Source organism: Macaca nemestrina, chromosome 9 (assembly GCF_043159975.1).
Source record: "Macaca nemestrina isolate mMacNem1 chromosome 9, mMacNem.hap1, whole genome shotgun sequence".
In the NCBI taxonomy this organism is placed as follows: domain Eukaryota; kingdom Metazoa; phylum Chordata; class Mammalia; order Primates; family Cercopithecidae; genus Macaca; species Macaca nemestrina.
Window position 1 is genome coordinate 88,306,105 of NC_092133.1, and position 55,222 is coordinate 88,361,326.

Consider the following 55,222-nt stretch of genomic DNA (forward strand, 5'->3'; position numbering starts at 1 on the left):
TGAACTCAATTTTCTAAATACTTAACCTCAGATTTTTTTAAAAAGGATGCCCATTTTTTACATAGAGCATGGTATCAGAAAGACAAGAATGCTTTGTGAGGGTTTGTAATCTACATTTTAGCCTTTGAGGATACAGCAGGTTTTGAAATGTCTTATTTAATCTATGTGTATACTTAATTTGTTTTAACAATTAAAACTAAACTTTTTTTTAACACTGTTGTGTATTGAATGACATGTTATCCTACAAAAATATTAACCTATTGACCTTGCTTAAGATTCTAGATAGCATATGATAATTACATACTATTGGATAACCTAGCCCCATCTCTAGCAATTTTTATTCCCAGTGGTGTTAAACTCTAAATAGTTCCAAGAATATTAATTCCATATATCAAGAACATTAATTCCATAAGTTGTATTTTATTCTTTTATTGTAACTACTGGGACTTTATCATGGCCATAATGAAAATTTTATAGGAGTATAATAATAAACTATAATCTTTCTATAACATTTGATCCTATAATGTCTTTTCTACATGCCACCCCTCTGGGCCTATAAAATATACACAGAGGGCCAGGCGTGGTGGCTCATGCCTGTAATCCCTGCACTTTGGGAGGCTGAGGCAGTCAGATCACCTGAGGTCAGGAGTTCGAGACCAGCCTGACCAACACGGGGAAACCCCGTCTCTACTAAAAATACAAAAATTAGCCAGACGTGGTGACACATGCTTGTAATTTCAGCTACTTGGGAGGCTGAGGCAGGAGAATCACTTGAACCTGGGAGGTGGATGTTGTGATAAGCCAAGATCCTGCTGTTGCACTCCAGCCTGGGCAACAAGAGTGAAACTACACCTCAAAAATAAATAAATAATACACACACACACACACACACACACACACACACACACACACAGAGTTTTGGATTTTATTTATAATAACAAATATACAAATATGCAAATCTAAAGTTTAGGAATATGAGCACTATGGAACAATTAATGTGTGCATGTGTATGTGTGTGTGTGTGTGTGTGTGTGCAAGCAAGAGAGAGAGAGTTCCTATCTTGAGAATGAGAAGAAGAAACAGAAAATATTAGAACAAAACAGATTATTTTAAAAGAGTTGATGTTTTAATAGCAATCTAGAAACCTCACAGATAATGAAATAAATTGATGGTCTCTACATTGAATTCATTTATTCAAAAATATGTCTCCCTTAGTACAAGTCCTGTGTTTTTTGCCTATTACTCATGTGAGAACTATTACATGATTTACACGTTCCAGCATTCATTAGGTTTTGTTTATATATTCTGCTAATAGTTCTGTTCATATAATCTACTAATGGACACTTTTATGAAATTTAATGGTATTCAGAAATTAATTCAAAGATGTAATTCCATGGTAAGTATAATAAGTTATATTTTATTTAATGTATACATTCCATTTTTTCTACTCAATTGAAGAACTGTATTGAAGCCATTTTTAATTGTTCCATTCTCTTTTTATAAGTAGCATCATAAGGTTTTCTGACTATACTGTAACAGTTGAATCAGGTGAAAACTTGTGAGGCCTCACGAATCAAGGCGTTGTTTTAACACGTCTATAGAGTAAACTAATAACCAAGACAATTCTGGTTGTTTATTCGATGCTCCAGAATTAGTAGTAAAGTATTCCTATTGAAATGTATTTGTAGCTCCAGGTAAGAGACTGAAACATCCAGTCCAGAAGTGACATTACTTCTACATGTAGCGAGAGAACATCTGTATCCAGGCAGCACAATTGGCTCCATGAATTTAGAAGACATAGTTCTGTCTGCTTTATTTTCTAATTATTTGTAATTTCTCATTGTCTCTTCACCCTCAGCTCCACATTCATTACAACTCTTCTCCTACGCCTGTGCTGTGGCTGCAACTTTCTCAGCGCTCTCTCCACCCAAGGTCATGTCACACAGGGCTTTCTTGGTTCTCATGAGTGGGATGGAATTCTTTAATGCAATGAGAAGTAGTTTTAACTGAGAAGTTTGTATCCATTTGAAAGCTTTAAATACAACATTGTGACCACTTAATTGAGATAAGAGGGAAAGAGTCTCATGATCCAGAGGATTGAACCAGGTAACCAGCTCTGTGGTGGATGTGGAGACAGAGAAACACGATGATGACGTTCTTCTCAGAGAGGTAGATACGACCTACTGAAAGAAAATATGAGGAACACTTCTGGAATTAAAGTGGAAGTGAGTTTTTAAAAATCACTTTGAGGTCATAGGGTAGCTACTGGTGATGTCATCTCAAGGAAATATGTAACAGAGATAAAAAGGGGATGTGGGGAATGTGGTCCATTTTGAGGATTAGGGAAGTGGCATAGGGTCTTTATGACTTAGGGGACTTATTTAGCAGTAGTGCAGACCATCAGCTGCTGGGAAACAGAGCTTGTTGTACTTTCTCAGGCCTAGATCAGGGGCAGTGAGAAGATGAGGTGGTGGCTGAAGCAAACTCTGTGGGCACAGCTTTAAGATATTATGTTATCAGACAAGATGTTCGGGGTGATGATGCCTTTGGGAGACTGTACTAGGCAGGATTGGCAGGTGCTGTGGTTACTCATACTCCAGTATCTTGGGAGATGATCACAAAATATAACCTCAACTTAGTTTTAATCCACTGTAGATGGGTGATTTTCCAGGGAAGCTGACCCACAGGTGGCAGGGCCCTTCCTGACTTCCACCCAGCCTATGGATCAGTGTAGTCCTGTGGTCCTGGCTTTGTGAGAGGCACTGGCAAAAATGGGGGAGCAGTTGGCCAGTCAGATGCAGTGAGCATTTTATCCTCAAACATTCCAACCAGCGTTTAGCAGGAAAGTTCCCAGGTTCTTTCACAGTCAATGTTCCGTTTTCACCCAGCCTGTCTAGAGTAGAAAGTGGAGTGTCAATTTTTGGAAATAGATGCAACAAAGTTGGGTAGCTCACACATTTAACATTGGTACAGTTGAAATACAATAATGCATCTCACTCTGTAGCTACGAGTTTGTGTTCAGATGTACCAAGAAAAGACTGTTGGATAGTATCAGAATAGAATATGTGTATTTGTCTTATTTTCACTGTGAATAGGTAGCATCCCAGGACTGATGCCACAGTGCAGTGGTCTTATTGAATACCAGTTTGTTTTCATTTCCTCAAACCATATTCCAAACAGCAATGAGGAGAAAATGTAAAGCTAACAGGACATAGGGAATTAGGTATGAAGCCATTTCTCTTTAATTCAGAGAAGGCCATCATTGCCAGGAACTTCTCTCTAAACCTCATTGACCAGAACCGTATCCTGTGGCCACTCTATGAAGAAACATCTCTCAGGCACTGGAAGACACATGAGCATGTGATTGGGAATGGCTATTGTTACTTGTGCTGTTTTACAAGGTCTGACAAAAAGGCCATCCTTTGTGCACTGGAACAGGGTGTTATCAAAATCCTCAAGTTCAAAATACACTCTTTCCACATGCACAAGAATTTAATTTCATATGTAAATGATGTGTCCATTCTTTAGAGGTGTGCTTAAAGAGCTATTTAATTGATTGTTGTTTATGACTCTATAATGGACATTATTATAGTATAATGGTTTAATAATAAGAAAATTATATTCATGAAATATAACATATCTTAATCTTTGGCCACATGTATTATATCTTATTTGTTGAATAGTTTACTGTTTGTTTTAAATTGTATTATTATGATGCTTGACATGAGTGCAAGTTTAGGCTCAGGGTTAGGCTAGGGTTAGCACAAGTTATTGGAATGGTGATCACTGGAAGCACAGTAGGGAAGTGAGAAAAGGAAGAGTAAGAAGCCAACAGAAGCTGTTTTTCTTTCTTTTTTTTTTCTTTTATTATACTTTAAGCTCTGGGATAAATGTGCAGAATGTACAGGTTTGCTACATAGGTATACATGTGCCATGGTGATTTGCTGCACCCATCAACCTGTCAGCTACATTAGGTGTTTCTACTAATGCTATCTCTCCCCTAGCCCCTATCCCCTGACAGGCCCCAGTGCGTGATGTTCCCCTCCCTGTGTCCATGTGTTCTCATTGTTCCACTCCCACTTATGAGTGAGAGCATGTGGTGTTTGATTTTCCGTTCTTGTGTTAGTTTGCTGAGAGTGATGGTTTCCAGATAAGCTGGGGTTTTTTTTTTAAGATTTATTTTATTGATAATAATGTTTATTGAATTTTGGTCACCTTTATAACATCATGTTGGGCCAAACCTCATTAACTACAATGAAGAAGGCACCAGGTTCAAGAGGTTAAAGAACAGACTCAGCATCAGCAAATGATCCATGGGGTTTAATAGGGGTTTCCATGCTGGGGAGAGTCCAGTGGTGATCAGCTGGGCAGGAGAGCTGTCGTACAGAAACAGTCCGGGACTGGCAGGCTGGAAAAGGTATCTGCATCACATACAGTCTAGAGCTGATGGGCCAGACAAGGTACCCACCTTACATACAGTCTAGGGGGTGGCACGCTGGACAAGATAACTGTGCAGCTCAGTGCCAGTAGGATAGGCAGGAGAACTGCAACCATTTGCTAACAGCATGCAGATTATACAGCATTTTCACTTATACCCTACCCTTAATAACCTCCTCAAGGCAAACTTTATTTAACATAAAATGCAGGACTTCAATCCCACAGGACAGATCGGGGGCTCAAATATTCCTTACAGATGAGGAACGAATCTCCAAGGTGGCTGCTCCCAGTTTTCCTAGCAGGAAACACATCTTCAGATGCATCTGCCATACAAGGTCATTCTCAGGGTATGCTTCCGTTATTGCTCTCAGTTGTGTTACCCTACACCCCATCCCAGAATACTGGAATGGCCCCCACATTCTGATAACGCCATTTTAAAAAAATTTCCTGGGGCAAGGTATGCAAAGGAGCATTGTAGCCAGATGCCACAGCAGCAGGACAGACTACAGCAACAATGAAATCATGAATACAATAACAACCGGTAGGCTATTCCCAGCGCTTGGGAGTTGCTCTTGGCTATGCCATGGCAGGCCCTTAGTGGAGGAAAGGAGCAGCTCTCCATGAGATCAGCAACCTATTTTGTTCTGGAGAAAGGTCACTGACTGTGCCCAGTCAGCAAAGAAGTTTTCTGCACATCATCTATGGGTGGAAAATGAGATGTTTAGTGGATACAAGCAAGGGCAAGTCATGACCCATTTAGCAAGACACAGAAAGTTGTGTTGCTCTATTGGAGCACACCCTTGGCAATTGCCTGGTGCCTGGTTTACAGTACCAAATGTATTGGCCCCCTCTGTGACACAGAAGGACAGAGCAAGACACCAAGCCTACTACTGTTGGAACCGAACTGTCGATTCCCTCCTGGGCAGGGGTCTCCGCGAAGGATCACCGACACGAGATTCACAGCAGAGAGTTATTTATTACTAGCGTGCTAGGGTCCCAAGCTCTAAGTTGGCCCTGGGACCCCGACTGCTTGTTACAGGCTGTTTATATAGGCAAATACAAGTTTAAACACAGCTTAGGGCGCGAAATTCAAACAAAGCTTTAGGCACGTGGTAATTGGGTCTGTCTATGGCCTGAGCAAGGTGTCTTATGCTAATTGGTTAGAGCAGGACCTTATGAGGTTTTTTTTCCTGGAGTTGTTGATTCCGGGAACTTCGAGGCAGGGTGGGACCCCCGGAATTGGCAGGGTGGGACCCCATGAGGTTGTTTCCCGGAATTGGCAGGGTGGGACCCTATCAGGGTGGGACCCTATTGAGGCAGGGTGGGACCCTATCCAGAGCCACCTGGTGTTAATTTTTTCTATATGAGGCTTAGTTTCTAAGTTTTATGAGGCCTAGTTTCACTACAATGATCCACAATGAGGATGATTGCCCGTTGAGTAATAGAGGATCAGGACTCATTATTCCGGAGGTATGAGAGGGAGCAGGATGCAGGAGAAGTGTGAACTGTATATCTTGTTCTAGACCCTTCCCCCATAGAGTGGGAAATTGAACCATTAGAGGACTGGTTTTCTTTTTCTAGGGTCACTAATAATGTGGGCAGGTCCTGTGGCAAGGAAAACACTAGGTTTCCACGAGTCTCAGGCTGAGGCAAAGGTGTGTCAGGAATTGGGTCCTGTCCATCTTGTATGAAGGAGGAAACCTATAGAGGTCAATGGCCTCTATCAAAGACTGCCCTTCAGCTGCCACATAGGTGATAGGGCCAAGCACCAAATACAGTTCTGTGCTTAAGGGGTTATTGGTTAATGTGCTCCTTTGTGACAGGCATGCATGCCATCTGGTCATAGTCTGTGTCTGGGCACTTTCAGACTTCATTCTCTAGATAGCAGCCTTCAGCCAACCTGCCATGGACACTGGGCACATGGCAGCACTGGGACCCACTCTGCAACATCCCCCAGCGACCGCAGAGCATGATATGCAGCACAGAGTTATTTCATTACACCCTTATCCAACTTCAGTGCCCTTCCATAGTTGGGACCAGAATCCTGAAGGCACACATTTCTGACCTAGACTTTGCCATGGGTCCCACCCAGACCCCTCAGGGTACCTGTCTATTTTCACCTCACAAGACTGTTCCTGCACTAGACCCTCCCCGCAAGGCTTGTGTTTGTTTTGTTCCTGGACCAAACTGAGGGTCAGGCTGCTTATTCTCACGGCCCAATAACGAGATGCAGATGAACTGAGAAAGAGAGTTTGTTCCTCAAACCAGGCACAGGGAAAAGACAGTGAAAATATGTCCAAACTAACTCAAAATTACAAAGTTTTCCAGTGCTTCTAAGCTAAGTGTCTACCTGTAACTGCGCATTCATCTAAAGACATAAGTAATTAATTTCTTCTAATCTATAACTAAAGTCTGAGTCTTGGGGACCTTCTTCCAGAGGCTCAGTAAGTGTACTAAATCTAGATAAGTTCAGGTGCCAAAGTTGATTACCCTTATCAAAGATCATTACCCTTATCAAAGGTGATTATACTTACCTTGTCTCCCACTAAGTTGTGGAGGTTTGGGGAGTTCCTTCTGACTGCCAATAAAACTTGTTTAATCCTGAATGGGTCTTAGTATGAAGAATGTTAGCAATCTTTCATTATGTTGTCATGCTTCAAGGCCCAGGAAGACCTGGGCAAGACTCTTGATGGGCCTTTATTACTTGATCCAGCCTCTGTCTAAGGGCACCAGCTCTCTCAGCCTTTAATATTTAACCTAACCACTCAGTCAGTGCTGAAACACTTGTGATGGAGGCCTGCCTGTTCAGCTTTTGGAGACCTGGCCTACCACAGTTTCACTGTGACTACCTTGTTCAAAGGCATCGTCTTTCCTTGTGAACCAATCCCAGAGGTCCCCTTCTTGACTAAGTGGTATAGGGGGCCTAAGAAATTTCTCCAAATGGGGAGGAAAATAATACCCTAGCAGGCCTAAGAAGCTTTCCAACTGCTTTGGTGTGGCAGGACATGGGTTGGCTTGCACTCTATTCATAAAGGCAGATGGAACAACTTTAGTCTTACCTGACCAGATGACACCAAAGTATTTGACTAAGAAGCCTCAACCTTAGACTTTGTCCATGCTGACCACCTACCCTCTGTTGTCAAGGTCACAGGCTGGGGGGTGCAGTTGGTAAGCTGGAAAAAATCTTCAAAGTTAGCATGATATTATCAATGTAATGAAAATCTGTACCCCCTCCAGAATGGTATCCCTGGAGCAAGGTGGAGAGGGTTCATTGTTCTCCTTCTCAGGTGAACACAAATTGGCCTTGACTCTTTGGAGTAATGAGTGTGCCGAAGAAGGCATTGGATAAATTGATCAAAAAACATGTGTGTAGAAATTCTCCTACTCATGTCAGAAGGGAGGCAATATTGACAACAGCTGCATACTTCGGGGGAACCATCTTATTTAGTTCCCAGCTATCTATCTTCATTCTTGATGTCCCATCAGGCTTTCACACAGGTCATATAGGGCTGTTGCATGGGCTGTATCCTGGCCTTATAATGTCTACCTGGGCTAACTCCTTAACAGTCCCTGGGATGTCCTAATTCCCACCCCTGCAGGTGGTATTGCTTCAGTGCTACTACTTGCTGTGGGGTTGGCAACTATACCCGTGTCCATTTTACTTTCCCCCAGTTGCATGCTTTACCATATTGACTCTCAGTTGAAATTTCCTGGCAGTTGTTTGCAAGGTCAGGCCTGATAAAATATCCATTTCCAAGATGTATTCCATGATAGGAGCTATGTATACTAAATAGGGTTTTGGTGGCAGTCTCTCAACTTGTAATTCTAGTTCAACCTGTTTGGCTTTCATGGCCCCTCCTCCATAACCATCTATTGCTGTCATAGGGCAAGCAGTCTGTTTTTTCTTAGATGACAAATACATAGTTAGCCTCCAGTCTCTGTGGCCTCCAGTCCCCAGATACCCTGGCCACCATCCATTGCTTTTACTGGGTTTTCAGGGCCTTGGCGTTAATTCTAGTCTACAGAGGTTGGTACCTGCCAGTCATTTGCAGGAGAGCCTATAGGCTGAACCTGAGGCCCCTTTTTGAGTTTCCACCTCAATCTGACTAGAACAGTGCTAGGCTGCTTATCTATTTACATGGTTGGTGTCTCTGCCATGACCAGGTCATGCTACATTTGTCGCTGGGTTACCCGGATGGGCCCCATGGCTGTGTTCTTCCCTTTGGCTCCCTTGTCTTTAATTCTGGCAGTGCACACTTATTGCCCATGCACTTTCTCCATTTCTCCTAAGTCAGTGGCCACCAGGGCTGTTTGAGACCGTGGCTGTCCTACCAGGGGGCACAGGATAGACACACTCTTGGTTAAGTACTGACTGTAGGATAGTATCTTTTATGTTGGCAGTGAGAACTCATTGTAAGGACCCACAGTAATGCTCCTTAAAGGTAGCATGTCTTATCCCTAGTTCCTGAAGTATGTATTTCAATTTCTCCACAATCTGCCATCACGGAGAAGACATGGACATCAGCCTCATTTGGCCAGGCTACCTTGCAGCCCACAACCACCCAGCTGAGGGAGATAGTCTGATCCCCATTACAGGTGCCACCAAGACATGGCCTTCAGGGCCAGGTGGTTTATGATGAATGCCATTCTACTCATCTGCAGTTTGGAGAGTATAATGTCCTCCACCTCCATGTCCCATAGATGGAGAAGGCACCCTGCAAACAACTCTCTCACCTTCTGTCTGAACGTATTTCTCAGAGTCACCAATTGCACTGCAATGCAGCCATGCATTCTGGTGCACTGTAATCTTCTAGTGAGGGCAAGTACTGTGGGTCTGCTTCCTGTGTGTGCGTAAGAGTTGCTGACCCTTCAAACAGGCTACCTAACAATCCAGGGTCTCCGTTTTGTCTGGCATCTCTCTCTAATGACAGTTCATCCTGAACCGATGAACCCTTGCCTGCGCTGTGAGCAGAGCCTCCCTGGATGCTTGGAGCATAGTTGGAAGTTGCCAGCCAGCCATGGCTGCTTCCACTCTAGTATCTGACTCTTGCTCAGTCAAATACCCATCCTGCAAAAACTCCTCCAGATCCTTCAGCATTGTCAGGATGTCCTTGTACGTATGCAGTGGGGCCCATCCTTCAGGGATAGTGGCTATTGAGCTCAACAACAAAGTGGATAGACAGGCTGGGATTCCCCCCATGGATTTCCCCTTCCCTGATCTTAGTTTTATTGTGCTCATGGGCTACTTGTTGTGCCAAACTCCTATTAACTTCAATAGGGAAGGTACCAGGTTCAAGTAGCCAAAAAAGAGTCTCAGAGCCAGCAAAAGAGATACCAGGTTTAGTAGAAGTTTAAATATAGGGGTAAGTGTTTGGTGGTGGCAGGCTGGAGCACGGCCATCTTATGTACAGAAATGGTTCAGTGGCAGCAGGCTAAATATCGCCTTACATACAGTCCAGTGGCAGTGGGCTGGACAAAATCTTCACCTGACAGGGTGGTGGGCTGGACAAGATAACAACATAACTGCACTGCCCAGTGGTAGTGGGCAGGAAAGGACAGCAGCACCTTCTGATACACAGCATGTCGTTTTTGTAGCCTTTTATCTAAATGATGTTCTTCACACCCACGTGAGCCTCCTCGGGGTGCTTTCTCTCACGAGCAGAATCTCACCCAGGGTACTGCACTTTTGTTTTTGCCATTTCAGGGAAAGAAATGGGTCATAGTGTTGCCTCCACATACTCTTGGGAGCTTTTTCAGTTTTCTTCTCTTATTTTACCTGCTGTGAAATTCTCTCTCAATTGACACCCTCAGAAAAATGTTATGGAAATATTTACTGCCTATTCAGTAGTTGGTGAAATGATCTATATAAACTTCTCAACCCATATCTAATCACAGTTCACAAATTATAAATCGAATTGAGAACTTTTATTTTTAGGTAATATTTGTTTGCATTTTAAATTTCTTTTTTTTTTTTTGTTAGTTTTGATTTCTTGGAGATGTTTTTAAACTGAACTATTTCCTTACAAAATAAATTATAATCCATTATTTAGTCTCTAATCAATTTTGACTTTGTATCTGTTTAAACTTTCTGAAAAAATAAAACATGCAGGCCCGGTGCGATAGCTCATGCCTGTAATCCCAGTACTTTGGGAGGCCGAGGTGGGTGGATCATGAGTTCAAGAGTTTGAGACCAGTCTGGCCAATATGTTGAAACCCTGTCTCTACTAAAAATACAAAAATCAGCTGGGTGTGGTGGTGCACACCAGTAGTCCCAGCTACTAGGGAGGCTGAGGCATGAGAAATGCTTGAACCCAGGAGCCAGAGGTTGCAGTGAGCTGAGATTGTACCGCTGCACTTCAGTCTGGGTGATAGAGCGAGACTCTGTCTCAAAAAAACAAACGGACATGCAAATGTGTTGTTATTACTGTTCTAAATTATGCTTATGTTTTATTTTATACTTATAAAAAGCCTTTTCAATTATTACATAAAATTGTCATGCTTCATTTTGGTGTTTTAGATGTGTTATTTGTATTTAAATAAGTTATTTATGCATCTGTAGTAATATTTTTTGAACCTCATTTGGCCAGGCGCAGTGGCTTACACCTGTAATCCCAGCACTTTGGAAGGCCAAGGTGGGTGGATCACCTGTGGTCAGGAGTTCGTTACTAGCCTGGCCAAAATGGTGAAATCCCGTCTCTACTAAAAATACAAACAAACAAACAAACAAAAAAACGAAGCTAAGCTTGGTGGCAGGTGCCTGTAACCCCAGCTACTTGGGAGGCTGAGGCAGGAAAATCGCTTGAACCTGGGAGGCAGAGGTTGCAGTGAGCCGAGATTGTGCCACTGCATTCCAGCCTGGGCAACAAAAACGTGAAATTCTGTGTCAAACAAAACAAAACAAAACAAAACAACAAAGCAAACAAAAAAAAAAGCAAAAACAAAACCATCATTTAAGGGCTATTTTTGTTCTTATACAAGATGATGAATTTAATCACTTTCTATGTTTAGCTTTAGTATAATAATATAATAAACAAATTGTACAAATCTAAAAATAGGAAGTTATTTTACTTAATTATCTTGTCCAGCACACTGCCCTTGGACTGCATGTATATTCTTGTGCATCTGTGATGAGTGTTCTGAATATGACAGGTTTATCATGACACCCTGTTCCAGTGCAGAAGCTGACAGCCTTTTTGTCAGGTCTTGTGAAACAGTACAAGTAACAACAGCCATGCTCATGCATGTTCTCTTGTGTTCTTCTGTGAGTCAGAGAGTTGTCTCTGCATAGGGTGGCCATACAATAGAGTTTCAATCAATATGATTTAAAGAGAACACCTGGGGAGAAAGTTCTCTGAACTAAAAAGCAATGGTTTTTATTCAAATATTCTATGTGCTATTGGCTTGACGTTTCCTCTTTGATGTTGTGTGGAATGTGATTTGATACCTGTCGGTGAAGCAGCCAACATTGGGTTCTAAAAAATTAGGCATGAGCACAATGACTAAGTACGCACATAATCAGAGAGAAAAGAGAAAAACTAACTGATACCTTGTAAGGTCATTGGGCTATTTCATCAGCACTGAGTTGCTACTATTCACAGTGTACATAAGACAAAATACAAATAATATTTTCTGACACTGTACACCAGTCTTTTTTTTGATATCTCTGAACAAAAAGTAATAGCAATGGAAAAAGATAAATTATTGTATTTTAGTTGCACCAATGTGAAATGTGTGAGCATAACCTATTATCTAACTTTAAAAAAATCTATTTCCACAATGGACACTTTACTGTCCACTGTAGACAGGCTGCATAAAAACAGAGCATGGGCTGTGAAAGAACCTAGGGACTCTCACCTGAAGGCTGGGTGGAGTGAGTGCAGTTGAAATGCTCATTATATCTGAGTGGTTAACTGTTCCCCAACCTTTCCCAGTGCTTCTCACAGAGCAAGGGTCATGTGATTAGATTTATCAACACATGTGTGTGATATGTGGGAGTGAGGGAGATCCCTGCCGCCTGTTGAGGACAGAGGCCATTTCTCCTGAGGTTAAAGATTAACCCCCCACTCTAACCACATGTGCTATCTGTGGATCTTAATCTGTCATGACCTTTTCACGTGAACCCCTTAGATTTGTAAGCCCTTAAAAGGGCCAGGAACTCTTTCTTTGGAGAGCTCGGCTCTTGAGACACAAGCCTGCCAATTCTTCTGGTCAAATAAAGCCTCTTTCTTCTTTGACCTGCTGTCTGAGGGGTTTTGTCTGTGGCTAGTCTTGCTACATTTCTTGGTTCCCTGATTGGGAAGTGAGGTGATTAATGGATGGTTGAGGCAGCCCCTTAGTTGGCTTAGGCCTGCCCTATTGAGCATCCCTGTAGGGGACTCCTGCCAGCTTGAGTGATGCGGATCCTGAGAGTGCTCCCAGGTAGGCATTTGCCCCGGTGGAACCCTTTGTCAGAGCAGTGCATGGTAGGCCCCTGTGGAGGATCAACACAGCGGCTGAACACCAGGAAGGAACCAGCGCTTGGAGTCTGGACATCTGGAATCTGGGAGGACCAGTCCTGGGAACTTGTCTGCTCCATTTGAGTGGAAGCATGGCCTGATCACCCAAGATGTGCCCTTATTGGTACTTTGATCTCAGTATTGATTTGACTTGACTTGTTTGCAAAAAGGAAAGTGAAAGTGAGTAAGTGCTTGAGTTTCAGACAGGTGAGGCAAAGGAGTGACCCCTTAACCCTTTCCTTCTTGTGGTGTGAGTGTTGTTTTATCTTGGGAGGAAGATGGGTAGAACATAAAGTAAGCCCTCTCTGCTAGGAACTGTGTTAAAAATTTTTAAGAAAGCATTTATTGGAGACTGTGGAGTTACTATGACAGCAGGAAAGCTTAGAACTTGGTGTGAGATAGACTGACTGGCATTAGAAGTGGGTTGGCCATCTGAAGGAAGCCTAGTCAGGTCCCTTGTTTCAAAGGTATGGCACAAGGTAACTCATAAGTCCAGACACCCAGACCAGTTTACGTACATAGACACTTGGTTACAGCTGGTTTTAGACCCCCACAGTGGTTAAGAGGACAGGCAACAGTAGTACTAGTGGCAAAGGAACAGACAGCCAAGGAAGAATCCCCCTGTACCCGCCAAGGGGAGTCGGCTCCTAAAGTCCTCTCCTACCCGACATCAGAGGATTCATGGCAAGAAATGGTGCCAGTGACCCCCTACTTTCACCAAAAAGGAAGACCTCCTACTCCTGAGCCCAATGTGCCTGAGCTTCCACAAGGCCTACACAGCCCTAGGCCACCCAGAGTGGAAAAGAAAGGATGCGAGACCTCAGGAAACCCCTTCCTTGGCAGCCTGTTTAAGGCCTAGAACTGGGATACAAATGCCCCTGAGAGAGCAATGGTATACTGGGGTAGATGAGGACGGGCATATGGTGGAAAGGCATGCCTTGGTGTACCAACCCTTCACCTCTGCTGATCTCCTCAATTGGATAAACAATACCCCATGCTATACTGAAAAGCCTCAAGCTACAATTGATTTGCTCCAAGCTGTTACCCAGACCCACAACCCCACCTGGGCTGATTGCCACCAGTTGCTCACATACCTCTTTAACACAGAGGAAAGGAAGAGAGTGCTCCAAGCAGCAACTAAGTGGCTGGAAAAACATGTTCCAGCTGATTACCAAAGCCCCAAGAGTATACGAGGATCCAATTACCAGGAACAGACCCCCAGTGGGACCCAAATGAAAGACAGGGTATGCAAAGTCTAACCTGATACAGGGAAGCCCTTCTGGAAGGGTTAAAGAAGGGAGACTGTAAGGAAATAAGACACTGGAAGGACAAGTGCCCCCAGTTGAAAGTGAAACAAGGTGACTCTGAACAGGAGGCCTTAGACAAGGATGAAGGGGCCTTGTTCAATCTGGCAGAAGGGTTACTGGACTGAGGGGGCCAGGCTCATGTGCCCCCAAAGAGCCCATGGTCAGGATGACAGTCGGGGGCAAGGACATTGAGTTTCTTGTCAATACTGGTGCTGAACATTCAGTAGTAACCACCCCAGTTGCCCCCTTATCCACAAAGACTGGTGATATAATTGGAGCCACAGGGGTTTTGGCAAAGCAAGCTTTCTGTTTGCCCTGGACCTGCACTGTTGGGGAGCATGAAGTGATTCACCAGTTTCTGTACATGCCTGACTGCCCCTTGCTTTGCTAAGAAGGGACTTACTTAGCAAGCTGAGAGCCACCATCTCTTTTACAAAGCACAGTTCTTTACAGCTAAAGCTACCTGGAACGGGAGTCATCATGGCTCTTATGGTTTCTCGGGAGGAGGAATGGAGACTCTTCTTAACTGAGCCAGGCCAGGAGATAGGACCAGTTCTGGCTAAGTGGTGACCAAAGTTGTGGGCGGAAGACAACCTTCCAGGGTTGGCAATCAACTAAGTCCCCGTACTCATGGAAGTTATGCCTGGGTCCCAGCCAGTCAGGCAAAAACAGTAGCCAGTTTCCAGAGAAGCTCCTGAAGGTATCCAGGTCCATCTCAAATGCCTGAAGGCTTTTGGAATTATAGTCCCTTGTCAGTCTCCATGGAACACTTCCCTCCTGCTTGTTCCCAAGCCAGGAACCAAAGACTATAGTCTGGTACAGGATTTGCACTTGGTCAACCAAGCTATAGTGACTTTGCACCCAATGGTACCTAACCTGTACATGTTGTTGGGGTTGCTGCCAGCTAAGGAGAGTGGGTTCACCTGCCTAGACCTGAAGGACGCTTTCTTTAGCATCAGACTAGCCCCTGAGAGCCAGAAACTGGTTGCCGTTAGAGACCTAGGCTGCATGTTGCTCCAGTACATTGACGACCTCCTGCAGGGACACCCCATGGCAGTCGGATGTGCCAAGGGAATGGATACCCTGCTCTTGCACCTGGAGGACTGTGGGTATAAGGTGTCCAAGAAGAAAGCTCAGATCTACAGACAGCAGGTATGTTACCTGGGATTTACTATCTGACAGGGGGAGCACAGCCTGGGATCAGAAAGAAAGCAGGTCATTTGCAACCTCCCGGAGCCTAAGACCAGAAGGCAGGTGAGAGAATTCTTAGGAGCTATGGGGTTATGAAGTTTATTTTCATTTTTGGGTCATTTTTTGAGTCTTTGTTTATTTTGTTTTAAGTAGTATTAAGGTCATTTTATTTCAATATTGTTTGGTATGTGTTTTGTATTTGATTCATTTAGAAGTTTAAGATAATACATCGTATTAGTCTGTTCTCACACTGCTAATAAAGACATATCCGAGAGTGGGTAATTTATCAGGGAAAGAGGTTTAATTGACTCACAGTTTCACATGACTGGGTAGCCCTGGCAATCATGGCTGAAGGCAAATGAGGAGCAAAGTCATGTCTTATATGATGACAAGCAAGAGAGCTTTTGCAAGGGGAATCCCATTTATAAAAGTGTCAGATCTCATGAGACTTATTCACTCCCACGAGAACAGTATAGGGGAACCACTCCCATGATTTAATTATCTCTACCTAGCCCCGCCCATGACACATGGGGATTATTACAATGCAAGGTGAGATTTGCGTGGGGACATAGCCAAACTATATTATACATATAAGTTTCTATCAAACTTGACAAGCCCTCCATTTTGTTTCCTTTTACTATAATTTTGTCTCTTGATTAATACATAAGAGACTTTTTTTGAAATATGTTGACTTCAGGTTTAAAGTACACTAAATTTGTGTCGTAAAGATCTTTATTTTACTACCTTTTCTGATCCAAGGATTTGATTTGTCTTAAAACATGTCTTTTTGTGTGTGTGTCATTCAGTAAAGTTTTATGAGTTTTTGCAGGCCTAGACATGTCTTGTAAATGTGTATTTTGGTATATTTGATAATCAAGATAGACGTTGATTGTCTGTGTTATGCTGTTGTTATTCCTGTTGTTCATCCATTATTACTACTGAAGAGTAGTATGTTGACCATGCATTTACCCAATTTTCTGGATGTTGTGTTTCTAACAGTTCATGTTCTGCATGTTAAAATAGATTTTCTTCCTTTTCTAGTTTACATCCATGTCATCTGTGAACAGCTACAATTCAGATTCTTTGAATCACCTTCTTTCCTGTTTTTCTTCTCTTCCTTGTTTTGGTTCCTACTCAGCCATCTCACACAGTGGTGAATTGTGAGAGCCCAGTCCCCTCCATCTTTTAACTTTACCTTTATTGAAATACTTCTAATGTTTTTTCTTGATTAGTATATTTGCAGAATTTTCCTTTTTTACTAAGAATTTTTAAATTATGCCATTTTGCATGTGTAATCATCAAATACTTTATTCTAGGATCTAATGTTGTAATTTTTCCTTCTTTAATTTTTTGACTTAATGCATAAAGTTTGAATTGTAAATTATTGTTTTATTAGCAGGATAAAATTCAATTTATATTAATGGCTAAATTTAAATGGATTCCATTGTTTATGTTTTTGTTTGTTTGTCTCTGATGGGGATTAAAGCTAAAATATTCTATATGTTTTATTTTCATTTAATATGGTTTTAAAATGACCAAATTAACAAAATGAACAATCTTACAATATTCCCATTGCACGGAAACTCTATCTGATGTAAAATTTATGTACACTCATGCTGAAATAAATCAGATCTTATCAGGTTCCCAATAAAGGCCAGAGTAATCTTTAAATTTAAATATAAATATTGGTTAATTATATTTCCTTCTTTTTCTTAATATACTCTGTATTAGAAAACTTTAACATTGACAGCAAAATTAAACAAAAGGTATGTTGCTCTCGTGTACACCTTACCCCTCTGGAAGTTATCAGAATCAAAATGGTCTCACTAAGACTAAGAAAACCTGGGCAGGCCGGGCGCGGTGGCTCAAGCCTGTAATCCCAACACTTTGAGAGGCCGAGACGGGCGGATCACGAGGTCAGGAGATCGAGACCATCCTGGCTAACACAGTGAAACCCCGTCTCTACTAAAAAAATACAAAAAACTAGCCGGGCGAGGTGGTGGGCGCCTGTAGTCCCAGCTACTCCGGAGGCTGAGGCAGGAGAATGGCGTAAACCTGGGAGGCGGAGCTTGCAGTGAGCGGAGATCCGGCCACTGCACTCCAGCCCGGGCGACAGAGCGAGACTCCGTCTCAAAAAAAAAAAAAAAAAGAAAAAAAAAAAAAAGAAAACCTGGTCAAATATACCCAAGAAGGCCATCATTAGAGGATTGTCATGTTTATATGTCTGATAAAAACTATCAGAAAAGACTTAAAAAACCGCAACCTTGCACAAAGGCCAGTGCAGCCTTACACAGAAAAGACACCTGCAGTGACACAGGCCCAGAAACTGCTGGTCTAACCTCAGACTCATCACCCTTGTTACTGATCTTTGCAGCCAAGAATAATTAATTCAAAAACAATTATGCAATCCTCCACATTAAAAATTTTGTTCTTCTTTACCTCTATTAATAGGCACATGGTTTACTATGACATTTACATTCTCATTACAATAATTTATTCCAAGTAAATATTTTTTACTTGAGAGACTCTTTGTTTGCTGCTTAGGTTTACACATATGGTGTCATAAATGGGACCTGCAAAGTTTACAATTGGAAGGAATTGGTGATTCTTGGAGCATGCATGCAGTCTTCACTTCATACCCTTTAGCGCTCTGCTTCTATAAGTCACCCTTTCTGCCCTGGTGAGTCTTCTTTCAGTTTAAACCTCAGTTATTTGATACATGATTTTTGGTATGTTGAGGTCTGGTTTGAATAAGGCTCCTTTAATAAAAGACCATATATCGCTCCTAGAACAATGAAAGCTTTTTTGTCATTTCTGGTAAGTCCTTTCTGCTATAAAGACAAACATCTTTCTGGATTGTGTACTCTTGGTTTCTACAGAACTTACCTTCTGTTTGTGAAGCATTTATTTTCTAGTTTGCACACATAGTTTTATATTTTGTTTGATTTACACAGCAAGGTTATATTTTATACGAACGTTTTTATCTTGGGCTCCTTTGAATTTGTTTGACGTTTCCCCCTTACTTGTTTCTAAAAAGTGACACTAGCTTAGTTGCCACTATCTAAAACACTGGGCTAACCTCCTGGCATTTTCTTACAAGATTTATAGAATTTCCTTTGCTCTCTAGATATTAATAAGAAACAGAATAGGATTCTCCAACATTCAGATATGCTAGGTTTCTTGGACTCCTCATGGCTACATAGTATGATGCTTCTTTTGGACATTTTAAAATAAAAAGGCAAAATTACATCAGGAAAATTTAGGGCTTAAATGGTTATTATTTTAAAAACTCACAACTATAGAGTTAACGTATGGAGTCCTCTAAGTTCTCTATTTTTTTCCTGCTTACTCTGTATCTGCTGTATCTGGTTGCTTTTCTACTGTTGTTGAGATAAAACTCACTGCTTATGGTATTCCAGCCAAGATGTGTGTTGTTTTTTTTTTTAATTATACTTTATGTTCTAGGATACATGTGCACAACATGTAGGTTTGTTACATATGTATACATGTGCCATGTTGGGGTACTGTACCCATTAAATAGTCATTTACATTAGGTATGTTTCCTAATGCTATCCCTCTCCCCTCCCCCTACCCCACAATAGGTCCTGGTGTGTGATATTTTCCTTTCTGTGTCCAAGTGATCTCATTGTTCAAGTCCCACCTATGAGTGAGAACATGCGGTGTTTGGTTTTCTGTTCTCGCTATAGTTTGCTGAGAATGATGCTTTCCAGCTGCATCCATGTCCCTACAAAGGACACACACACATCCTTTTTTATGGCTGCATAGTATTCCATGGTGTATATGTGCCACATTTTCTTAATCCAGTCTGTCGTTGATGGACATTTGGGTTGGTTCCAAGTCTTTGCTATTGTGAATAGTGCCATAATAAACATACATGTGCATGTGTCTTTATGGCAGCATGATTTATAATCCTTTGGGTATATACCCAGTAATGGGATGGCTGGGTCAAATGGTATTTCTAGTTCTAGATCCTTGAGGAATCACCACACTGTCTTCTACAATGGTTGAACCAGTTTACAGTCCCACCAACAGTGTAAAAGTGTTCCTATTTCTCCACACTCTCTCCAACACCTGTTGTTTCCTGACTTTTTAATGATCGCCATTCTAACTGGTGTGAGATGATATCTCATTGTGGTTTTGATTTGCATTTCTCTGATTCAAGTGATGATGAGCATTTTTTCACGTGTCTGTTGGCTGCATAAATGTCTTCTTTTGAGAGGTGTCTGTTCATATCCTTTGCCCACTTTTTGATGGAGTTATTTGTTTTTTCCTGTGCCTCACTCTTCTCAGTGTTCTGAGAGGAGGAGCGCCACCCCAACTTGAGCTCGGGCCACAGTTATGAGCTCAATACCCCTTAACTGTGCTCAAACTCTGGGAAGCTGGGACAGGTCTTGTAGCTGTATCCTCTTGTACCTCAGGGATAAGCTGTGCTGGAGCAGGAAAACTGCTTTTGGTCTGCCAGAAAAACACTCAGGTGGTACAGTGGAGGCTGTGCTACGTGTACACCCTTGAGGGAGCAACCAGGCATCAACTGGGGAAGGCCCCGGCAGAAAAGGGGCTGTACAGATCAGATGCACTTCAGACCCTCAGGAAAGGCAGCCCTGCTCTCTCCTGGTCTAGCTGTCAGCAGGGACTAGAGTCATGCAGAGAAAGGTGGAGAGCCTTGAGGAATGGGTGCCTATTCCTGTATTTTGCTACAGCTGCCTCATGCATGAAACCTTTTGGGCTCCATGCATGTTTGAGCTCCGCCTCTCCCTACTCTCCTGGCAGTGCCCTCTGCCAGTTCAAATGTCTGTGTGGATCATGGGATCTCTTGTAGCTAGGATCTTAGAGGTCCAGTGCAAGCGTGTGTGACCCATAGTTCCTTCACTCTCTCCTTCCTTAGGTCCCGTTCTGGACCAAGAGCTGGTCCTGGTGTCTGGTGACTCCGTCTGGCTTCCTAGCTTCCTTCCTCTTCAAACTCCGTGTCTGTATTGCCGCTCTATTGACTTCATGTGTTTCTTTTTTTCCCAAAGATCTGTTCAAAGTGTGACGATTTACTTAATATTTTGTTTTCTCTCTGTGGAAGAGGTGTTTCCTGACTGCATCTGGTTGACCATCTTGTCCCCCAGCTAAAAGTGTAATTTACATTTTGATATGGTTTGGCTCTGTGTCTGAACTTTATTACAACTAAAAATTACTACTTTTATGTTAGACTATTCTCAGTCTTCCTTCTTCATTACCAAACCTTATTGTTTGATCCTATAGAGGCAGTGGAAATTGCATCTTCAGAACATCGACATGTGGATGGAGAGATTGAAGTTCTTCAACAGGCATTATATATGAAAATGATGCAAAATAAATGTGAAACACTACAGATGGATCAGGAGAGGTTGGAAGAAGAACTAGTGAACCTCAAAAGTCACATGGAAATGAATATGTTAGAACGTGGTCTATTGGAACACCATAAACAGGAGGTTGAAGAAGAGCAAGGCAGAAGATAATAGAACAATTAGAAAAAGTCAATCTATTTTTACAGGTTAGTTTATTATCCATAATGTGCCTTCATTCATTTCACTGCAAATTATAGTTTGGATATAAACATTGTATGTGTTTCCTCTACTTCTCTTATAGCAATTTGTTTGGTAGATTTCTAGAAGGAAGGTGATATCTGTTTCTCTCTCTAAATATTTCACTTGCCACCATTACTGTAACTAAACTGATCTTCCATAATAATGATTCTCATTAGTGAATCATTTGATTACTAAAATCAGTTGGCATAAAACAAGACTAATAGAGAAAGAAAAATGTGATTTAAAAATTATACTACACTCTTAAAATATTCTTAAGTTATATTGTTCAACTTTTTAGAATTTAAATTGATTCTGTTATTCTTTGGAGTGTTACATTTCATGAGTACTACCATAAATATGATTTCATTTTTTTATAATTCAGATTAAATTATTAACTTAGCTGATACTGACAATAAATATATTAAACTTGAGATTCTTTTTTCATATAGTTAAAAATGCTCTCTAGATCACTGACCCAAAACAAAAAGAAACAAATATACAATAGTTATTCAGGCTATCATTTTTTATGTACCCTTTTAATTTGTTTTAGACACAAGAAACATCTCAAGAAGAGCTACAGTGGTTACCAGAAGAAAACATTGCTTCCATGTAAAGTCAGATGGAACTTATAATTGGAAATCTGGAATTCGAACTCTACAAAGCAAACACTTCAGAAGCAGACTATAATACAGCAGAATTGGAAACATATAAGAAACTGCATCTAGAAGAATTAAAAGCTAGAGAATCTCTGTCAGATAAATTAAGCAAGTACGTCAAAGACAGAATCACAGAAAATAAATGAAGATCACTAATTTGCCTCAAAAGCATAATTTTTAGTGAGACAGATTCATAAGATTGGGGGAAGCAAAAGCTAACTAGATTAGACAGTTTTGGAAAATGATGTTAGTAAATGAACTTACTTTTAAAATGTTAGTCTAGGACAATTCATACCACTCCCCTGTTTTTTTTGGTGGGGGTTTTTGTTTCTTTGTTTTTCTTTTGTTTTCTGTTTCTTTGAGATGGATTCTCACTCTGTTGCCCAAACTAGAGTGCAGTTAGCGGCATGATCTGCACTGCAACTGTGCAGTATGGCTCACTGCAACTGTGCCTCCGGAGTTCTAGCAATTCTCTGGCCTCAGACTCCCAAGTATGACCTTTCATGATCTCGCCAAGCCCAGCTAAGTTTTGTATTTGTAGTAGAGACGGGGTATCACCATGTTGGCCAGGCTGGTCTCAAACTCTTGACCTCAAGTGATCTGCCCGCCTTCGCCTCCCACAGTGCTGGGACTACAAGCATGAGCCATCATGCCTGGCCTGATTTTTGGTTTTTTATGGTTCCTTTTCCCCTTAATATTCTTATGTAGTTAACCTGATCTATTAATTTTTCTGCCAAGTATCTTGAAGCTTCATAATTTAGACAGTGATACTGTTATACAATTGTTTGTCAGCATTCCTCTATATAGAAATATTTAGTTTAATTATTTTTGATAAGATTATAACTTAAACTGAAAAAAGGGTCAGGCACTTCTACTCCTTTGCACATTCTGGCACTCAGTAAATTAACTTTCCTTGATTGCAATCTTTGGTATTATCCTTAGAGGTCACCTTGGAACAAAGTGTTTTGTACAGTTTTTCCACTCCACATAAAGGCATAGTTGTGAAATAGGGAATGGTAAACACAGCCTTGAAAAGAAATATAATTCATAAAGTGGTGAAAAATAACACCTTGGTCAGCCTGAAGTGTTGGGTGGAAGACCAAAAGGGCAGGCCCTACTTCTGATGCCTTGGCCACGATTTTAGGAGCAAAATGCCTTAGGAGATGATTAAGTTCTCTTTGATCTCAGCTGTCTCCTTCTCCCCTGAGAGTTGTTGTTCTGAATGATTCCTTGGTGCCAAATGCTTAATTTTTCTCAGATAATGGGTGAAATGTACAAGAGTGTTCAATAGAAATGTTTGAAAATGTCTTTGAGAGACAGTGTTTTTTTTTTGTTTGTTTGCTGTAACTGGTTTACTAAATACAAGCTTCATTTTATTTATTTTACTGTCCATATTTAAGGAGTAAGACATGATGTTTTAATATATTTATACACAGTCCAATGGTTACTCTGGTCCAGCGAATTAGCATCTTTAACATTTCATGTAGTTACTCTTAAAACACAAGTATTTTTTTCTTTTCTTTTCTTTCTTTGTTTTTTGAGATGGAATCTCCCTATGTCGCCCAGGCTGGAGTGCAATGGTGGGATCTCGGCTCACTCCAAACTTCTCCTCCCAGATTCAAGCAATTCTCTTGCCTCAGCCTCCCAAATAGTTGGGATTACAAGCGTCCACCACCACGCCCAGCTAAGTTTTGTATTTTTAGTGGAGACGGGGTTTCTTGCCATGTGGGTCAGGCTGCTCTCCAATGCCTGAACTCAGCTGATCCGCCGTCCTCAGCTTCCCAAAGTGCTGGGTACAGGGGTGAGCAACCACCACACCACCACTGCTGGCCTTTTTTTTTTTGGAGATGGAGTCTTGCTCTGCTGTGTCACCCAGCCTCAAGCGCAGTGGCACAATCTTGGGTCACTGCAACCTCCGCTTCCCAGGTTCAAGCGATTCTCCTGCCTCAACCTCCTGAGTGCTGGAATTACAGGCGCCCAGCACCGTGCCCGGCTAATTTTTGTATTTTTAGTAGAGACGGGGTTTCACCATGTTGCGCAGGCTGGTCTCAAACTCCTGATCTCAAATGATCCGCCAGCCTCGGCTTCCCAAAGTGCTAGGATTACAGGTGTGAGCCACCGACCCCGGCCTAAACACAAATATTTCTTTTTGTTTGTTTGTTTGTTTTTGTTTCTGAGGAAGAATGTCGCTCTTGTTCCCCAGGCTGTAGTGCAATAGCGCGATTTTGGCGCACCGCATCCTCGGCCTCCAGGGTTCAAGTGTTTCTCCTGCCTCACCCTCCCGAGTAGCTGGCATTACAGGCATGCACCACCAAGTCCAGCAAATTTTTGTATTTTTAGTAGAGACAAGGTTTCTCCGTGTTGATCAAGCTGGTCTCAATCTCCCCACCTCTGGTGATCCTCTGACTCTGCCTCTCAAAGTGCTGGGATTACAGCCATGAGACACTGTGCCTGGGCTAAACACAAATATTTCTAATGGTATCTTTAAGAATCTTATAAGTAGAGCCATTTCAGAAGGCAACAAGTGTGACTTGTTAATCCATACATCATTAATAGCTTTTGCTCTTCCCTCCCTACTTTGTTTGAATTACTTATTTGTTAGAAATCCTCGAGAAATATATGTACTTCTTTACAACAACTTTAAAATTATAACTGTATACAGCATATAGGCTCTAATACACTTTCAGAGTTAAAACATGGTTTGTTGTATCTTTCATTGACTCATGGTCACTATTTAAACAACGCAAGTCATTTAGACACATTTGTTAAAAAACAAAATACTCAGTATCTGTCTTTTGCAATCTTCACAGACGTGAAGAAATTCTAGCAGATGTCAGCACCAAACTTCTTCAAGAAAATGAGTGGAGCAGATCTTTATTTACTTCTCATACTACAAGGCCAGTCCTAGAGTCACCATGCAATGGAAATCTTAATGATAATTTAGATCTCAGCAGAATATATATCCCAAGAGAAACCTTAATGATTCCTACTTCAAGCTCATTGTCTTCAAATATCAGAATGGAGAATGACTTGTCAAAAGTTAGGTATAGTATTGTTTTTTCTTTGGTTTTCAGACTTCTGATATAGTTCTCTCTAATTTTTGGCAAGATATTGAGTTATCTAACTGACCATACAATTTAAATAAAGGTCATAATTATCTGTGTTTCTAAGGAAAGGAAACAAATCTTACAGCTTTTTTTTTTTTTAAGTCCCTGGAGTTTTAATTGTCAAAAGATATTCATTTTTTAACTTTACTCAACAAATGTAACTATACCAGCACGTTTTAAATTTCTGTAAAAATTGCATTTAAGTTAGATTGTGGAAATGTACTGGTATTGCCTAACAACCAAAGTTATACTTGGAGATGCTTTGGCTTACTTACTTTTTTTTTTTTTAAGTTCTAGGGTACATGTGCACAACGTGCAGGTTTGTTACATATGCATACCTGTGCTTTGTTGGTGTACTGCACCCATTAGCTCATCATTTACATTGAGTATATCTCCTAATGCTATCCCTCCCCCCACCCCCTACCCCGCAACAGTCCTGGTGTGTGATGTTCCCCTTCCTGTGTCCAAGTGTTCTCATTGTTCAATTCCCACCTATAAGTGAGAACATGCGGTGTTTGATTTTTTTGTCCTTGTCATAGTTTGCTGAGAATGACGGTTTCCAGCTGCTTCCATGTCCCTAACAAAGGACATGAACTCATTCTTTTTTCTTACATGATTACATCCTTAATTGCTGTTGTACTTACAGCATTTCAATTCAATTGTTGCAAAATGTGCCTGTTGCTGTGCAATTGTACAGTGGTATTTATTTTTAAATACTTAAAGCAATATTTGAATTCTTAAAGTGAAGTTCACTTATGTCTATCTTACCATCACTCAAATGATTTATGGCTGAGATGGCAATGATATCAGGAGTAGTTAAATAGCAAATGTGACCAAACAGAATACATTCTGTTCTTTCTACTCAGAATTCCATGTAAAACTGCACAGGGTTCCCAGCTCCCTAGGACATGACACTTTCAAACTTTCAAGGTTCAACTGAACAAGAACTTTTCAATCCAACTGTTAGGGTAGCCAGTTAGTTAGACATTAACAGGCAGGAGGAAAGGTAGCTATGTAGGAAGAAACACCACAGAACAACTCTTAAGATGCTCAGTAATTACTCATTCTATGGTTGAACTGTCAGAATGTGTTAACTACAATCTGATAAAGAAGGGGAAAGGCAAAAGGGGAATTCTTAAGAGCTGTGTGGGCACAATGAGTACAAATTTGAATGCTATACTACCTTCCTGGGGTCAAATGCAGAATGTATTGAGGCTGTTCCCAGCCAAGTCAGCCCACTCTTCTCTTAAAGCATACTGTTACTTGCACAATAAAAGTTTTGCTGGATTTACTAACTGGTGTTTTGGTTGAATTCTTTATTGAAAAAAGACAAGAACTGAGGACACTTTCTGGAATTCCAGGCTTGGCCATTCCTTTTGGTGCTGTGACTTGCATCTTGTCGTGAGGTAGGGACTGTGCTCGCCACTGTCTCCTCTCACATGTCTGCTTCTATGCAGCATAGACTGTGAGAATGCTGAGCATGCTGAGCAATCTCCCTAGCATCTCCACTTTGTGTGTTCAACTAGAGCACTCTTTCACCTAATGCCCAACAGAGCTCCCCAAGCACAGAATGCTTTCTTCTTGATAGAGAACCTAAGGCTTCTGATTACTTCCATATTCTCACAACTCACCTCTGGGGACTCACCACCCTGTCTTTCTTCACAGTTGCTCCTGCTGCCCGTGCCATCATGGCATCTCTCTTGCTAGCCAATGCCACCTTCTTTGCCCTGTCTCTTCCAAGGTAGGCCCCAGTAGAATGGCTTTTTGCCTGCTCTGTCACCACCTCCTCTGCACTAATTCCACCTCCAGATGGAATGTAGGTAAATTTTAGGTGCTATGGTCTAGGTTTAGGGGTCCCCTTGGATGTACCTAGTACCCAATTTTCTCTCCATGTTCTTACCACTGAATTCTCAGGGATTTACCTATCAACTTCCCTCTTGTCTCTAGCCCTCCCCGCTGTCCTTGACATGCTTTGCTTGTATGCAGAGGATTATCACTGAAGGCTACAAAATTATAATTGGGCAAAGTCATCTATAATTAGATGCAAGACCTATGGACCTAGGGGGTCCACAGACCAAATGAGGGGAAGAGGTCACTGCTCGGTTGGGAGCATGTAGTAAGGGTGCACGAAATCTGAAGCTCTTCACAGACTAGGGATACCTGGTCTAGTGTGGGAAAGGGATGGAAAGGATGCTCTCTCCCTTTCACAATGGATGAGAATGGACAGAGAGTGAGGATGCTCACACTCCACTAGCATTTTCTTCTCTCTGTTTTTCAGATGTGCATTCAGCACTCCATACTGTAGGACTCTCCCCTTGGATGCATTCTCAACAGTTAGGACAAGTCTGATCCCCAGACATTAAAGAAAACTATATTGGTTTTCCTTTGTAATGCTTCCTAGCCTCAATACAAACTATATGACTAGGAAGACTGGCCACAAAATGGTAGCCTTAATTTTAACACCATCTCGCAGTTGGACCTACTTTGCAGGTGACAGGGAAAATGGTCAGAGGTGCCCTATGTCCAGGCCATTATGGCTCTAAAAGAAGACCAGGATCTCTGCTAAAAATGCAGATGGGACTCTGCCATCTTGGCTCTCATGAGCCCCTCAGCAGATAATTCTCCCATAAATGTCTTAGGAAATTTCCCAGCAGAGCATCCTCAGCTTCCTTTAATCCTCCCACTGAGGATCCAAAGCCACCAGCTCCTTGTTCTCACCAGAGGAATAGGAATGGGCACTGGGACATGAGGCTCTGGAAGCTGGTATCAACTGGGAGAAGTTCTTCATCTACCTTAAAATGTTCAATGGACAGTTAACTATGCTTTGCATGACTCTTGCCACTTTTGCAAGAAACAGCTTTCAATAATGTGCAAATGGTTCTTTTGGAAAAAAAATATTTCCAAGACTATAGAACAAGTTTGTAGGGCCTGTGCCCTTTGCACATTAAACATTTTGCGCATTAAACAAGGAAGCAAACCTCCTTTTCTTTTCCAGCCAGTCCAGTGGAAGGTCACTTATCCTGGGGAGGACTGGTCATTTGACTTTACCAGACTTCTTGCCTGTCAGGGATTAAATATCTTCTGGTCTTTGTAGACATATTTACAGGTTGGATATAAGCTTACTCCATGTGAATGGAAAAAGCAATGTGTGTAGTATAGGCCCTCCTTAAGGAGGTCATCCCTGGTTTGGCATCCACAGGTCACTGCAAAGTGATCATAGTACATCCTTCACTTCACAGGTTACTCAACTTGTTTCCCAGGCCTTGGGAATCAGTTACTTTCTAAATTCCTCCTGGCACCCACAACACTGTGGAATGGTTGACAGAATTAACAAATCTCTCAAGCAAACCTTGGAAAAATTATTCCAAAAAACTTCAAACCATGACCAAAACAATTACGTATTGCTCTACTAAGGATGAGAAACATACCCATCTCTAATTTACAACTCAGTTCTTTTGAGTTATTATGTGGAAGACCCTTTCTTCACTTTCCTATTGGATACTGACCTTACCAATTCTAATTATGTTAATTCCCTATCCCAGTTTCTGCTGGTGGCTCAAAAACTAGGCCAAAATATATTTTCACACCCTGAAAACTCTGACCAAATTTTAAACCCACCCGTACTCAAGTTCTGATCAAGATTTGGGAGGATGGAACTCCAGACTCTCAACTGAGTCTTATTTGGAGAGGTCCTTACACTGTTTTACTCTCCACTCCTATAGCAGTTATGGTGCCAGGGATCACCAAGTGGATCCACTATTCCAAGGTAAAGCTATATGATGCGTCTCGGGCAGAGGAGGTCCTAGAGGTGCCATTGGACACCTGGACCACTTGTCCCCTTCAGGATCTCAAACTCCTCTTCAAGCAAAGCCAAAAGAATAAACATAGGTAAATTAGTAATGCTTTGGCCTGTTATACCATGAGTCATAATACTCCTTGCAGGTTTACTAATATGTCTTTGCTACTATGAACCAAAATCCCCTGCAAGAAAAGGTCTGTTCTGTACTACCTGAATTTAAATCTCAAAGCCATAATCTGGGTGGCATTCTCTAATACTCACTGAGTTAACAGCTTCTGTTTCCATAATCAAGAGACATCCTGATTTGACTTTAATCTGTTCTCTTTGGGAACATGCAACCCAGTGCTCTATGCTCACTAATGCTTCTACCCAAAATCACCCTCATAGGCCCCAGCAGGCCACAACCATAACAAAAACCTCTACAAGCAGCTCAACAACTACTAAAGTTCACCAAATCTTCCTGTGCCTCATCCTATTGGCTATACATGAATTCTTTCCACCCAGGGCAGGAACAGGCTCCCCAGCCATGATACAAGAGTAGGCAACTATTCAAGCCCAATTTAGATTCACCTATCATTGGGAGCTCTGCATACAAAACATTCCAAGAGATGTCATACGGTACCTAATACAAGTTAAAGTGGACATTCAAGCCTTGTCTAAGCCCACTTGCACTATTTTAGGCCCCTTGTACTCCCCCATTACCCTCATCAGCCAGGCATCCCTAGGCATCACTACTACCAGAGATTCTGGAACTTTTGTGGGTTCTCTTAACTCTGAACACTTCAACACAACCATCACCATTGTTAATATCTCTCATACTTTTTTTCTCTACAAACTAAAATCTCCAAATACTAAGTAAGGTTCTCTACCCAACCAAACCAGCATTGGGTCATGCAAAAAGTTTCAAATCTTTAACTCCCTTTGGGAGGTTCTTCTCCTTTCCGTTACTGGACACATGATCCTCTGGGAAAGAAGAACCATCCTTCTATTCAAATTAGTCACCCATGTCTGGCTCCCCTGGCAGCTGAATCTTTAGTGACAGAATATCACGTCTCAGGTAGCCAACAGGTATATTGGTCAATGTTTGGAATTGACCTTGCCTCCTTCAGTGTCCGTCCTTGTCTACCTATAACAGAACTTTATTTTCTATGTGGGACACAGGCCCAACTCTGTCTCCCTGCAAACTGGACTGGAGATTGCTCTCTGGCTTATCTCACTGCTAACATCACCATTGCTGCCAGTGATGCTTCTCTGCCTTTTCCCTTATTTATTACCTCACACTGGGCCCACCAAACAATACAATTAATTCCCTTTCTCATCAGACTTGGCATCACCACAGATGCCATGATAGGAATAGCCAGCATTGGCACAGATTCCTCAATCTACCACAGCCTGTCTCTAGAATTGACTCAAGAGATAGGAACCACTGCTTGAACTGTAACAGAATTACAGTGGCAAGTCAATTCTCTTGCAGCTCTAGTTCTCAAAAGTGGCTGAGGTCTTGACGTGCTGGTTGTAATTTAGGGAAAATTAGTCTATGCTTGGAGAAAAGTGTTAATCTGGGTTAAGAAACCAGGGCAGACACAGGAGCACATTAGAGATCTCATAAACCAGGCCTCTCACCTTTGGGAAAGGACTACTGAGGGTTGGCTCTCCTGATTCTGACTCTTACTGTTCATCCCCTTCCTAGGACCCCTGGCCTCTACCTTCCTTCTTCTCCTTTCTGGGCCTTGCTTCTTGAACCTGCTAACTAGGTTTATCAACCTCTTTCCTACCCTCGAGGACAATCAAATCCTTGCACGTCTCCACTGGACACTGGTTCAAACCTTTAGAGATACAGCAACAATCTCTGAAACCTTGTCACCATGATAGCAAGGAAGGCGGGGACCCTGAAGACCCTCGATACCCCTTTTTAGCAGAAAGTATCTACAGAATGACCTCCGTCTCATTTCCCAAAAGATTTCTGGGTCCCAACTCCTTGAGGAATAAATGTAAGAGGAGGCAGTTGGTCAGATATGAGCAGGCAGGAGGGGAGGTATCCATGTTGGAAGGAACAGCCCAGAACACCTCTTCAGATGACCAGTACTCACTCTATGGTCAAACTCAAAATGTGGTTAACTAGATCCTGATAAGGAAGGAAAAAGGCAAAAGTAGAATTCCTGAGAGCTGCGCTGGTGCAATGAGTACAAATTTGACTGCTATATGACCTTTCTGGGTGGCAGTAATGAGCAATGTCATTATTGGGTAAGATTTGTATTGATCTCTAGGTCCAATACACATGCATTACGCACAGTAAAGGAGAAGCAAGACCAGTCAGGCATGGTGGCTCACACCTGTAATTCCAGCACTTTGGGGGCTGAGGTGGGTGGATCAGCAGAGGTCAGGAGTTCAAAACCAGCCTGGCCAACATGGTGAAGCCTGGTTTCTACTAAAATAGAAAAAATTAGCCAGGTGTGGTGGTGCATGCCTGTAATCCCAACTACTTGGGAGACTGAAGCAGGAGACTTGCTTGAACCTAGGAGATGGAGGTTGCAATGAGCTGAGATTGTGCCACTGCACACCAGCCTGGGAAACAAGAGTGAAACCCCATCTCAAAAATTTAATTAATTAATTAAGGAGAAGAAGACCACAGAAGACCACAATGCAGAATGTCCTGGGGCTGTTTCCAGCAGGGTCAGTGCACTCCTGTCTTGAAGTTCACTTTTACTTCCCCCAATAAAACTTTTGCCTGCTTTACTAATTGGTCTTTTTGGTGAATTCTTTCTCTAAGAAGACAACCAGGAACACTCTGGATCACCGAGATCCATAGTATCAACATGTGATTTCCCTCATGGTAGGAGTCCATTTCTGGGGATCCCAAAATGAATCCAATAATGACAAGGTGTATCAATTATAGAGCTGGTAAAGAAAAAATAGTGCAACTATGCTTGATTAATTTTAAGAAATTTTCCTAAGGTTTGACCATTTTTCAACTAAGGGAAAATTACAAAAGCCAGGTGCAGTGGGACACAAATGAAGTCCCAGCTACTCCAGATGCTGATGCAGGAAGATCACTTGAGCCCAGGACTTCAAGGTTGTAGCATAAAATGCTGGTGCCTGTGAATAGCCACTGCACTCTAGAACTACAGCCTGGGGGACAAGAGCGAAACTCTGTCTCAAAAAAAAAAAAGGAGAGAGAGAAAAAGGAAAGGAATGGCCACAAACCACCTGAAATTTTAAAAAATGAACTACGCAGAATGCCAAATCAGAATGAAAACAGAGGTACAAGATTATAAACAGAATGCAATCAAACTTGTCTTGAGCTCACCTAAAGTTTTCTTTCCTGATAATTTTAGGCAACTTTGATTAACATTAAATTGACATTCTAAACTACCAAGTCATTTGAGTTTATATATGTTAGTAAACATTCACTATATTAATTTTATTGTCCAAGGCTAAATCTAAAGAGTTTAAATATAATTTAAAAATTAGTCTTCATTGATCGAAAAATGTAGTTTGTTAAATTTAGTACTTTCCCAGTTAAATTGATCATTGTTAGTTCTTTATTTGAGAAATCTGCAAAACTCCACTGAAAATAAATTAGTAGCAGAAATTATTCCTAAATATCAAAAAATGAATAATTTAGTCAATTGATTTCACAAAGAAATAAAGGAAATTTGCTTAATTAGCAGAGAGTATCATTCCTACTATTTTTGTTGTACTTGGATTAGCGTTCTGAGACAGATACAGTGGCAAGTAATTGCATAATTAAAGTAAATATATATATTTTTTAATTAAATGACAATAAAAATAGGTTATGCAATGTCCTTAAGAACATTGTGGCCTAATTCTAATGTTATTTACTTCTATGCTACACCACACCCAACATCACTTAAATGCTCTCTCTGGGATAGGTGCTATATTACATTTTAGCAAACTTCACAAGACCCTTATGGGATGATATGCTTCTGTGTTGTAAGTTTGTGTGCCTGTACTAGTCTTGAATTTTCTGGGAGTATACTGACCCAGTATTACTCCAGACACCCAAGAATCTGTCTAGACTTCACAGTAGAACTGATATAAATCTTGACCATAGGTGACAGTGTTGTGGCATTTATTTGGAAATTATTTTTCCTTGATTTTTCTTCGCCTTTTAATTGTTTCATGCATTTTTTAATGTACAGAACATTTTAAAATTCTTATCTAGATAAACTGTTTAGTCTTCATTTTAAACTCCTGCCTCTGAGATGTTACTTAGGTTTCTCCTACCCATAATATCATACACATATTTGCAATATTTTTCTTGTACTGTTTTTTTGACTCACTTTGTTTTTCAACATTTTTAGAATAACAAAAGTGATATCAATTAATTGTGAAAATACTGAAGTGGCATATAAGTTTCCGAAGTGCATACATGTATTTATTTATTTATTTTTTAACCGATAGATAGGGGGAATGCTGTGTCCTATTTTAATGTACATGTTAAATCTTTCAATACATGAACATGGCATGTCTTTCCATTTATCTGTGTCCTCAGTTCCTTTCATCAATGTTTTAGAGTTTTCAGTGTAGAGATCTTTCACTTCCTTGGTTAAATGTACTCCTAGGTATTTAACTTATTTTTAACTACTATAAATGGGATTGCTTACTTGCTTGTTTTTTTTTTTTTTTTTGATATCTTGTTGTTAGTGTATGAAAATGCTACTGATTTTTGCATTTTGACTTTGTATCTTTCAACTTTACTGAATTTGTGTATTAGTTCTTACAGGTTTGGGGTGGTATTTCAATTATTTAATGATGAAATCAAGGTCCAGAAAGGTGAAAAACTTGTCTAAAATGCTGTGGCTAGAGCTCCAGGTTAAATCCCATGCTTCAATCTCAACTAGTAGGGTAATACTTTCTGATTTCTAAGTGTATCAAATGTATCACTAGTATGCGTGGTGATTTTAGGTAATAATTGTCCTTTCTTTTCATATGCATTAGAAAAAAATATAATGAACAAACCAAGTCTGGAATTTCATAATTATTCTTGTTTAGGAATTTTTTTTTTAAAGTGAATTGCTGGCCAGGTGCGGTGGCTCGTGCCTGTAATTCCAGCACTTTTCGAGGCTAAGGCAGGCGGCTCATTTGCGGTCAGGAGTTTGAGACCAGCCTGGCCAACACGGTGAAACCCCGTCTCAACTAAAAATACAAAAATTAGCCAGGCATGTTGGTGGGTGCCTGTAATCCCAGCTATTTGGGAGGCTGAGGCAGGAGAATCGCTTGAATCTGGGAGGTGGAGATTGCAGCGAGTCAAGATCGTACCACTGCACTCCAGCCTGGGCAACGGCATGAGACTCAGTCTAAAAAACAAGAAAAAAAGTGAATTGCTTTAAATCATAAATAATAAATTCAGATGTATTGTAGACATGATTACAGTCGTGGAGGTGGCCCCTATGTGCTTGAGATTTAGGTAACTCTTCCCTACCTTCTATGACAGATGCCATTCCTCTCATTTATAACAATGTTAAGGTTTCATCAATTTCACCCTGTGCAATGTATTAATACAAGGAAAAAGTAAGTAAAAGTTCATTCATGAATATTTCCCTGAACAGCATTTTTGTTTCTTTCTTACTTTTAAATATTACTTTTCCATTTCTTCCAACACCGGTGTAACTCAACAGTATTCGTTGTATACCAAAAGTATTTCTCTTAATCCAGCATTATGACTTACTACAAATAGAAATGAGATAATTGGTGTACTTAATCCTTTGTAAAAGCTTAGAGGCCATCTTAAAATGCTTCGCAGAAATTGGAAATACAGTATTTTGAGTAGGATTTTTAAATGTTTACTGTGGAATTAGAGCACAAATCTCTTCAAGAAGAGAACTGTGAACATTAAAGACTCTTATTGTCCAGTGTGGATGAAAATGGAAATGTAATTCACAATTTGTTGTGGACAAAGAGCCTGGCAGAGAGAATGTGTCCATGGTCTTAAAGTGTATTACACAGCTACCTTACTAGCATTTTTTTCACTGTGCTGACAAGAAAGGGAAGGAAGAACATTCGCAACCCAGGTTGCTAAACTAAGAGCTTTAATTAATGAGACTCCAGAAAGGGCCCTAGCAAGATAAAAATGTGATTGCAGTGTGCTCTCTGACCTCAATTGCAGGTTCCCTGACTTCTCTTTCATGTTCTCAGACCCTCAGTGTAAGGATATAAGGGCTCTCTGAGATGGCAAGTTGTTTTGCTAAAAAGCCTCTTTACACATCTGGAATATAACTCTGAAACCTAACCCAGGCTTATGTTAACACTGTGGCTTATAAACCATGCTTAGACTGCATGGAGTCATAAACATGTTGAATGTAGGAAACACTGTCAGTTTATAAATTGGGTCTGCTATTAAGTTCTGAGGTCATTAGTTTGTTTTTTTTGGGGGGGGGGTTGTTTTGTTTTTTTTTGTTGTTCTTTCTTTTTTATTTCTCCCAACTCTATGTGCTTTGGAAACCTGAGGGTGGGTAAGAAAACAGTGTAGCCTGGTTTCTTTCCATGTTTGCTTCCAGCAAGATGCCTCTGGCCTTTTCTTGTCCAAAATCAACATAAAGCTGCTTCTCCCATATCACCACCGTGACTACCACACAAAGCCAAGATGTCCCCATTTTTAACTTTGTTACTTCACAGACTTACTACTAAATTCCTGGGTGATGGGGGAGGTGGGAAACACGAGGCCCAGAATCATGCCTCTCTGTGTGATAATGGGCAAGTTACTTTACCTCGCTGAGATGTTTATAGGTCTGTGAAAGGAATGATCTGCACCATTTGCTCATTAGATTCCCCCTTTGCATCTAAGCCATGATAATACCCCAAATAAGATGATAGGATTTTATACAGGCTTGCCTGCATATTGGCATTTTGATCAATGACAGACAGCACATATGACACTGGTTCCATAGGATTAGAACACCACATTTTTACTGTATCTTTTCCATGTTTGGCTATTTTTGTTTGTTTGTTTTGTTTTTTTGAGACGGAGTCTTGCTCTGTTGCCCAGGCTGGAGTGAAGTGGCATAATCTCTGCTCACTGCAAGCTCTGCCTCCCAGGAATGATAATGAACAAGTGAAAGTGAAATCAGTGTCCCTTCTTTGTTTAATAAACATGGTTAGAGCACCTGTGTGCAAAGTAGTGGGACAGGGGCTGAGGGGAACGGTAAAGCCATTTAAGCTGTGACCCTGAGCTGAAAAAGCAATCTAGCAGTGCCATCAGACTCTGCACACTACACAGCACGGTGTCCCAGGGGCCAGGTGGAGGGAAGGATCACTTCTGGCTGCAGCGTCAGGGAAGGCACTCTGCAATCAAACTGTCTATCAAATTGTATCTTCCACTACTTTCATTGGGTTTATTTTGCTGCTTTTCTCTGGCTTATCTTGGATTGTTTATTTTTCTTCTTTCTTATTTTCTAATACATGTCTTTTGGATGGTACACTATTCCCTGAGAGCTAGTCTGGCTACTCTCTGGGGCACAGTATTATAGGACTGTTTCTCATGTGATTCTGATGGGTAGATGGAGTAAAAAGCACTGGTATGGCTTCAGATCAAATGTTTTGAAGATAGACCAGATTGAAATCCTAGCGTGGCTACCCACCAGCTGTGACCTGGACAAATCACTCAGTATCTCTCCAAATCAGTTTTCTCATCTGAAAAACAGGAACGGCAGTAGCTGTCTCACTGAGTGTTGAGATCATTTATAGGATAATACATACAAAGTGCTCAGGAAGGAGCCTCGTCCACACTCATGATAAACTCCTGCTTATATCGTCATTCAAATTCAACTGCCTAAAATGAAGTGCAAAAAAAAAGACCCAATGGAAGTGAATGGCTTGCTACAGTCTCATCTGTATATAAATAAGTCTCATTTGGATGACTTTGATTTATAACGAACTTTAAAAACAATATATGTAAGAACAGATTAAAGGAGAAAGATCATATGAATATCTTCATAAATGCAGAAGTGGCATTTGATAAATTCCAATATCCGTTCTTTCTCCACCCCCTCAGAGATGGGGGTCTCACTCTGTCACCTACAGTGGAGTGTACAGCTACAATTATAGTTCACTGCAGCCTCTAACTCCTGGCTAAAATTATCCTCCCACCTCAGCCTCCCAAGTAGCTGGGATGGTCACAGGCATGCACCACCATGCCTGGCTAGTTTCTTTGTTTGTTTGTTTGTTTTTGTAGAGACAGTGTCTTGCTTTGTTGCCCAGTCTGGTCTTGAACTCCTGGCTTCAACCGATTCTCCCGCCTCAGCCTCCCAAAGTGCTGGGATTACAGGTGTGGGCCACCTCTGTCCACATCCAACATCCATTTTTAATAAAAGTTCTCAGCAAAGTTAGAAATACAGTGGAACTTCCTAATTTTGATAGAGGAGATCTACAAAACTCTAGAATAAACACGATGCAAAATGTTGAAAGTTCTCCTTTGAGGTCAAGAACAGGGCACACTTCTAGTCAGCACTGGTGGAAGTTCTAGCCAGTAGAATAAGGGAAGAAACACAAATAAAAGGCATTCACAATTGAAAGAAAGAAAACTGTATTTCTGGACAGTTTTACACCTGAAAAACTGAAAATAATCTACAAACTATTAGAATTAATAAATTTATTTAGCAAGGTTGCTGGGTATAAGGTCAATATGAAAAATTGACTGTATTCATAAAAACTACCATCAAAATATTAGAAATTGAAAAAAAGTGAACCGAGATCATGCCACTGAACTCCAGCCTGCATGACAGAACTAGATGCCATATCGGAAAAAAAAAAAAAAAAAAAAAAAAAAAAAAAAAAGGTTGGTGCAGTGGCTCAGGCCTGTAATTCCAGCACTTTGGGCGACTGACACAGACGAATCGCTTGAGCCCAGGAGTTTGACACCAACCTAGGCAACATAGCAAGACCCCATCTTTTTAAAAAAGTCATTTATAATAGCATCTCAAGGTAGAAGTAACTGGAAATTAATCTAACAACAATGTGTAAAACCTCTTAAAATTATAGATATATTAAAGGAGATCTAAATAAATGGAGACAGACCATTTCATTGTTCAGAAGACTAAATAATAGAATTATGTGATGTTTTCTAGACCTTAAGGGAAACAAAATAATGACAATATGTCAATGTTCAACAGCTTTATTTTTCATTTTTGTAGCATGGGACAATGCATAGAACATGCAAAGGTGTAGGAAAAGGCGATTCTATTGCACAAGATAAGAGGACAAGATTTATCAGATAGCAATGATTGTAAAGCTGCTGCTATTAAGACAGTGTTTTGTTAGCCCAAGGATAAACAGGCCGATGGAACAGAATAGTGTTGAGAAACAGATCTATACATGTAAGTAAAGATAGGGCACATCAATGAAGACTGAATGTCTCAATAAATAGTTCTGGGATAATTGGGCATCCAGATGGAAAAGGTAAAGTTGGAAACCTCTCTCTTACAAAAAATAAGCTCTAGGTAGATTGAAAACTTAAATATGAAAGAAAAAAATTCTAAAACTGTTAGAAGATACTGTAAAATAATATAACTTTAATACAAATAAATGAATAAAAGTGACTACCTTCATAAAGTTCTGTTTATCAAAAGGCCCAACAGAGTAAAAAGACCATGAGAGGATATTTGCAAAACATCTAAATGACAAAGTACTGAAGATCAGAAAAAACAAGGAGTGCCTATAAAAAGGTAATAAAAGGACAGACAGCCCATTAGAAAGCTGGTGAGATTGTGGGGAAATGGGCACTATTGTATTCTTTGCTTAGAAGCATAAATTAGTCCCACAGTTTTGAAGGCAATATGGTGATATGTATCATAATTAAAAGTTCATTCTTTTTTTTTTTTTTTTTTTTTTAGATAGAGTCTTGCTCTGTCGCTCAGGCTAAAGTGCAGTGCTGCAATCTCGGCTCACTGCAACCTCCGCCTCCCAGATTCAAACGATTCTTTTGCCTCAGCCTCCTGAGTAGCTGGGATTACAGGTGCCTGCTACCACGCCCAGCTAATTTTTTTTTTTTTTTTGTATTTTTAGTGGAGATAGGGTTTCACCATGTTGGCCAGGCTGGTCTCAAATTCCTGACCTCAGGTGATCCACCAGCCTCAGCCTCCCAAAGTGCTGGAATTATAGGCGTGAGCCCCCACACCTAGCCAAAATATTCATTCTTTAATCTTCAAATTCCAGATCTTGGAATTTTTTTCTAAGGGAACAAATACCAAAGTGGGACAAATACATGAAATTCGTGTTCATTGCTGTATTGCTTATAATGGTAAAAAAGTAGAGACTTAAAAGTCCCTCAGAAGGGGGGTTTCTTAAATACATTAAAGCACATCTATGTAATAGAATTCTATGCACTAATATTAATGGATGGGTAAGTTTATACGTATAGACAAATAGACATATGTTCGTCCAGTGCAGTGGCACACCTGTAGTCCCAGCTACTTGGGAGGCTGAGGCAAGAGGATCACTTGAGCATGGGTGCTCAAGGCCAGCCTGGGCAACATAGTAAGACCCATCTCTTAAAAAAAATAAAATAAAATTTAAAATAGGCATATATGACAATGGAAACCAATTATAGAAGAGATTATATCTATATGTATGTGTATATATATATATATAATTGGATTATAGGCATGAGTCACCACTCCTAGCAACTTTCAATTTTATAAGCTGAGTTTTTAACATTATTAACTTAAACATGTTTGTTTTGAAATGGGCAAAACAACAAAAATTAAATGTTATAATATAAATGTGAATACTTAAATGTCTTTCTAATGAAATGATGACTAACTGTAGAAAAGAAAATGCAGGAATGTATACATCCTTGCAAAGAGTGTGAAACTGATGCAGGCAATGTAGAGAGTCTTGCTTAGGGGCAATGAACAAAAGAACATACCTGGGTAAAAGAAATGTGAGGTTACTCATAACAAAACTAATATTTATAATGCACAATGTAAAACATTATTTTATAATTAGGATCACATTCGATCTTTACAAATCCCTGTGAAACAGCTATTATTATCAGATCCAGTTTATGCATAATAAAAACAAGACTCATATGGGTTAGCTAACTAGGCTATGGTCTCTCCACCAAGCTCTACTTCTCTGATTGAGAAGATAGTAATATCTAGAGCTTCAGTGTTCTTTCTACTGCCCTACGCTACCGCCCAGTGCAGATATAAGAACAAAACCTTCTAGTAACCTGCTATTGAGTGTTTAGACCTTCAGCAACTTTAATCATCCAAAACATAGCGATGAGACCAAAAAGAGGAAAACAGTTTACAAAAGCCCATATTTATTACATCATGAAAGAGCCAGGTCTGTGAAATGTTGCCTAGAATTTGTGTACTAAACTCAGCAAAATGAATTAACTCAGTGACTTCATTTTCTCCCAAATTACAATAAATGGAAGATTTAAAAGATGAGAAAAATAAACACAGAAAACTTCAGTTAACAGGGTAGAGGATGACCTATTGAAAGATTGGGAGTCCATGTGTGGGAGGTAAAGGCAGGTCCTATGAGTGTTAGGCAGGCCTAGGCACGTGTTCTTTTTGTTGTTTAATTCTAAATTTATGACAAATGAAGAACAGGGCCTTGACCTGGTCTGGATCAACTTGTTATGGAGCCCATGCAAAATGAAAATGATTCATAAACAAAACTGATTCATCCCCAGCAACAGCAGAGATGACCATGAACAATTAGCCACTTGAGAATCCTCAACTATCCTTGGGGAATGTCATTAATTACATTTTATTAAAGGGCAGGGATACCCAAGCTGACCTATGGGTTACAAAGGCAAACTAGAATTTCTTTATGGGTTTTGTTAATGTGGAATATAAATTCAGAAATAACTAGAGTTTGAGGGTGTCTTAAATCCAAAAAATAAAAATAAAAACCCAGCCAGCAGCAATTTGCTGAATTCCTGAGTGCTTAGGACTCTCCATTTCTAGTCTAGCAAATATCTTCCAGTTGCAATTTTAAACTTTTTTTCCCAGATCTTTCAAGAAACCTCTAATAGTATCAAGTTCAGCACACAAAGCTAGCTTTCTGTAAGCAATCAGTCTCATCTACCCACCTTTACTTTAGACAGGCTCCTAAAGACAACCTTAGAATAAAAATAACTTTTCTTTTATTATTAAAAGTCTGTTGTCTAGCCAGGTGTGGTGGCTCATACCTGTAATCCCAGCACTTTGTGAGGCTGACACTAGAAAACTGCTTAAAACCAAGAGTTCGAGACTAGCCTGTACAATGTAGTGAGAACACCATGTCTACAAAAAGGAAAAAAAAAAAAGTAGCTGGGCATGGTGTCACACACCTGTGGTCCCAGCTACTTGGGAGGCTGAGGTGTGAGGATCATATGAGCCCAAGAGGTTGAGGCTGCAGTGAATGCAGTGAACCATGGTCATGTACTACCCTTCAGCGTTGGTGATAAGAGCAAGACAGATGTTTCAATAATTAAAAAAAAAAAAAAAAAAAAAAAGGCTGTCCTCTGCCTCAAAGGGACTTTGCTGTTATATTAAAACTATTGAAATATGTATAAACCAGGTGTGGTGGCTCACATTTGTAATCCCAGCACTTTTAAGAGGCTGAGGCAGGAGGATTGCTTGAGACCAGCCTAAGCAAGTTTGAGACCAGCCTAAGCAAGCTAGTGAGACCCCGTCTCTACAAAAAATATGAAAACTAGCCAGCTGAGGCTGGGTGTGCCTGTATTCCCAGCAATTCAGGAGGCTGAGACAAGAGAATCCCTTGAACCCAGGAATTTAAGAGGTTACAGTGAGCTGATTACGAACTGCACTCCAACCTGGGAACCAGAGGGAGAAACTGTTTCAAAAGAAAAAAAAAAAAGAAGAAGAAAAGAAAAGAAGAATATATGTATAAATGCGTGTTTTAAATTGGAACAATTACTACAGCATCAAAATGCACATTTCATGAGATGTGAAAATTTCTTCTTAAGCATCCATTTCTGGTTTTGCAGCAAAGGCATTATTATACTTCTATAACTTGTTGTCTTATATAGTCAGATAGAATCAAGCAAAGTTGGCAGAGCCTAGGCGTCTGCCTAAAAGAAATGGTCTCTCACATTTTCGTGTATATATTAACTCTTCCCGAGTTCCAGTGGCACTATTTCTGGAGTCCTTTTTGAGGCACATAATCCTAAAGCAGGTGTCACTTGTTATTCTATTTCAAAGCATCTTGCTCTTTTTCTTCACAGTACTTTTCAAAATATTTAATATACATTTATTTCTTATAAAAGTTGTTTACCTCACTGGACTTTAAGATCTGTGAGGTTAATCCCATGTCTGTTTTATTTTCTACCTTATTGCCCCTGTTCCCCAGGCACAGAGCAATGTGTACCTGACATATATTTGGCTCTCGATACACATTTGTCCTATTTGTGAGTGTGGTTGTTCAACTTATCTCACTCTGTGTGTAGGTGTGTACTTTCTTGTCATTTCAGGGACACTTAGGAATTTCCTTATTTTGCCTCAATTTCAGCTATGCATTAAAACTATTTTATAAAAACATGTTTTATTGATTTTTTTTTTTTTTTTTTTTTTTGAGACAGAGTTTCACTCTGTTGCCCAGGCTGGAGTGCAGTGGTATGATCTCGGCTCACTGCAGCCTCTGCCTCCTGGCTTCAAACCATTCTCCTGCCTCAGCCTCCCAAGTAGCTGGGATTACAGGCAACTACCACCATTCTCAGCTAATTTTTGTATTTTTGGTAGAGACAGGGTTTCACCATGTTGGCCAGGCTGATACTGAACTACTTGGGAGGTTGAGGTGGGAGGATTCAGCTACCTTGGCCTCCCAAAGTGCTGGGATTACAGGGGTGAGCCGCTGCACCTGGGCTTAACATGCTTAAGTGTTTTATATCAGAAGGCATTTTTCTGGTCCTCTATTTCAGGAGTTGGCAAACTTCTGTAAAGGGCCAGATAATATTCTCAAGCTTTGCTGGCCATGCGATTTCTGTCCCAACTACTCAACTAATTGACATTTCTTGTCAACATCAGCATCACTGGAATTCTAATTTGTTATTATGATTTAAGTAGCAGGAAATCATCCAGCTGTCAAGACACAAAAGACCTTCAATGTCAGGCTCTAAAAGATAAAGCTCTAGAGTGTCAGGCTGTAAAAGATAAAGCTCAAACTCCCTCACATATTTGAGTATGAATTTAAAGCTAGTATTTGCTGAGCATTTACCGTGGTTCAGGCACTATTCTAAGTGCCTTTCCTATGTTAACTCCTTTACATCTCACAACGGTACCAAAGACAATGACCACTATCATCTCCATTTGGAAACTGAGGCTCAGCTACATAAAGTTACACCACCCAGTTGTGGATAAAGGGCACCATCTCTGTCTCTCTGACTCCAGAAACCATGTTCCACTCAGGATGCTAACCCCCTAACACCCATTCTTCTATCTCTTGATGAGTTCTGAATTATCACTCAGGTATTCGCCCTTCTCCAGTAGCCTCCTTGCCTCAGAAACACATACTCTCACCCCAGCTTCAGAGAAAAGCTGATTGATCTCCATGCACTCTTATCCTCTAGACAGTGATTGGCTTACGTCTGAGGTTTCTCAACAAATTAGTACATGGCATAACCTCAGGTCACAGGGGCTGGCCAGAAATGGACAGGTAACCTTAACTAGGCTGATGTGATGGGAGGCAAATTTGCTGAGGGTTTTTAGAAAACAAGTTTCATCAATCTTGGGAGAAAATCTTGGAGAGGGCCAGCCTCTCTTCATCCAAAGATTGCCATATATGCATGTAAAGCTTGAAGCTACAGAAACATCTTACTCATCATGAGGATAAAACCAGAACAAAGTGGCAGAGTTGAGAGACTCAAAGACCAAGGCAGCCAGAGCTCTAGTTGAATCACAGCTGCTCACCACTCTAGTGCTGGATTTTTTGCATTGTATAATCAATACACCACCTTTGTGTTTTAGACCAGTTTCAACTGAGTTTTCATTCAATGGAATGTAACCTGACTGTAGTTATTTGAAATCTTTCAAGATCTGGCCTCAGCATACCTTTCTAGTCCTTATTTTTACTTGTCTAGGGCTAAATAAATTACCCAGAGTTTCCCAAACACATCACACCATTCATGGATTTGCAAGCGTGATTCCTTCTGCCTTCATTGTCCTTTGCTCTTCTCTCCCTGGAGAATTCATGTTTGGTTGCAATCACGTTTTAAACGTCTGTCTTCACCACTTGATGCGGCTACATCATTTTTGTCTTTACACTTTCTGCACTTCTCATGCACTTAAGACATAATAAGCGCTCCAATAAGTGTCTATAAGATTAATAAAAAGGGTGGGCAACATGGAAACCTGAATCATAATATAAACTTTCTCTACAAGATACTTAGCCTGGTGCAGTGGCTCATGCCTATGATCCCAGCACTTTGGGAGGCTGAGGCTGGTGGATCATGAGGTCAGGAGTTCAGGACCAGCCTGGCCAAGATGGTGAAACCCTGTCTCTACTAAAAATAAAACAATTAGCGGGGTGTGGTGGCGGGCGCCTATAATCCCAGCTACTTGGGAGGCTGAGTAGAAAATTGCTTGAACCTGGGAGGCAGAGGTTGCAGTGAGCTGAGATTACACCACTGCACTCCAGTAAAAAACAAACAAACAAACAAAAAAACAAAAAAACCCAAAAACCTTAACTATTTAGATCAATGCTTTCTGGTTAAATATTCTGTAATAATGGAAATGTTCTGTACCTGCCCTGTCCGATAAAGTAGCCACTAGCCAAGTGTGTGTAATGAGCACTTGAAATGTAGCTAGTATGATGGAAGAACTGAATTTTAAATTTCATTTAATTATAACTGATTAAAAGTTAAAGAACCATATACAGCTAGTGGCTACTATACTGAATACCATAGATGTAGACAACAAATTTAAAAAATTTTCCAAACATGGGAATGGGTCACCTAAATGATTTTAGATACCAAGCTAAATAAAAACATCTGGAGATGGTACTATTTTGACTCTAATAATTTTCTTGTTGAAAGCAATATATATTATATATACACACACATATATACACACATACATATAAATATATACACACACATATATATATGTATATAATCTAGAGGTTTCTTTCCTTTCAAAAATAGTTCATACCTATAACTTAAAAAATATAATTTTATGTTTCTTGTCTTTATTTTGAATTTTCAATTTCGAAGTTAATATGAGCAACAATATCATTAAAAAGTGGGCAATGGATATGAACAGACACTTCTCAAAAGAAGTTGGCCGACAAACATGAAAGAAAGCTCAACATCACTGATCATCAGAGAAATGCAAATCAAAACCACAATGAGATACCATCTCATGCCAGTCAGAATGGTGATAAAGTCAGGATACAATAGATGCTGGCGAGGCTGTGGAGAAACAGGAATGCTTTTATACTGTTGGTGGGGATGTACATTCGTTTAATCATTGTGGAAGACAGCATGGTGATTCCCCAAGTATCTGAAACTAGAAATACCATTTGACCCTGCAATCCCATTACTGGGTATATACCCAAAGGAATATAAATCATTCTACTTATTGCAGCACAATTTACAATAGCAAAGACATGGAACCAACCCAAATGCCCATCAATGATAGACTGAATAAAGAAAATATGTTACAGGTACACCATGGAATACTATGCAGCCATGAAAAATGAATGAGAGCATGTCCTTTGCAGGGACATGGATGAAGCTGGAAGCCATCAACCTCAGCAAACTAACACAAGAACAGAAAACTAGACAAGCGTGTTCTCATTCAGTGGGAGTTGAACATTGAGAACACATGGACACAGAGAGGGGAACAACATACACCAGGGTCTGTTAGGGGATGGGGTGAGGGGAGGGAACTTAGGGGATGGATCAATAGCTGCAGCAATCCACCATGGCACACGTATACCTGTGCAACAAACCTGCACATTCTGTACATATATCTTCTTTTTAGAAGAAGAAATAAAGAAAAATAAATGATCGCTTCATTTCAGGAGGTAGAGTTTTCCTCTTAAAGTTTTTCAGATTTTTATCTCAACGGTTTGGCTTTTTGTGCATCTCACTACGTGTAATTTGCAGTTAATACATCAATGCCTTCTGCTCTTCTTTCTTCTCAAAACAGTACATCTTTTTGCTTAACTAAAGTGGTGACTCTCATTTTTTTTTTCTGTCAGTTCCTATTGCATTTTTCCCCACTTCACACTCTAGTATTATATCCTGACACTGAGAATGTTTGTCTCAAAAAAACCTGGAAAAAGAGTGTTTTTCCAGTATAGATTAATTCTGTACTCTTGGCTTTTCCTGATGTATCCAAATTGTTCTTTGTAACCAGGAAATTTCACATGCTCTTACTTTTTCTAAAAGCCATCCATTCCACCTGGTGGAGGTACTACTTGTGTGTGTGTGTGTGTGTGTGTGTGTATTATTATTCCATAATACGGGTTACTTATAATATTAGACACACACTCTTCCAGCCTCTAATTGAATTAAAGTAGTTTTTCATGGGGTTTAATTTCCAGCTTACTCAAAAGGGCATATACAAAGAGAAATGGTCATGCTACAAAAGGTTTCTCTCTCTCTCTCTCTCACTCTCTCTCTCTCTCTCTTGCTCTCTCTCTAAGTAATCCACCTAACAAGCAGGTATTTTATGTTTTAAGATAGCCTTTTGTGGTTTGGGCTGTCTTTATTCGGGTTTTGACCACCTGAAAAAACTAACTCATCTCTAATGCAGGTCTAAGTAATTTTTTTCTCTTGATTATGTAACTTTTGAATTTATTTTGTAGTCTTTCCATTATTACCCTGGTTAAATAAGTGACCATTATCTCTCAAGGATATGTAATTTTACTTTAATTAAATGTTTTTAGGCTTTTTACACCCAAAAAAATGACAAACTTCCCCAGAATCAAATTCAAATTTAACTCTTTTTAACCTAAAATTGACTAAGGGATTTTCTAATTGGGCTCCTGGGAAGTCTCAAAAGATGTGTCTCACATTAGGCTTGTTTGACCAGCTCCCAAAATATTCTCTAGGATCTGTAAGCTTTCTTTCAAAACAATGTGTAGCATTTCTCTTGCTAGTAAACCCCCAATCTTCTCTTTGTCCTTCACAAATACAGAAGACCACCGTGGTTTTCAGTTTTTTTTTTTAAACTACAATTCGGTGATTCCCAAATAAATTGTATAATTTAGAGATCCATCTTTATTTTGACTTCAATAGTGGTGATAAATTCTGATACAATATTCAAGAATATGTTTTATAACAATACTAAGTCAATTTAGAAATGCATTTTACTGTGATATAAAATCGTTAATTTTTCTTCTCCACTGACGTTATGTATGATTTTGTTATTAATTTATGAGTACTTAAAAATTCTTTATTTTACATAAGGTTTCTATTAGATATAATTTTGTGAGAAAAATAAAAGGTCGGTTTTCTATTTGCATTGTGCTAATTCAGACTGCACTTGATTCTTCACGCACACTGGTATCAGTCAAAGTTTTGACAAATTATTATAAAAACCGATATACACACAGACCATTACAGAGTTATTTTTAAAAGCACAAAAAACTACTTTAAAAGATCACAAAATTGATTTATATTCTTGGGGCGTGCCCAAGATGGCCGAATAGGAACAGCTCCAGCCTCCAGCTCCCAGTGCAAGCGACACAGAAGATGGGTGATTTCTGCATTTTCAACTGAGGTACTGGGTTCATCTCACTGAGGTGTGTCGGACCATTGGTACTGGTCCACGGGTGTAGCCCGACCAGTGAGAGCTGAAGCAGGGCGAGGCATCGCCTCACCTGGGAAGCGCAAGGGGGGAGGGAATCCCTTTTCCTAGCCAAGGGAACCTGAGACACACAACACCTGGAAAATCAGGTAACTCCCACCCTAATACTACGCTTTACCAAGGGTCTTAGCAAACAGCACACCAGGAGATTATATCCCACACCTGGCCCGGAGGGTCCCATGCCCACAGAGCCTCCTTCATTGCTAGCACAGCACTCTGAGATCTAACTGCAAGGCAGCAGCGAGGCTGGGGGAGGGGTGCCGCCATTGTTGAGGCTTTAGTGGGTAAACAAAGCCACCAGGAAGCTCGAATTGGGTGGAGCCCACCGCAGCTCAAGGAAGCCAGCCTGCCTCTGTAGACTCCTTCTCTGGGAACAGGGCATAGCTAAACAAAAAGCAGCAGAAACCTCGGCAGAGGTAAATGCCCCTGTCTGACAGCTTTGAAGAGAGAGCAGTGGATCTCCCAGCACAGAGGTTGAGATCTGAGAATGGACAGACTGCCTGCTCAAGTGGGTCCCTGACCCCTGAGTAGCCTAACTGGGAGACATCCCCCACTAGGTGCAGACTGACACCTCACAGCTCACACAGCAGGGTACACACCTGAGACGAAGCTTCCAGACCAAGAATCAGGCAGCAACACTCGCTGTTCAGCAATATTCTATCTTCTGCAGCCCCCACAGCTGATACCCAGGTAAACAGGGTCTGGAGTGGACCTCAAGAAAACTCCGACAGAACTACAGCTGAGGGTCCTGACTGTTAGAAGGAAAACTAACAAACAGAAAGGACACCCACACCAAAACCCCCTCAGTACATCACCATCATCAAAGACCAAAGGAAGATAAAAACAACAAAGATGGGGAAAAAGCAGTGCAGAAAAGCTGGAAATTCAAAGAATCTGAGTGCATCTCCCCCTCCAAAGGAACTCAGCTCATTGCCAGCAACAGAACAAAGCTGGACGGAAAATGACTTTGATGAGTTGAGAGAAGAAGGCTTCAGTCGATAAAACTTCTCAGAGCTAAAGGAGGAACTACGTAACCAGTGCCAAGAAACTAAAAACCTTGAAAAAAGAATGGATGAATAAATAACTAGAATAATCAATGCAGAGAAGACCTTAAAAGAACTGATAGAGATGAAAACCATAACAGGAGAACTACGTGACAAATGCACAAGCCTCAGTAACCGACTCAATCAACTGGAAGAAAGAGTATCAGTGATTGAAGATCAAATGAATGAAATGAAGCGAGAAGAGAAGTGTGGAGAAAAAAGAGTAAAAAGAAATGAACAAAGCCTCCAAGAAGTATGGGATTATGTGAAAAGACCAAATCTACGTCAGATTGGGGTGCCTGAAAGTGACAGAGAAAATGGAACCAAGTTGGAAAACACTCTGCAAGATATCATCCAGGAGAACTTCCCCAACCTAGCAAGGCAGGCCAACATCCAAATTCAAGAAATACAGAGAACGCCACAAAGATACTCCTCGAGAAGAGCAACTCCAAGACACATAATTGTCAGATTCACCAAAGTTGAAATGAAGGAAAAAATGTTAAGGGCAGCCAGAGAGAAAGGTCAGGTTACCCACAAAGGGAAGCCCATTAGACTAACAGCAGATCTCTCAGCAGAAACTCTCTAAGCCAGAAGAGAGTAGGGGCCAATATTCAACATTCTTAAAGAAAAGAATTTTCAACCCAGAATTTCATATCCAGCCAAACTAAGTTTCATAAGTGAAGGAGAAATAAAATCCTTTACAGACAAGCAAATGCTTAGAGATTTTGTCACCACCAGGCCTGCTGTACAAGAGATCCTGAAGGAAGCACTAAACATGGAAAGGAACAACAGGTACCAGCCATTCAAAAAACATGTCAAAATGTAAAGTCCATCGATGCTAGGAAGAAACTGCATCGACAAGCGAGCAAAATAACCAGCTAATATCATAATGACAAGACCAAGTTCACACAAAACAATATTAACCTTAAATGCAAATGGACTAAATGGTCCAATTAAAAGACACAGACTGGCAAACTGGATAAAGAGTCAAGCAAGACCCATCAGTTTGTTATATTCAGGAGACCCATCTCACATGCAGAGACACACATAGGCTCAAAATAAAGGGATGGAGGAAGATCTACCAAGCAAATGGAAAACCAAAAAAAGCAAGGGTTGCAATCCTAGACTCTGATAAAATAGACTTTAAACCATCAAAGATCAAAAGAGACAAAGAAGGCCATTACATAATGGTAAAGGGATCAATTAATCAGGAAGAGCTAACTATCCTAAATATATATGCACCCAATACAGGAGCACCCAGATTCATAAAGCAAGGCCTTAGAAACTTACAAAGAGACTTAGACTCCCATACAATAATAATGGGAGACTCTGACACCCCACTGTCAGCATTAGACAGATCAACGAGACAGAAAGTTAACAAGGATATCCAGGAATTGAACTCAACTCTGCACCAAGAGGACCTAACAGACATCTACAGAACTCTCCACCCCAAATCAACAGAATATACATTCTTCTCAGGACCACATCGCACTTATTCTAGAATTGACCACATAGTTGGAAGTAAAGCACTCCTCAGCAAATGTAAAAGAACAGAAATTATAACAAACTGTCTTTCAGACCACAGTGCAATTAAACTAGAACTCAGGACTAAGAAACTCAATCAAAACCGCTCAACTACATGGAAACTGAACAACCTGCTCCTGAATACATAACAAAGTGAAGGCAGAAATAAAGATAATAAAGATGTTCTTTGAAACCAATGAGAACAAAGATACAACATACCAGAATCTCTGGGACACATTTAAAGCAATGTGTAGAGGGAAACTTATAGCACTAAATGCCCACAAGAGAAAGCAGGAAAGATCTAAAATTGACACCCTAACATCACAATTAAAAGAACTAGAGAAAAAAGAGCAAACACATTCAAAAGCTAGCAGAAGGCAAGAAATAACTAAGATCAGAGCAGAACTGAAGGAGATAGAGACACAAAAAACCCTCCAAAAAATCAATGAATCCAGAAGCTGGTTTTTTGAAAAGATCAACAAAATTGATAAACCACTAGCAAGACTAATAAAGAAGAAAAGAGAGAAGAATCAAATAGACACAATAAAAAATGATAAAGGGGATATCACCACCAACCCCACAGAAATACAAACTACCATCAGAGAATACTATAAACACCTCTATGCTAATAAACTAGAAAAACTAGAAGAAATGGATAATTTCCTGGACACTTACACTCACCCAAGACTAAACAAGGAAGAAGTCGAATCCCTCAATAGACCAATAGCAGGCTCTGAAATTGAGGCAATAATTAAGAGCCTACCAACCAAAAAAGTCCAGGACCAGACAGATTCACAGCCGAAGTCTACCAGAGGTACAAGGAGGAGTTGGTACCATTCCTTCTGAAACTATTCCAATCAATAGAAAAAGAGGGAATCCTCCCTAACTCATTTTATGAGGCCAACATCATCCTGATGCCAAAGCCTGACAGAGATACAACCAAAAAAGAGGATTTTAGAACAATATCCCTGATGAACATCGATGAAAAAACCCTCAATAAAATACTGGCAAACCAAATCCAGCAGCACATCAAAAAGCTTATCCACCATGATCAAGCGGGCTTCATCCCTGGGATGCAAGGCTGGTTCAACATATGCAAATCAATAAATGTAATCCAGAATATAAACAGAACCAAAGACAAAAACCACATGATTATCTCAATAGATGCAGAAAAGGCCTTTGACAAAATTCAACAGCCCTTCATGCTAAAAACTCTCAATAAATTCGGTATTGATGGAATGTATCTCAAAATAATAAGAGCTATTTATGACAAACCCACAGCCAATATCATACTGAATGGGCAAAAACTGGAAGCATTCCCTTTCAAAACTGGCACAAGACAGGGGTGCCCTCTCTCACCACTCCTATTCAACATAGTGTTGGAAGTTCTGGCTAGGGCAGTCAGGCAAGAGAAAGAAATAAAGGGTATTCAATTAGGAAATGAAGAAGTCAAATTGTCCTTGTTTGCAGATGACATGATTGTATATTTAGAAAACCCCATCGTCTCAGCCCAAAATCTCCTTAAGCTGATAAGAAACTTCAGCAAAGTCTCAGGATACAAAATCAATGTGCGAAAATCACAAGCATTCTTATACACCAGTAACAGACAAACAGAGAATCAAATCGTGAATGAACTCCCATTCACAATAGCTTCAAAGAGAATAAAATACCTAGGATCCAACTTACAAGGATGTAAACAACTTCTTCAAGAAGAACTACAAACCACTGCTCAGTGAAATAAAAGAGGACACAAACAAATGGAAGAACATACCATGCTCATGGATAGGAAGAATCAATATTGTGAAATGACCATACTGCCCAAGGTAATTTATAGATTCAATGCCATCCCCATTAAGCTACCAATAAGTTTCTTCACAGAATTGGAAAAAAACTGCTTTAAAGTTCATATGGAACCAAAAAAGACCCCGTATTGCCAAGAGAATCCTAAGTCAAAAAACAAAGCTGGAGGCATCACGCTACCTGACTTCAAACTATACTACAAGGCTACAGTAACCAAAACAGCATGGTATTGGTACCAAAACAGATATATAGACCAATGGAACAGAACAGAGCCCTCAGAAATAATACCGCACATCTACAGGCATCTGATCTTTGACAAACCTGACAAAAACAAGAAATGGGGAAAGGATTCCCTATTTAAGAAATGGTGCTGGGAAAATCGGCTAGCCATAAGTAGAAAGCTGAAACTGGATCCTTTCCTTACTCCTTATATGAAAATTAATTCAAGATGGATTAGAGACTTAAATGTTAGACCTAATACCATAAAAACGCTAGAAGAAAATCTAGTTAATACCATTCAGGACATAGGCATGGGCAAGGACTTCATGTCTAAAACACCAAAAGCAATGGCAACAAAAGCCAAAATTGACAAATGGGATCTGATTAAACTAAAGAGCTTCTACACAGTCAAAGAAACTACCATCAGAGTGAACAGGCAACCTACAGAATGGGAGAAAATTTTTGCAATCTACTCATCTGACAAAGGGCTAATATCCAGAACCTATGAAGAACTCAAGAAAATTTACAAGAAATAAACAACCCCATCAAAAAGTGGGCAAAGGATATGAACAGACACTTCTCAAAATAAGACATTTATGCAGCCAACTGACATATGAAAAAATGCTCATCATCACTCGCCATCAGAGAAATGCAAATCAAACCCACAATGAGATACCATCTCACACCAGTTAGAATGGCAATCATTAAAAAATCAGGAAACAACAGGTACTGGAGAGGATGTGGAGAAATAGGAACACTTTTACACTGTTGGTGGGACTGTAAACTAGCTCAACCATTGTGGAAAACAGTGTGGTGATTCCTCAAGGATCTAGAACTAGAAATACTATTCGACCCAGCCATCCCATTACTGGGTATATACCCAAAGGATTATAAGTCATGCTGCTATAAAGACACATCCACATGTATGTTTATTGCGGCATTATTCACAATAGCAAAGACTTGGAATCAACCCAAATGTCCATCAGTGACAGACTGGATTAAGAAAATGTGGCACATATACACCATGGAATACTATGCAGCCATAAAAAAGGATGAGTTTGTGTCCTTTGTAGGGACGTGGATGCAGCTGGAAACCATCATTCTCAGCAAACTATTGCAAGAACAGAAAACCAAATACTGCATGTTCTCACTCATAGGTGGGAATTGAATAATGAGATCACTTGGACACAGGAAGTGTAGCATCACACACCAGGTCCTATTGTTGGGAGGCGGGAGGGGGGAGGGATAGCATTAGGAGATATACCTAATGTAAATGACGAATTAATGGGTGCAGCACACCAACATGGCACATGTATACATATGTAACAAACCTGCACATTGTGCACATGTAGCCTAGAACTTAAAGTATAATAATTAAAAAAAAAAAAGGATGAGTTCCTGTCCTTTGTAGGGACATGGATGCAGCTGGCAACCATCATTCTCAGCAAACTATCGCAAGAGCAGAAAACCAAATACCACATGTTCTCACTCATAGGTGGGAATTGAACAATGAGATCACTTGGACACAGGAAGGGGACCATCACACACTGGGTCCTATTGTGGGGAGGGGGTAGGGGATAGGGATAGCTTTAGGAGATATACCTAATGTAAATGACGAGTTAATGTGTGCAGCACACCAACATGGCACATGTGTACACATGTAAGAAACCTGCACATTGTGCACATGTACCCTAGAACTTAAAGTATAATAAATATATATATATATATTCTCTTAGGTTTAGAGAGAATAAAGCTTATTAACTATTAATTAAATAATATAAGTAAATGCATTCAAATCCTCTATTCATAATTATTATTATTTAATTGATCTGAGAAAAAATTGACTAGTATATGAAAATCACTAAATTTTTTTTGTTATTTTCTTACAGTTCTAATAGTTTTTGCTTTATATACTTTCAATCTGTATTAGACCATCATATTCTTATTGGGAAAGATGTCTTTTCTCAATGATTCATTTTAATTGTATCAGATTCCTATGATCTTAATAAATATTTTTCACTCAAAAAACAATCACAAGATTATGCAGATGAATCTTCATATTCATTCCGTCAATGAAATATAATACTAGTTTCAATGTCTTTTTTCCAAAAGCCTAATTTTCAAGTGAAAGCTTTAGATCTTTGAAAGTAATAGAATTAAAGATAAAGATGGAAAGATAAATAATTCATTTCAGCAGTTTTCTGAGAAATACCACATTTTCCAAAATACATATATTTTATAAGAAATGGTTTCTCTTTAGGCTATTAGAATATCAATCTTCTACAATAGGCCAATTTTCAAAGCACTAGGCCTACGTTCACTTAATCAGTCTCATGAAGCAAAACTTGAATTAAGATATTCCATTTAATTTAGTCCACATATTTATCAAGCAAAGAAACTATCAAACAAATACTCTTTCTTGCCGAAGTTCTTGGGATTTCCACGGTGCTTAATGTGTATTTTTTTCAATTGTGAGATCAAACAACACACATCTTGAGCCATTGTATATGTTACCTGGGTAAAAAAACTAAATTAATCTTTTCAAATATCTAATGGAATCCCAGGCATAGTGATTTATTAAAATATTAAATTAAATTTTAAGAGAAAATTAATCACTAATAATGAAATGAGTTGATTTTCTAAGAAAAGTAAGTATGTAATTAAGGAATCATTAGCAGACTCAAAACCATTACAACATTTAAAAGCAATCAACATTACAATTCTTAGGGTGTGTTTTAAATTCTTCATAACCTAAACATATACATTCATTAATTATTCACTTGCCATGATCAACAATGAAAGATGAGTTAGAAAAACCAGAGGCTTTAATTCAAAAATGACAATCTTTGGTACTGCAGCAAGGAAATAACTAGCTGGTGAAATTAATGACTCCATCTGGCTTTATCTCGGCAATGTTCTGATATACATGCAATGAACAACTTCACATTGTTTGATGTTGTTAATTCTTTACAACCATCTCTATGGCTGGTCATAATACATAAGGTCAATCCGAAATGATCATATTATGAAACATAAATCACTTCACATGCCTTATCTGGAAAATGTGCTTGTACTTACTTGCACCATCTCAAGTTCCAAGAGCCAAAAATATATACATGCTCATGAAGGAGAATTTCCTTTCTGATTTTAGAACAGTCTGAAAATGGGGTGAAAAAATGAAAAAGAAGGGGGAGCTTACAAATAACAAAAATGTATATCCCAAATGAAAATTAGAATTTCTATGGAACGAGTAGCAGTAACAATAGTAGACAAAAGATAGAAT

The 55,222-nt window shown here is 40.1% G+C and overlaps 1 long non-coding RNA gene across 1 annotated transcript; it reads left to right on the top strand.

The window, feature by feature from the left end:
• Positions 1 to 2,134: 2,134 nt before the first annotated feature.
• LOC139356091 (uncharacterized) lies at positions 2,135 to 25,930 on the top strand. The gene is made up of 5 exons (XR_011607473.1): positions 2,135 to 2,169; positions 17,975 to 18,110; positions 20,699 to 20,969; positions 21,554 to 21,771; positions 24,470 to 25,930. It is a non-coding gene; the product is annotated as an uncharacterized lncRNA (long non-coding RNA).
• Positions 25,931 to 55,222: the final 29,292 nt, after the last annotated feature.